A 72,089-nucleotide genomic window follows, 5' to 3' on the forward strand; every position below is an offset into this window, starting at 1 on the left:
GTAGTTCCTCCTCCTAGACAGTAGAGGGAGCTAGGGAACCCCTAGTATATATAGTTAGGTCCAGACAGGAAAGGGCAGGGCAGTGTAGTCCAGGGGGCTAGTGAGTGCAGTCTAGCCTGCCTGAGGTTCCTGAGCAAAGCAAGCTCAGAAGTTTGCCACCAGGAGAAGAGGTTGCCTCCTGAGAAACCTGAAGTTCTTATAAGAGTACAGAGCAGAGCTATTGTTCCAGCCAAGCAGAGAGCTGAAGGGCAGAAGGATCTATTTAAAGCAAGGAGTCATATACCCGAGGAAGTTTCCCTAACCAAGGATAAAGACAGCAATAGGGCATACGGGCCTTGGGATAAAGACAGACAGGATTCTGAGGAAAAGTGCAGCCTGATCTGTAAGTGTTTAACCCTCTGAGTATCTTGCAAGAACATTGTACCTGCCAATTGATATCAAGCCTGCATGTTACTGCCTCTTACTCATGGAACTCTGACCAGAGACTGTAAATAGTTAACTGTTTCAGTAAAAGGAAGTTTTGGTTCACTGTAACGTGTGTTTCCTCAATTATTCCTACAATAAATCGGTGTGCCACCGTTACCGCACTGGCGTCACAAACTAAAAGGGCTCTTGCCACCGGCACATTAAACCTGCAACACCCAGGGCACCTCACCTACCACCTGGCCTGGTCCCTATACACAGAGAGTGCCCCAGAGGATCCATGTGCCAGCCTCTCCATCACTGCTGTACGCTTGCCCAGGGTCCTTCATAAACTGTGAGTAACCAAGAGAAACCCTTGTTTGCCTATTAACCGTGACCTTACCATCGCAATACCCTGCAGGGCTGAGTACTGCACACACAGGGGGGAGGATAGTGACCACTGCGCTCCACCCTCACCCGTGGCCCTGCATACTTGCCTCGCAAGTCCTAATGACAGGGGACAACTAGACGGCAGTCCCTAACTTAGGATACGTGCTGGGAAGACAGACAAGACAAATAACGGAACGTGAACGGACTAGGTCAATACCTAGAGAGCTACGCAGTACTAAGGAATAAGCAGAGAATAGTCAGGAAAAGCCGAGGTCAAATACCAGGAGAGAAACGAAGTACAACAGGAGTCCGCAAAGAATCGTCAGGTGGAAGCCGGGGTCAGGATACTAGGAGATATGCGCAGTACAGGAGGAGCAGGCAAAGGATCGTCAGGGAACAGGATCAGGTAGTATTCAGTAGTCCAACAAATAGCCAGGAACCTAGAATTAACAGGCAACCTCTGGCCAGCAGGCTGCCTGTATTTATAGTGGGGTCTGAGGGTCATGTGACGTGGCCAGCGTCACAAGACTGACAGACAGACAAGTCGAGCACCGAGTGATTAGCTCGGCGCTCAAGGCAGACCTAGCAGCAGGGAGCCTCCAAGCTAGCAAAGCCGCCCTGGGAACGAGGCCATACACAGATCCTTGCTCCCGAAGCTAAGCAGCACGTCTGCGGCTGATGGGAGACCGAGTGCGCCTTTGATGCCCCGTGACAGGTGTTCACGCCAGCCTCACTGCTTATGCGCGCATCCTCCACCAATTGTGGGGACTTGCTCTGGTAGACAGGATTAGCAGATGCAGTATAGAGGCAGCAACAAGTTTGTTGGATTAAACAGTTCAGTGTTTTATTCACACTTTAGGCATGTGACAAAACAAGCCGTCATATTCAAACAAAAAAGTCACCTTGCAGTGTTGGTGGTAATTCACACCATGCAGCAATTCTGCCTCCAAGAGTCCTTGCTCATAGCTACACCAATCTGTTTTCGAGCCAAACAGGTAGCAAGCCTTCATCCAGACAAAAGGCTCCCAGATCCAAACACAAAGCCATGGCTTCTGAGCCCAGCTGCCTATTTAAGGACAGGCAGGTGTTGCCAAAATCCAGCTCTTCATTTAAAATCTGGTCCGGTATTTGACCGCACCAGGCTGTAAATTAGCCCAGCAGCACATGCTGGGAGTAAAATACCTGTTTTCCCAGACCAAACCTCTCACTGTGTCACACTTTATACATACAAAATAGATATTAGCATAAAATGACATGCTTAAAGACTTAGGGACCAGGTGCGGACATACCACCTGTGCAGCCGGTTCGGCTGCACAGGGCCCCAGTGTGGGAGGCTCTTGAGAGGTTCGTCGGTAGGGCAGAGAGGAATGAGCGCTTCCATTGTGGAAGCGCTCATCTCTATATTCATCTGTATCGCCGTCCTCAGGATAGCGATACAGATGGATGTGCTGCAGGGCAGGGGAGAGGCGTTTCCCTTACCCCTCCCTCATCACGCCGCCTGAGCCATACTGCACGGGACACAGGCCAGATGTGGCCTGCACAGCTTCACTGAGAGTTTCATGGAGGTAACTATGTGAGTTTATTTTTTTATTAACACTATGCTGTTGCCCAGAATGGGGAAGGGGGGTGAGGAGCACTATGGTGGCATCTACTAGGGGGCATTATACTGTCACACATGGGGGAGAGGAGCACTATGGGGGCATCTAGGGGCATCTACAAGGGGTATTATACTGGCACACATGGGGGAGAGGAGCAATATGGGGGAATCTACTAGGGAGCATTATACTGGCACACATGGGGGAGAGGAGCAATATGGGGGAATCTACTAGGGAGCATTATACTGGCACACATGGGAGAGGAGCACTATGGGGGCATTAATTGGTGGCATTATACTGGCACACATGGGGGGAGAGGAGCACTATGGGGCATTATACTGGCAAACATAGGGGGAGAGGAAGACCATGGGGGCATCTACTAGGGGGCATTATACTGGCACACATGGGGGGAGAGGAGCACTATGGGGGCATCTACTGGGGGCATTATACTGGCACACATGGGGGAGAGGAGCACTATAGGGGCATCTACTGGGGGCATTATACTGAAACTATATGTGCAATATGCAGGTGGGGATGAGTACTATAGTGGCATTTTATGCTGGCATACATTATGGGGCACTATGGGGAAGGGGGGAGAGGAGAATTATTGGGGCATCTACTTGGGGCACTATAGGGGCATTTTATACTGGCACCATGGGACGTGGAGGAGCACTATGAGGGCATCTACTGGGGGCACTATATAGGAGTATTTTAGCTTAACTGGGGGCACTAAGAAGGTTTTTTGGGCACACAGTAGGGGGCATTGGCACACAATATGAGGGCTATATAGGGACATTAGCTCTATTGGGGCACTAAGGGGAGTTTTTTTTTTACTGTCACAACACAGGGCATTTTTGTATCATTATTTTTGGGGGACATTATGTTTACACTATTAGTGTAGGGGATACTGTTTCCTGGGCGCAGTTATATTTTAGGGCACTATGTGCCAATAATTATTGAAGGGGCACTATCTGGTACTAGTATTTTCAGGGGGTTTATTTGTTTCTGCAATATAGTATTGGGGTGCACAGTGGGCACAGTATTAGAGGTGGCAGGGTGGCATGTTCAGAAGGTTGGAGAATGTTGGAGAAGTAGGAAACTAAGATGTCTGTCTGCAGAGAGAAGAGATGGCTAAAATAAATCATCATGGTGGTCTGGTCTTAAACGAGAAGATGAGGAAAAAGAAGGTCTACATCTAAGGAGACGACACTGGATGGACAAGGTACAGTACAGACCAAAAGTTTGGACACACCTCATTCAAAGAGTTTTCTTTATTTTCATGACTATGAAAATTGTAGATTCACACTGAAGGCATCAAAACTATGAATTAACACATGTGGAATTATATACATAACAAACAAGTGTGAAACAACTGAAAATATGTCATATTCTAGGTTCTTCAAAGTAGCCACCTTTTGCTTTGATTACTGCTTTGCACACCCTTGGCATTCTCTTGATGAGCTTCAAGAGGTAGTCCCCTGAAATGGTTTTCACTTCACAGGTGTGCCCTGTCAGGTTTAATAAGTGGGATTTCTTGCCTTATAAATGGGGTTGGGACCATCAGTTGCGTTGAGGAGAAGTCAGGTGGATACACAGCTGATAGTCCTACTGAATAGACTGTTAGAATTTGTATTATGGCAAGAAAAAAGTAGCTAAGTAAAGAAAAACGAGTGGCCATCATTACTTTAAGAAATGAAGGTCAGTCAGTCAGCCGAAAAATTGGGAAAACTTTTAAAGTAAGGGCTATTTGACCATGAAGAAGAGTGATGGGGTGCTGCGCCAGATGACCTGGCCTCTACAGTCACCGGACCTGAACCCAATCGAAATGGTTTGGGGTGAGCTGGACCGCAAAGTGAAGGCAAAAGGGCCAACAAGTGCTAAGCATCTTTGGGAACTCCTTCAAGACTGTTGGAAGACCATTTCAGGTGACTACCTCTTGAAGCTCATCAAGAGAATGCCAAGAGTGTGCAAAGCAGTAATCAAAGCAAAAGGTGGCTACTTTAAAGAACCTAGAATATTACATATTTTCAGTTGTTTCACACTTGTTTGTTATGTATATAATTCCACATGTGTTAATTCATAGTTTTGATGCCTTCATAGTCATGAAAATAAAGAAAACTCTTTGAATGAGAAGGTGTGTCCAAACTTTTGGTCTGTACTGTATGTGGCACTGTATTAGGCTACTTTCACATGAGAGTGATTCAGGCAGGCTGTTCCAGCAGAGAACAGCCTGCCAGAATTCACTGGATCCGGCACTGTTGGATGCAGACATAATGCGCGCCGGCCCCATTAACTATAATAGGGTACGGCAGAGATCAGGTCACAATCTGGCAAAAATGCAGAGAATCAGCAGGACACAAACCATTGCAGGGTAGATTATTGTAAGGGGGCAGTAACTAAAATAAAACGTCACTTTTAATCACACAGGAGATAAAAAAGCCCCTACAGACAGACAAACATGTAAGACATACAAAAACTCAGCCTGGTGCCTGGGAGGGGGGGGGGGGGGCACCGCTTGGGGCTGAGATATCACCGTTGGTGTTAGTGAAGGGCTAGACAAAAATATATGTGTCAAGTAGGGAGAAATAGGGTATTGGTATAATGTGTGCACTGACCCTAATAGATCCCTACTTGTCCTAGTCCACCCTATTAATGTATCCAAAGGGCGGGGTCCAAAAAGCCCCGCAAGGGGTAGCCCCGGCTGGAACTCTGATCCTACGCTGGAAGCCCTATTGAGGCCCTAGACAGCGATGAAAGGACCATATACCCGGTAGGGGATACAAATGGTTACAAAAAGTTTATTAGGGTTATTGGAAAAGCTATCCCAACCAGACCCAATCAAATAGAAGCAAAAAATATACTTAAGTGTCCCGACGCGTTTCCTCAACATAGGCCCCAAGATTCTTCAGGGGACACGGGGCATAGTGATGATTGCCCCAGCTGGCGTATGGCCCAATGGCTAGGGGGTAACTGTTTGATGGCTACAGTCAGTATGTGGCTGAGCCTAAAACATAACAAAAAGAAAACCACATAAGAATAATAACCATTAAAACACCACCATTCATCCACAACAGGACGATGGGGGAAATGGCAACTTACTGTTTGGTGGCTGCGTCAGCGTATGTCTGTGAACCCAGATGCAGAGGAGAGTGATGGTGTCCGCCTGGGTAGGTAGACCGGCAGCATATGGAGCCAAACGGCCCCATTATAAAGGCAGAGGGGCCAGGTGAAACGCATATCTGGCAATCAACGTCACCTGACCAGTCGTCTACTGATGATGTCAGCCGATGCGCCTCATCCTAGCGGTCATGGGATAGAGTGTCCCTCTAAGCAGACAAAAATTAAACAGAAGTATTAATTGACAGGGCAGATGACCACGGGGCTGGAAAAGAACAATGATGATCAAAGAAAGCAACCGAAATTCTATTGCTCGTTGAGGCCATAGGGGGTAACCGTATTCAAAGTGAAGGTCCACCAGCATTCTTTTTGAAGAATATGTCTGTCCCAATTCCCACCTCGCAGGGGTTTATTTACATGTTCAATGGCCATAAAACTGATGGAAGAAACACGTCCATTATGAGAGCTCTGTACATGACGCGCTATGGGAGTGTCCCTGTTGATACGTATATCACTGATGTGTTCACCCATGCGCTTGCGCAGTTCCCTGAAGGTCTTACCAACGTAGCGCAGTCCACAAATACAAGTGATCGAGTAGACCACGCCAGTAGTGCGGCAGCTAATGAAATCCCGCACATGATAGACCGTATCATTGGGTTCGCCCCTAAAAGTTTTTCCTTGTGACAGGTAGTTACAGAAGCTACAATGACCGCATCTATAACAGCCCGTCACAGGCGCGTCCAACCATGTGCGGGATCTCTCAGGAGGGGTAAAGTGGCTGTGTACCAGCCTATCTTTTAAATTGCATGCTGTGGTTTGTGTCCGGACAGATCTTAGTGGCGCAGGTGTGAAAGTACCCTACGGCTTTTTCAGTGTTTTGCGGTCTGTTTTTCACGGATCCGTAGTTTTTTTTTCGTTTCAGGGGCCCTCTGCAGTCTGTGTCCACCCCTGTTAGGGACCCACTATTAGCACGGAGTGGGACACTGCACATGCAGTGTGCTCAGGCCTGGATGTAGATATATATTGGTGGGAAATATTGGTGGGAAATAGCTCAGGTAATGTGCATGACATATTACTACTCTGGGGGAGACATATATCTTGGGCTGAATGTTATGGACATTGAAGTCACACTTGAAACAGTAAGAAATGCACTATTGATCATGTATAGCTGTATGATGGGGTGTTTGTTAATATATCTGTCATGTAAAGGACCTTTAGTTCACCTGCCTTAATGTATTTATTCAGATACTTTAGGATGCAGTGAGAGGATTGAGAGAACACGACAGAAAGACTATAAATATCAGTGTTCTGCAGACCTCAGGCTAGAAGCATACAGGAGATGGGAGAGTGTGCTGGGAAGCTGCTGCTTGAAATAAAGCTAACAATATTCCGGCATGTGGCTAGATAGCAGTGGAGGTTAGTGGTACTAATCCTGGATTTCAGTGGCTGTCCTGCTGTCTGGAACAGCTAAGGGCTCTTTCACACTTGCGTTATTGTCTTCCGGCATAGAGTTCCGTCGTCGGGGCTCTATGCCGGAAGAATCCTGATCAGGATTATCCTAATGCATTCTGAATGGAGAGTAATCCGTTCAGGATGCATCAGGATGTCTTCAGTTCCGGTACGGAACGTTTGTTGGCCGGAGAAAATACCGCAGCATGCTGCGCTTTTTGCTCCGGCCAAAAATCCGGAACACTTGCCGCAAGGCCGGATCCGGAATTAATGCCCATTGGAAGGCATTGATCCGGATCCGGCCTTAAGCTAAACGTCGTTTCGGCGCATTGCCGGAGCCGACATTTAGCTTTTTCAGAGTGGTTACCATGGCTGCCGGGACGCTAAAGTCCTGACAGCCATGGTAAGTGTAGCGGGGAGCGGGGGAGCAGTATACTTACCGTCCGCGCGGCTCCCCGGGCGCTCCAGAGTGACGTCAGGGCGCCCCAAGCGCATGGATCACGTGATCGCATGGATCACGTCATCCATGCGCATGGGGCGCTCTGACGTCATTCTGGAGCGCCCCGGGAGCCGCACGGACTGTAAGTATACTGCTCCCCCGCTCCCCGCTCCTTCTATGGCAACCAGGACTTTAATAGCGTCCTGGGTGCCATAGTAACACTGAAAGCATTTGGAAGACGGTTCCGTCTTCAAATGCTTTCAGTACACTTGCGTTTTTCCGGATCCGGAGTGTAATTCCGGCAAGTGGAGTACACGCCGGATCCGGACAACGCAAGTGTGAAAGAGGCCTAAGGTATGTCCTGCTGTTAGCTGTCTCTGTGTCCATAGGTTGCAGAGACAGCTGATTGTTTTGAAAATCTGGTACCCGGGACTAATGGCCGAGACCGGCGGTAATGCCGATCGCAGACATTTAACCCTTCAGATGCCATGGTCAAACTTGACCACGCCATCTGATCAAGCAAAAACCTGGAAGTGCGCACTTCCGGGTGTGCCTAACATAGGCGTATTTCTGGTTAGTAAATGACCCCTATAGTGTATATCTCTAATGATTGCTTATTATAGTTTGCTATGGGAACTATAAAAAAAAAAATTGTAAAAAAAATGTTTTTAAAAATTAAAAAAGATAAAGTCAAGTCACCCCTCTTTCCCCAAAATGTGAATAAAAATACATAAACAATAAAAAAAATACACATCATGGACATCGCCGCGTGCGAAAACGCCCGTACTAAATCTAATAATATTTATCACATACAACAAACGGAAAAAAGTCAAAATGGACTATTCGCTGTTTTTTGGTCACTTCACCTCCCACAAAATTTTTTAAAGTGATCAAATAGATATATACACCCCAAAATGGTATCAATAAAAGTACAGATCGCCCATCAAAAAATGAGCTGTCACCCAGCTCCGTACACAAAAATGTTATAGGGGTCAGACTATGGCAATGAAAAGAAACAAATAATGTTTTTCAAAGTTTTCATTTTTTTTAGTATTAAAATGCAAGAAAAGCTACCGATATGTGTTATTATCATATTAGTTCTGACCTGGAGAATGAAAGTAACAGGTCACTTTCACCACATAGGGAACTCCGTAAAAACAAAACCCATAAAACTGTTGTAGAATTGTGTTTTTTTCCAATTAATAATAATTAATTACAACAATAATTAATAATGCATATATTTTTCTATCACGGTGCACTGGCTCATTGTCACTCTCTTATTTATTCTCTCATCTTTTTCTTTTTTTCATCACACTTTCTTTTATCACTTGGGTCACCTTGATCACGTGTGCAGCACTGTCACTTTAATAATTCTGCAATATATGTTGTGGTATATATAATGCTTGTTATGGTAGATATTGATACCCATACCTGAGTGGCACATATGTTTAGAAACTGATGTCCCTAGATGGATCTTCTAATCATCGGCGTACGCTGCGTTCCACGTTTTGGAGCGCAGTGCATGCTGACGCAGCGACAGGAGGAGCACAGGTACTCGGCGCCTGCCGCATATACTTCCAGCGGATTTGACTACGTATGCGTTCCATGTTGGAGTGCAAGGGCATCACTTCCGGGTTGGCGGCAGGATGCCGTTCTGGGGAGTTGTCTCAGGTAAGATTTGTGTATTCCGATGAGGGTGGATATATAAGGATAGTGAGGGACACAGTTCAACCAGCACTGCCCCCTGATGAAGCAATAGGTGAAACATGCGTCGGGACGTGGGAGATACAGATTCTTAACAGGTATATTCATTGTTATGTGGAGAATGTTAAGGTTTATTATCCATTGGCAGCTTGATACTCGTCACTTTTTGCAATGATCCTATGTACTTTATGTGGTGACCTCATACCCCTATCTTTGTAAGACTGAATTATACTTTGGTGTTTATACCGTCTGTAATTTAGCCTCATGTGTATTTTCACCTCCAACTGACCTTTTAACATTTTATGTATTATGTACTAATAAAGATATATATTTATTATTATCCATCTGGATTGGCCGTTGTTTGTGTTATATATTGGGGGAGTGTCCGGACGACAGTTTCTCCCCACACGCATTGGTGTACAGTTGCCAATAAATCAATAGCAATTAGTGTCTCAAGAGGTTGATGATGAGGATGAGACACAGTTGTCAATAAGTGAGGTTATTGTTAGGTCAACAAGTCAGGAGGATGACCAAAGTGAGGAAGTGGAAGAGGAGGTGGTGGATGATTAAATCACTGACCCAACCTGGGAAGGTGGCAGGCCGAGCGAGGACAGCAGTACAGAGGGGGAGGGATCCGCAGCACCGCAACAGGCTGGAAGAGGCAGTGGGGTGGCAAAAGGTGGAAGGCAGGCCACAACAAACAGGCCCACAACTGTTCACCGGAGCACCCCCTTGCGGCAATCTCCCTTGCCAAGGGGTAGGTCTTCCGCAGTCTGGCGCTTTTTTGAGGAAAGTGCGGACAATAAAAGAATTGTCATTTGCAACCTGCGCCGTACCAAAATGAGCAGGGGCATGAAAACTATCAACCTCACCACCACCAGCATGATCCGCCACATGGCATCAAAGCACCCTAATAGGTGGGCTGAATGCCTGGGTCCACAATCAGTGTCTGCGGGTCACACCACTGCCTCCTCTTCCCCTGTGTTACGTGCTGGCCAATCCCCTGTCCAAGATGCAGGCCCGTATGCCTCCCGCCCTGCACCTGGACCTTCGCAAGCACCATCAGCTAGCACATCCACTTCTGTGTCCCAGCGCAGCATACAGATGTCCATACCCCAGGCCTTTTAATGAAAGCGCAAATACCCAGCCACCCACCCACAGGTCATAGCACTAAATGCGCACCTTTCCAAATTGCTGGCCTTGGAAATGTTGCCATTTAGGCTTGTGGACACTGAGGCTTTCCGCAGCCTGATGGTGGCGGTGATTCCTCATTACTCAGTTCCCAGCTGCCACTATTTTTCCTGGTGTGCCGTCCCTGCCTTACACCAGCATGTGTCCCGTAACATCACCCGTGCCCTGACCAACGCAGTTATTGGGAAGGTCCACTTAACGACTGACACATGGACAAGTGCTTGTGGCCAGGGACGCTACATTTCCCTGATGGCACACTGGGTGAACGTTGTGGAAGCCGGGAGCGAGTTGTACCCTGGGATGGCACAGGTGCTACCGACGCCAAGGATTGCGGGCCCTACTTCCATCAGGATTTCTGCAAACCCCCCTTCTCCTCCTCCACCTCTGAATTCTCATCTTGCAGCACCAGTCAGCCATCAGTCAGTAGCTGGAAGCAGTGTAGCACTGCAGTGGTGAAGCGGCAACAGGCTAATATGTTTAGGTGAAAAACAGCACACTGCCGCAGAGCTGTGGCAGGGTATAAGGGACTAGACTGAGCTGTGGCTCTCGCCACTCAACCTAGAACCAGGCATGGTTGTGTCTGATAATGTCCGTAACTTGGTGGCGACTTTGGAGCTTGGCAATCTCACACACATACCATGCCTAGCCTACGTCTTAAATTTAGTGGTTCAGCAGTTTCTCAAAACCTACCCCAATTTGCCTGAGCTACTGGTGAAGGTGCACCGTGTGTGTGCACATTTCAAGTCATCGACAGCTTTAGCCGGTCTGTCAACACTGCAGCAGCGCTTGAAATTGCTAGCTCACTGGCTGTTGTGCGATGTGAGCACGCGCTGGTACTCCACGTTCCACATGTTGGCCAAGCTTTGTGAGCAGCAGAGGGCAATAGTGGAATACTAGCTGCTACATGGTCGTCACATTTCCAGTCAGCTTCCGCTAATCAGAAGCGAGGAGTGGGCATGGATGTCTGACCTCTGAGAGGGTTTAAGAAACTTTGAGGAATCAACACAGATGGTGAGCCGCGATAACGCTATTATCAGTGTAACATCCCACTTCTGTGTCTACTCAAACGCTCGTTGCTCACAATTAAGGCAGACACTTTGCATGTGGAAGAGGTGGAAATGGGGGAAGACAGTACACAGGGTGATAGCCAGACCACCCTCTGTTCGTTGAATTGGATAATGAGGAGGAGGAGGAGCAGGAGACAGTTGCCTTTGCTACAGAGGGTAGTACCTACAGCAGGTTTATTATTTTGTTCAGCGTGGATGGGCCGAAGATGAGGAGATTGAGAGTTTTCCTCCTGATGAAGAACAGTGAAGTCTTGTCTGTTGGGACTCTGTGTCACGACCGCTATCCCAGCAGCAGTCGTGTCGCACCAGACGGAGGGGAAGGGGGACCCTTATCTACGGATGGGAAATAGAATGGCCACCCCTGAGTAACCTTAAGCTGGCACCTGTCTGCCCTGATACCCTAGACGGGGTGTGAACCCGTGCGGCGAGCAGGAGGCCTAAACCCTCAGTCGCCCTAACACTGGACTGGGGAAAGGCCGATGGGAGCGCTAGTCACCATCACTCACGTCTAGGAAAACAACAGGGGAAGACAACAACAAACAAACAACAGCAGAGATAGACTTATCCAGTCACGAGCAGAGAAGGCGATCCCAAACACGACAGTCCACGCCGGACAAGAGCTCCACAGCAACACCATCAAACGATCTCCTTCCAAGGTCAGAGTAGCACTGGAAGTAAGGACTATATCTGGCAATGACTGCAAGTGAAACTGAAACTAATATAGTAGCTGGGAGTGGCAGACAGGACTCACCTGAGAAGGATGCCTACAAACTCCCAGTCAGGACAAAAAGGTTCACAAGGCAAAACCCAGATGACATACCCTGAACCACGGAGCAAACTCACAAGCTATCGCGAGTAGCAAGTCGCTGCGACCTTCTCCTCCCAGACCTGTCTGGATCAGTCACAGTCGTGACAGTACCCCCCTTTCTACGAGGGGCCCCTGGACCCTCAAGACCAGGCCTCTCCGGATGGGAGCTATGAAAAGCCCGAATGAGTCTGTCCGCTTTTATCTCTGATGCTGGAACCCACATTCTCTCTTCGGAACTATAACCTTTCCAGTGCACCAGGTACTGAAGAGAGCGGCGAACATATCGTGAATCAACAATCTTTTCTACCTGAAACTCAAGACTGCCATCAACAACCACCGGTGGAGGCGGTAGTGGCAATGGTTCAGGAGGTTCTACATATCTCTTAAGCAGAGATCTGTGGAAGACATTATGGATCCTTAGAGTCTGAGGTATCTCCAGACGAAAAGCCACCGGGTTAATGATCTTAATTACCCTATAAGGACCAATAAATCTCGGACCCAATTTCCACGAGGGAACCTTCAACTTGATATTTCTGGTAGACAACCACACCAAGTCATTCACCCCAAGGTCCGGACCTTCAGAGCGCTTCCTATCAGCCGCACGTTTGTATCTACCACCAATTCTCTTCAAACTTTCTTGCACACTCTGCCACACTGAAGAAAGTGAAGACGCAAATCGTTCCTCCTGGGGAATCCCAGACGGCCCCCCCTCACTAAACGTACAAAACTGAGGATGGAAACCATACGCACCAAAAAATGGTGACTTATCGGTGGATTCTTGACGACGATTATTAATGGCAAACTCAGTTAACGGTAAATAAGATGACCATTCCTCATGATTTTCGGAAACAAAGCATCTCAAATATGTCTCTAGGTTTTGATTGGTACGTTCAGTCTGACCGTTGGACTGTGGATGGAAAGATGAAGAAAACGACAGATGAACCCCTAAACGAGAACAAAAAGCTTTCCAAAATTTAGAAACGAATTGGGTATCATGATCCGAAACAATATCGGAAGGGACCCCGTGAAGCTTCACGATGTGGTCAATAAAAACCTGAGCCAGTGTGTTAGCATTAGGCAATGCGGCAAGAGCAATAAAGTGCACCATTTTACTGAATCTGTCAACAACTACCAGAATAACAGTCTTCCCCGCTGATACTGGTAGATCCGTAATAAAATCCATTGACAGGTGCGTCCAAGGCCTGTTGGGGATGGCCAGAGGTAAAAGACGCCCTGCCGGACGAGTATGATCTACCTTAGAACGAGCACAGGTAGCACATGCAGACACAAAATTCAACACCTCCTGGCGCCATTTAGGCCACCAGAACCGACGAGACACTAACTCAGAGGTTGCCCTACTACCTGGGTGTCCTGCCAGTGTGGAGTTATGGTGTTCTTTTAGTATCTCCAGTCGTAAATTTCTGGCACAAACAGTTTACCCGAGGGGCAGGAGGCCGGGGCGTCCCCCTGAGCTTCCAACACCCTCCCCTCCAAACCTGAGTGTAATGCAGAGACCACCACCCCCTTTTGCAAAATGGGCTCTGGTACCTCAACATCACCCCCTCCAGGAAAACTTCGAGACAATGCATCCGCCTTAGTATTTTTTGCCCCCAGGCGATAGGTTATTACAAAATTAAATCTAGTAAAAAATAACGACCACCGAGCCTGTCTAGGGGTGAGACGTTTAGCAGACTCCAGATATAATAAGTTTTTGTGATCAGTAATCACCGTGACGGGATGAACCGCCCCCTCCAAAAAATGACGCCACTCCTCAAAGGCCAACTTAATAGCCAAAAGTTCCCTGTTGCCAATATCATAGTTCCTTTCTGCAGTATACAATTTCTTCGAAAAGAAAGCACACGGACGCCATTCACCAGGGGACGGGCCCTGAGATAGTACCGCTCCCACCCCCACCTCCTTCAGAGACGCAAAGGCAGTTTTGGCTGCATGTGACCATTTGGAAAAATCGGATCCCTTTCGGGTCATGTCCGTCAGTGGTTTGACCACCAAGGAATAGTTCTTTATAAACTTTCTATAAAAATTGGCAAACCCCAGGAAGCGTTGCAATGCCTTCAGGTTCTCAGGCAGATCCCAGTCTATAATCGCCCGGACTTTCTCTGGATCCATGCGGAAACCTGAATCTGACAACACATACCCCAGAAATGCCAGTTCTTTTACGGCGAACACACATTTTTCTAACTTAGCAAACAATTTGTTGGCCCTTAATATCTGCAGCACTTGTCTCACATGGATCTTATGTGTATCCAGATCCGGGGAATAGACCAGGATGTCATCAAGATATATCACAACAAATCTCCCGATAAGGTGACTAAAAATATCGTTGACAAAATGTTGGAATACCGCAGGCACATTAGTAAGACCAAATGGCATGACCAGATTTTCATAATGCCCTTCCGGAGTATTAAAAGCCGTCTTCCACTCATCCCCCTCTTTGATGCGAACCAGGTTATAGGCTCCTCTGAGATCCATTTTGGAGAACCATTTAGCACCAGCAACCTGATTAAAGAGGTCGGGAATGAGAGGAAGAGGATAGGGATCTCGGATAGTTATCCGGTTTAATTCCCGGAAATCCAGGCAAGGACGTAGGCCCCCATCTTTCTTTTTAACGAAAAAGAACCCTGCAGCCACAGGTGAAGAAGAGGGTCTGATGTGTCCCTTAGCCAAACTCTCCGAAATATAATCTTTCATAGCCTTCCTCTCCGGGCCGGAAAGATTGTATAACCGGGTTTTAGGTAGTTTTGCCCCAGGTAATAGATTAATCGGGCAATCATATGGACGATGAGGTGGTAACCCCTGACAACCCTTCTCAGAGAACACATCCATAAAATCTGACAGAAAGGCAGGTAAAGATGTTACAGAGAGTGTAGAGCACCTACTACTCAAGCAGTTGTCCTTACAACGTTCACTCCACTCCACAATCTCCCCGGCCTGCCAATCCACCACTGGATTGTGAGTCACCAGCCAGGGAAACCCCAATACTATAGGAGCCGGAAGACCGTCCAGGACATAACAAGAGATATGCTCTTTATGGAGGTCCCCTACCTGCAGATGGATATTATGGATGATCTGAGTTAACTCTCTCTGAGTAAGAGGGGAGGAGTCGATGGCAAAAACAGGAATAGTTCTGCATACCGGTTCCGGAGTAAAACCCAGAGCCTGAGCAAACCGTGAATCCACCAAGTTGACCCCCGCCCCACTGTCCAAAAAGACGGAACAGATCTCAGTTTTATTGCCCGCCTCAACGGTAGCGGACAACAAAAACTGAGACATGCGTATGGAGGAAACGAATACGCCCAGACTGTTCTCCTCCGCACAATCTGGGGACTCTAGTTTTCCGGCGGCTCCTTTGTTTGTGGTCTCTTGGGTTCTGAGGGACAAACCTTTACAAAATGACCCCTCCCCCCACAACGAAAACAAACCTCTGACCTACGGCGGAATTTAGGAGGATTCACCCGTCTAGTGGCGCCCCCTATTTGCATTGGTTCGACTGGACCATAACAGACCGATCCCTGCCCTATAGAGGCCTCCGTAAAATTTAATAGTCTCTCCCTGAGTCGTCTGTCGATTCTTATGGACAGAGACATAGCAGCCTCAAGAGACCCAGGGACCTCGTATACCGCCAGCGCATCTTTTAATTTTTCAGACAACCCCTGGCAGAACTGACTCCTAAGGGCCGAGTCGTTCCATAACGTATCAGTAGCCCACCTACGGAATTCGGAACAATATAGTTCAGCAGACCGGTTCTCTTGCCGAAGTCTACGTAGCTTAGACTCAGCCAGTGAGACCCTGTCCGGGTCATCATATACGAGACCCAGGGCTTCAAAAAACTCCTCCACTGATCGTAAGGCCGGAGAGTCTGATGGTAGGGAGAAAGCCCAAGCCTGCGGATCTCCTTGCAGGAGAGAAATTACAATGCCCACCCGTTGTCCCTCACCGCCGGAGGATCTAGGGCGTAACCTGAAGAACAACTTGCAAGCTTCTCTGAAGGTTACAAATTGGTCTCTCCCTCCTGAGAACCTATCAGGTAAAGCCACTTTTGGCTCAGGAGTACCTTGGTTTCCCGTCGCAACGGTGGAACCCAAGGATTGCTGCTGCAGCACTGTTGCTTTTAATCCTGCCACTTCAAGGGATAACCCCTGTAATTGTTTCGCCAAAACCAAAACCGGATCCATAGTGGAACAGACAAAATACAAAGCAAAACAGCAAGCAAAAAAGAAAAAGGCCAGATATACTGTCACGACCGCTATCCCAGCAGCAGTCGTGTCGCACCAGACGGAGGGGAAGGGGGACCCTTATCTACGGATGGGAAATAGAATGGCCACCCCTGAGTAACCCTAAGCTGGCACCTGTCTGCCCTGATACCCTAGACGGGGTGTGAACCCGTGCGGCGAGCAGGAGTCCTGAACCCTCAGTCGCCCTAACACTGGACTGGGGAAAGGCCGATGGGAGCGCTAGTCACCATCACTCACGTCTAGGAAAACAACAGGGGAAGACAACAACAAACAGCAGAGATAGACTTATCCAGTCACGAGCAGAGAAGGCGATCCCAAACACGACAGTCCACGCCGGACAAGAGCTCCACAGCAACACCATCAAACGATCTCCTTCCAAGGTCAGAGTAGCACTGGAAGTAAGGACTATATCTGGCAATGACTGCAAGTGAAACTGAAACTAATATAGTAGCTGGGAGTGGCAGACAGGACTCACCTGAGAAGGATGCCTACAAACTCCCAGTCAGGACAAAAAGGTTCACAAGGCAAAACCCAGATGACATACCCTGAACCACAGAGCAAACTCACAAGCTATCGCGAGTAGCAAGTCGCTGCGACCTTCTCCTCCCAGACCTGTCTGGATCAGTCACAGTCGTGACACTCTGGCACAAATGGCTGACTTTATGTTATGCTGCCTTTCCCGTGACCCTCGCGTTATAAGCATTTTGGCGAACATCGATTACTGGTTGTTCACCCTTCTCGAGCCCCGCTACAAAGAGAACTTCTCATCTCTCATTCCTGTGGTGGAGAGGACTAGCAAAATAGTGCAATACCAGATGGTCCTTGTGGGAAAATTGCTCCAAAAATTTCCAGCTGACAACGCTGGCAGCAGAGCACGTAGTGTGGCAGGCGCAGCACTATGAAGTGCCTGTGCACTGAGGCATTAGAAGAATTTTGATATCTCTGACTTTTTAGTCTAACCAGACTGTCTATTACTCTGTAATTCATCTAGCACCGTTCTATGGAAACAGTAGGTTTAAAGAGCACACCAAATGCTTGAAATAACTTCTTTATTAACTTCAACATTTCTTGATATATAACACTGCCGCCTCTGCAGCAGATAGTCCATGTATATAACACGTGTTGAAAAGATATCACAAAATGGCGGTATGCATAAGATGGTGGTTCAACTGTTCAATCTTGTCATTCAACATAAAATGGTGGATATCTTTCTCTCTTGAGTATCTGTACTCTCACTTTAAGTTATTAAGCACTTTATGATCTCTCTGAGAGGTATATCTGAGGTCTAACTAATAGTTCTACTTGCTGAATTTGGTCACAATTTGCAGTATGCAGTTAGCAGTAACTATTTGCAGATTGGTGGAGTATGATCTGGTATGGTTGTATGCAATTTGGATTGCAATATGGAATTTGAATGGTTGCAATTGGTGGAACTGTAAGTAAACACACATATAACTGGTTCAGTATACAGTTCTAATCACAATACTACCAGTAAGAACATTATATAACTGTTCTAAATATCTTAGAGTAATGATAGATACCCGCGCTGCCAAAGGGAAAAAAATAATAATAAAGAAAAAGGGATAAGGGGAAGTTTAATGTGGTTTGAGCCGCTGCTGGTTCAGAGAGGGTTAATTGCCAAAAACACCCTCCAAAAGTATAACTTCAGTATAGATACAGTAAGGGGGTCCTGAAACCGCGCTGGCCACAAAGTAAAAGCACCACTAATTATCCCTGTGTGTTTGGTAGGGAAGTGGTTAATAGATATTCCTAGTTGGATGATAGAAGCTTGGTCCAAATAGAGATCTATTAGTGAGTAAGAGGATTACACTAATTATCATATAGCACTGGGGTAATTGCTTTGAAATAGGAGACCAAGCGACCCAGCTGGACTAAACTACTTGTAAGAGACAATGCTATAATAATATCTGGTGTAGTCTATAGATCGCAATCCTTCAAATGCAGTAAGCCCAGGTACTCACTTTTGCTGCTGGTAGTCAGCGCCGACGGGCCCTGGAATGCAACAGTCAGTGAGGCAGATGATTCAGCAAATTGGAGCGATCTTCTGTTTCCTCTGCCAGCTTGCACGGTCCCGGCCAGAGACGCGCGCGCGAGGGAAACTTCACTGGTAGCTTTGGAAACTGAAAGTTCAGTTTGGACGGATGCCTGCTTGGGTCACAATACCTCCGACGCGTTTCAGAATTCACAGATTCCTTCCTCAGGGGAGCAGGCCAGGGATCTCGCAGGTATCGAAATATTAGCAGCACAGGGGAGAAGGAAGAAGAAAGCAGTCCGCCTCCCCCTGTGCTGCTGCCGCTGCCACTAATGTGAATGCAGAGGGGAAGAGGAAGGGAGGGGCTGTGGCCACTGCCATCAATGAAGGTAACTCACTCATTTATTCAAATACAGGAGTCGGGTGCTGGCTGCAGAATAGCCCGCACCCGAGCTCTATGAGAGGTGGCTGAGATCCGTGGCAGTTAACCCCGCACCTGAGGGGTTAACTGCCGGGGATCACAGCTCCGTCATAGAGGCCAGATGTTGGCTATGTGATTCTGCCAGAACCCACCTCCTGTATCTGTATTAAAGGTTGTCATTGGTGGCGCAGTGCACCCCCCCCCTTAATACGTGGAGGCCCGCGCTCTGACCTGGCGCTGTGCACGTCAGGTCACTGTGGAGAGGGCGCCACAGTCTTCAGATCAGCGGCAGCAGAGGTAGAATAAGCCTCCTACACAGTTTTATTTTATTAAAGTACTGATCTGGGGGTCTTATCTGACATGGGGGTAGTATGAGCTCAGATAAGACCCCCAAATCCTCATCAGACCCACAAAATAAGCCTTACCAGTGCTCATATAAGACACCAAAAATCAGACACTGCATGCTCACATCTCCCCTATGTCAAATCACCCCGGGGCATCTGAGCATGGGGCGTCATCTGAGCATGGGGCGGTCATCTGAGCATGAGGTGTCATCTGAGCATGGGGCATCATCTGAGCATGGGGCGTCATCTGATAATAAGGCGGTCATCTGAGCATGGGGCGTCATCTGAGCATGGGCGGTCATCTGATAATAAGGCGGTCATCTGAGCATGGGGCGGTCATCTGAGCATGGGGTGTCATCTGAGCATGGGGCGGTCATCTGAGCATAAGGCGGTCATTTGGGCATACGGGTGTCATCTGTGCATGGGCGGTAATCTGTGCATGGGCGGTCATCTGTGCATGGGCGGTCATCTGAGCATAGGCGGTCATCTGAGCATAAGGGTGTCATCTGAGCATGGGGTGTCATCTGAGCATGGGGCGGTCATCTGAGAAATCTTGAAACACATTGTGAAAAACAAAGATTGCCAGAAGTCTCACTAAAGCTGTCTACATTACAGGTAGGAAAGGTGATTTAAATACACTGTTAAATGTTTGATAACTCAATTGCAGTAATACTGTCGTGTGCACGCATATTTGTGTAAACGGATAGCTTGTGGCTCTTGGCAGTTATACGATTTTTTTTTCTGGCTCTTTTTGTCTGTAAGGTTGGTCACCCCTGCAATAGATATTACTTCACAGAATAGGGTCCTAAGTGAAGCATCATCTATTCTTCCGGCGTTCTTTTTCAACACTGAACTTAACACATTTCTTACAGTTCTGATTTGTCTTTCCCAAATTCCTCCTGTATGGCTTGCATGTGGAGCATTCATATGAAAATCACACTGTTTCTGTAACAAATACTCAATTACTTTTTCTTTATTGATCTCTTTTAGAGCTTTCTTCAATTCATTCTTTGCTCCGACAAAATTAGATCCTTGGGCAGATCTAAGCTGTCTGACAGTAACTCTAATGGCTATAAAACATCTCAAGGCTTTGATAAATGCTTCAGTTGACATATCCTCTAACATTTCCAGGTGAATGGCTGTGGAGCTCAGACATGTAAATATTAGTCCATATCTCTTGTACTCCTTGTGGTTCTGTTTGGTGATGAATGGGCCAAAACAATCCATTCCGCTATAAAGAAATGGTGGTGATGGGTTTACACGATCTGCCAGTAAATCTGCCATCCTTTGTTCTTCGGTAGGTCTACGTGCCTTTCTGTAGACTACACATTTACTTATATACTTTGCTATAACTTTGCTTCCTTTCACTATCCAGTACCCACCTTCTCTCAAGCAGCTTTGGGTAAAGCTTCTTCCTTGATGCAAGAATTTGTTGTGGTAGTGATCAACAATCAATCTTGTGAAGGTAGAGTTTTTGGGTAGAATTTCTGGATGCTTCACTCTGCTAGGTAACAAAGCATTTTCCAGTCTCCCTCCCACCTTCAGTATAGCATCCTGCAGAACGAGATTAACCTTGTACAATGGGTGGTTGTTTGGAAGCCTTTTAGGTTCTTGACTAAGTCTCTTCAACTCTTCACTGTAGAATCTCTGTTGAATGAGTCTTATGACTGTTTCTTCAGCTTTCATTCTTTCCTCTACATTCAACAATTCCTTCTTTCTAATTCCCTTTGCCAAATGTTGAATTCGAGCTATTACATTTATGACCGTATTCCATTTTGAACATCTGGCTAGTCTTTCAAGTATGTCATCTTGACACTTGGCAGCAGTGCTCAATGTTTGTACAACTTTTACTTCTGGATCACCCATAGACAATTCTGTGTAACCTTTACTGGGCGTGATTTCCTTTTCCCAAAGGAACTCTGGACCTGTGAATCAATTAGAATTTTTCAATTCTGTTACATTCAGGCATCTTGAAGCATGATCTACTGGGTTATATTTTGTGTCAATGTGATGCCAATGTTCCGGATTTATTTCCGGAATTTTCTCAACTCTGTTGGCGACAAAGATATGGAATCTTCGAGCTTCATTGTTTATGTATCCTAGGACAACTTGTGAATCTGTCCAAAAAGATTCTTCATCTTTTTTCAATTCCAATTCTTCTCTCAGAAACTTTCTTACTGATGCTGAAACTACGTACGGCTGCTGTCAGTTAAAGTCTTAGTATTGTCTGAATACTGGTAGGTGCAACTCTGGCCTTCCCCATAACCAGGTCATAGTGTATCTTTACTTCTTCTATTACTCTGATGTAGGAGCACTGACTATAACCATAACTACTGGCATCTGAAAAATTATGAAGTTCTATTTTCTTGTACTTTCCGAAATCATGAGGTACAAAACATCTGGGTATCCGAACTTCTCTCAAGTTTTGCAAGTATCTTATCCAACTCTCCCACCTTGGCCTCAAATTTTCAGGTATGGGCTCGTCTCATCCCAACTTCTGTCTGCATAATTCTTGTAGTATTTATTTTGCTTTAAGAATTACTGGGATCAAGAATCCCAATGGATCATATATAGAAGCGGAAAGAATGGTGCGTCTAGTTGCAACTTTCTCTTCAATAGATACTTTAAGGAAGAACTTGTCATTTTCTACATTTCATCCCAATCCATTTTGAACTGGAAGAGGATCATAATTAAGATCTACATTCTTCATTGTTGATGCACGTTCAGAGTCACTGATGGTTTCCAGTACCTCTCTGTTGTTTGAGATGAATTTATGAAGGCGCAGGTTTCCTCTTGCGCATAACTCTTGGCTTTCTTTCACTAGTTTGATTGCAGATTCTGTGGACTCTAAACTTATAAGACCATCATCTACATAAAAGTTTTTCTTCAGAAAATTTGTTGCTGATGGGCAATCCTTTTTATTCTGATTGGCCAGGTACTTCATACCATAATTGGCGCAACCTAGAGACGATGCTGCTCCAAACAAGTGTACTTTCATTCTGTATTCTGCTGGCTCTGTATCTGTATCTCCATCCTCCCACCATAGAAACCTCAGGAATTCTCTCTCTTCATTTTTCACGTGAAACTGGTGGAACATCTTTTCAACGTCACACATGACCGCTACGGGATACATTCTGAATCTGCATAGTACTCCTGTTTGTAAGATCTGGTCCTTTTAGTAGATGATCATTCAATGCAACACCATTGTACTTTGCTGAGCAATCAAATACTACTCTAATCTTATCTGGTTTCTTTGAGTGGTAGACACCTTGATGTGGGATGGACCACACTTCTCCTTCTTTAGGTTGATTATTAACTTTCTCTGCGTGTCCTTCTTCAAGGATGCCTTCCATGAATTTCAAATAATTATTCTTGAGTTTGGGATCTCTTCCCATCCTTTTCTTCAAACATTTCAATCTTGCTAGGGCAAGATTTCTGTTTTTTGGCAGATGAGGTCATTCTCTAAAAGGTAAGGGCATTTCAAGATGACCTTGTTGATTCTGCTGAATACTTTCTTCTAGAGTGTGTACGAATTTTATGTCTTCTTGGGATACACTCTTTTCTTTAGAACTTATGTCTGCAAAGTCGGATTCAAGGATCTTGATTACCTTTGCTCGACTTACAGTTAGTAACTCTTGGACAGATATTCAATGACACAATCCTGTCACCTGTCTTGAGTTTGTTATCTGCTATTTTCCTCCTACAACACCCCATCCTAGATCAGTTTGAACAGCGTAGGGTTCACCCTCTCCTCCTGTGATTACCTTTCGTGGTACCAAGGCTTCGGGAAAATCATAGCCTATCAACAGTCCAACACCAAACTCCTTCAGCGGGGACATTTCATGAGATTTGACAGATAGGTGCTCCTATTAATTGGCTGTTTCACAGATAGGTATGCAATCTCGATCTAGAGGTATATCATCCTTTGTATAAGCTGTAGGTAGATATAATGTGCAGTTTGAATGGAGTCCTCTAACTCACAGTCCTTTGACCCTTTGACTGTTCACTAATGTATCTTTCCCCTTCATTGTGGTGAGTTTGAGCTTCACTGGTTCTGTAGCCACTTGTAATTTCTTGCAGATTTCTTGATCAATGAAGGTGACGTCACTCTGGGCATCCAGTAGCGCATAGGCGTATACCTTTTTGTTCCTCCTTTTAGGATTTGAAATGCAAACTGGTACAACCAATGATGTGCCGTTGCTTTCTCCTTCCCTCAATCTGCAAGAGAATACTGATACTTTCTTTCCTTCCTCAGTATCTTTAGGTATTGAGGATTTATCTTTTTTTGGATGTTCTTCATGTAGTGGTGTAGGATGGCCTTCTTTTGCAAATGCTGCATGTGGTCTTTTTCTTACACTCCTTAGTAACATGGCCTTTTCTTAGATATCCGAAACACAGTTGGTTATCCAGTACAAACCTTTTCTTTTAATCTGGGGACTTCTCCTTCAATTGTTGGCACTTGTGTATGGAGTGGTTCTCTCCACAGAACATACATTTGAAGGTGGTAGTCTGAAGATTTGTCGGTTCTGTCTCTCTACTGATCCCATAGGTATCTGGACCTTTAGCTGCTGCGTTAGTTGCAAAGCTAGTTGCTCTTGCGCGTCTTATAGCTCTCACAGGCTTTTCTTCTAAGGATTTTAAGATATAAGATGATGTTACTGGATTACATGCCATCCGTGCTTCTTTATTGACGAACTCAGAGTACCCTTTAAAACTTGGGAAGTCCTTACCTAGATCTATCTGTTCAGTCACATAGCGATTCCAACTAGAAGCCACTTCTTCAGGTAGCTTAGCATCCTGTGGTTTTCTATATAACCGTTCAGTACTTCTAGTCCTCGTACATGTGAGATGGCATTGCTGCATGCTTGCAGGAAGTCACCATACCTTTGGAGTTTGAAGTGTTCTTTAGGACCTATTTTAGGACTCTGATATGTGGGTGGCACTTCTGCTAGCGAGGGAAGTCACACTTGAGATTGTGGTACCACCTAAGGACCTAGCATAGTCTTTCATAAAAAACTCGTTCATTCTACTTCTTGCTTTAACTTTATCATAATTAGCTACAGATGAAAGTTCTCTCATGAGCTTTACCAAATCTTTACTGACCACAGTACGTGTCCATGTTCTTTACAATATCCTGGGAAGGTGTCGTAAACGACTGCAGGTTGACATATGCTGCCATAAGCTCTGATTCAGATTCTTCTACCGTCTCTACCACTCAAGTTCCTTTTTATACTTTCTTGCTTTAGCTTTCTATGAATGTCTTTAATGTATGATTTCCACCTATCATACATCCGGGCAAACTTTTTCTCTTTTAATGCTGCTTCTTGGTCCAAATTTTCCAGCATCTTTGGTTTTCTGGCATGTGATGAACGTCTTAATTCAGCTGTTTGGGCTATATTTGTTTGAGGCAAGACTAATGCTGCATCAGACTTTTCTACCTCAGACAGGTTCCCTTGCTCTTCAACCTCTACTCTATCTATCTTTGTATCCTCTAACAGTGGCATGGTAATACTAGGCTCAGACATTTTACTTTGAGTGCTATAACAATCAATAATAATAATAAAATGCCTTTCACTTTAAATGCAATATTGACTTATGCAGAAATAAATGACTTTCACTTTAAATGCAATACTGACAAAATGCAGAAATAAATGACTTTCACTTTAAATACTTTAAAGCCCATATATTACAAACTATCCTTTGTTTTTTATTCCTGAACACGAAAATGTCTCTTTATGCCAAAACGTATGTGCAATGATAGGTAATAAAAGGAAAGCTCTGACCTTATTCTGAAGAGCAGGAACAAATGTCAGTATTAAAGGAGACGTGTCTTTTCTTGATGTGTTTCGATGACCTACGCTGACTTGCGATGCTCTGTGCAGACTTGCGATGTTCTGCTCTGAGTTGCGATGTTTTGTGCAGACTTGCGATGCTTTGTGATGACTTGCGATGATCTGTGATGACTTGCGATGCGCTGGCTTGGATACGCTGCTGCAGGCTTTGGGCCTAGTGGCGGGAAACTAACTGGCTGCAGTATGTGGTCTCTCCGCGGATAGCGGTGCGGGCACTCTAGCTCGGGACTTTGGCCTCCCACCATGCGTCTCTTTCTCTATCTAGGGATCGCAGGAGGGTTGGCGCTCTTTCTCTGACTATTTTTCCTCTGCCGTTCTGCCACTTTAAGAGTCGGCTGCAGTTTGACTAATGCACACGTTCTATGGCCTCTATGGTAGCTCTGCTGAGGTGTCTTTGCTTGCTCACTCAGGGAACAGTTGCTGCGCAGCGGTATATGCTGGCACTCCGCTGCTCTGATGCGCTCTTTATTGTGCAAGTTGAGGAGCATTATCGCTTCGCCCTCTGAGGGTAATAGTTCCACTGTGGCAGGCGCAGCACTATGAAGTGCCTTTGCGCTGTGGCATTAGAAGAATTTTGATATCTCTGACTTTTTAGTCTAACCAGACTGTCTATTACTCTGTAATTCCTCTAGCGCCATTCTATGGAAACAGTAGGTTTAAAGGGGTATTCCCATCTTAGACAATGGGGTCATATCGCTAGGATATGCCCCCATTGTCTGATAGGTGCGTGTCCCCCCGCTGGGACCCGCACCTATATCGAGAACGGAGCGAGGAGCGCTGTGGCTGGAGGACCCCAGAGATTTTCCGGGGTCCGTCCACCACCAAGCGCTAATCCCCGCCTCTCCCATAGAAGTGAATGGGAGCGTGCCGCGCATGCGCGGCCCATGCTCCCATTCAATTCTATGGGGCAGACGGCAGTAGCTGAGCCAGCACTCGGCTATTTTCGGCGGCCCCATAGAAATTAATGGAGGGCGGCTGCGCATGCGCAGTGTGCTCTCCTTCACTTTCCGGGCTCCGTTCTCGATATACAGTACAGACCAAAAGTTTGGACACACCTTCTCATTCAAAGAGCTTTCTTTATTTTCATGACTACGAAGGCATCAAAACTATGAATTAACACATGTGGAATTATATACATAACAAACAAGTGTGAAACAACTGAAAATATGTCATATTCTAGGTTCTTCAAAGTAGCCACCTTTTGCTTTGATTGCTGCTTTGCACACTCTTGGCATTCTCTTGATGAGCTTCAAGAGGTAGTCTCCTGAAATGGTCTTCCAACAGTCTTGAAGGAGTTCCCAGAGATGCTTAGCACTTGTTGGCCCTTTTGCCTTCACTCGGTCCAGCTCACCCCAAACCATCTCGATTGGGTTCAGGTCCGGTGACTGTGGAGGCCAGGTCATCTGGCGCAGCACCCCATCACTCTCCTTCATGGTCAAATAGCCCTTACTTTCAAAGTTTTCCCAATTTTTTCAGCTGACTGACTGACCTTCATTTCTTAAAGTAATGATGGCCACTAGTTTTTCTTTACTTAGCAGATTTTTTCTTGCCATAATACAAATTCTAACAGTCTATTCAGTAGGACTATCAGCTGTGTATCCACCTGACTTCTCCTCAAAACAACTGATGGTCCCAACCCCATTTATAAGGCAAGAAATCCCACTTATTAAACCTGACAGGGCACACCTGTGAAGTGAAAACCATTTCAGGGGACTACCTCTTGAAGCTCATCAAGAGAATGCCAAGAGTGTGCAAAGCAGTAATCAAAGCAAAAGGTGGCTACTTTGAAGAACCTAGAATATGACATATTTTCAATTGTTTCACACTTGTTTGTATATAATTCCACATGTGTTAATTCATAATTTTGATGCCTTCAGTGTGAATCTACAATTTTCATAGTCATGAAAATAAAGAAAACTCTTTGAATGAGAAGGTGTGTCCAAACTTTTGGTCTGTACTGTAGGTGCGGGTCCCAGTGGTGGGACCCACACCTATAAGACAATGGTGGCATATCCTAGCGATATGCCCCCATTGTCTGAGATGAGAAAACCCCTTTAAAGAGTACACCAAATGCTTGAAATAACTTCTTTATTAACTTCAACTTTTCTTCATATATAACACTGCCGCCTCTGCAGCATATAGTCCATGTACATAACACTTGTTGAAAAGATATCACAAAACGGCGTGCATAAGATAGGGGTTCAAGTATTCAATCTTGTCATTCAACATAATAGTTCTACTTGCTGAATTTGGTCTAACTAATAGTTCTACTTGCTGAATTTGGTCGGAATTTGCAATATGCAGTGAGCAGTAACTATTTGCAGATTGGTTGAGTATGATCTGGTATGGTTGTATGCAATTTGGATTGCAATATGGAATTTGAATGGTTGCAATTGGTGGAACTGTAAGTAAACACACATATAACTGGTTCAGTATACAGTTCTAATCACAATATTAACAGTAGGAACATTATATAACTGTTCTAAATACCTATCTTGGCCTCTCTGCTTCCATAAAACACAGCTCTTAGTGGAGTGAATGTCTGTTCAGCTCCTCTCCTCTGATGTAATGATTCTAGCAGCTCCTGCTAGGGGGATTTCCCACACAGGCTGTGTGTGAGGCTGGCTGTGATTGGTCAAAACTCCTGCTGTGTGTGAGGCTGGCTGTAATTGGTCAAGACTCCTGCCCATCAACAACAGTTTAACTGTATGCTTTCTGTTGTTTCTGCTGTGTCTTTGAACTTACCTTACATTATATAATTAATCTTAAAGGCATATTATCTGCTTCTGTGAACACAATATATAACAGTTATATGACATCCAAACTTGAAGTCACTGTAAATAACTCTGCTTTTGTCTTTAACACACAAACATAGGAACTGTATTAGGTTATTGGCAGGTCTAGCTGTATAAACATATAAGCTATATTAGCAACCTAGGACAGTTCTTAGCTGGCCAGCTACACGTATTTCCTTGGGCAACCGAGGAGACGAGACGAGGGGAACACACAGCAGTTCCAACAAAGGCAAGGCAACACTCTCCCAAGCCTGGGACAGTTTCATGACACCCCACCGGCACCCTAACCCTGATGCGAGGCCTAGTGTCACAAGAAGAGAAAAGTTTTGGAAGATGGTGAAGGAGTACGTAGCAGACCGTGTCAGCATCCCCAATGATCCCTCTGTGCCTTACAACTACTGGGTGTCCAAGCTGGACACGTGGCACGAACTGGCGCTCTACGCCTTGGAGGTGCTAGCCTGCCCTGCCGCCAGCGTTTTGTCAGAGCGGGTTTTTAATGCTGCTGGGGAAATAATAACTGATAAGCGCATCCGACTGTCAACTAAAAATGCTGACAGGTTGACTCTTATCAAAATGAACAAGGCCTGGATTGCCCCTGACTTCTCTACTCCACCAGAAGAAAGCGGCTAAACATAAAGGCACTTTAAATGTGGCTTTTATGGTGTATTGAATACATTGTATTCCCATGCACCCCTTCCACCACAAAAAAGGATATATGGTTCAATCTTCCTTTTCTCGTTCTCCTCCTCTATCATATCAACATGCTTATTAGGCTGTCCTCGCTCCTAATGTTTTAGGGGGTCAGCTCAGCAGAAGGCCCTCATTCATAATTTTTTCCATGATCAGATCAGCAGCAGACCCTCACGCCTAATGTTTTAATGCTTGAGAAAGGTTCCAGCAAGTGGACTGAAACGTCGCTGCTTGGTGAATAAAAGAAACTATCCTGATTTTACACCCTGTATGTGCCGTGGAATTTTTTCGTTTATTGATGATTTGGAGGTGGATCGCGGCCCATATCTACGTATTGAAACCGCTGTGCTGCCCAGTGTTATTGTTTGTCTAATGTTTTAGATGGTTAGATCAGTAGCAGACCCTCACCCCTAATGTTTTAGAGGGTCACCAACAGGCCCTTTCTCCTAATGTTTTTGAGGGTCACCAGCTGGCCAGCAATCATAATTTTTCAACGGTATGTATAATGCCCTTCTTTATGTGTAATAAAGGGTGTATTGGAGTGCCGGGTTCTTGTAATTTTTGGCAGCCCTTTCACTTAGTGCATAGGCTTTATGAGTGTAGGAGTCCCACTACCTGCACAATTGTACCACAATGTGAATGAGGCCCTCCTTTAGGTGATATACAGGTTGTATCAGAGTGCCTCTTCCTTGTAATTTTTGGCAGCACTTGCACTTTATATACAAGTAATTATACAGGAAAGAATTTTTCCTAACAATTTTTCCTCTAAAATTGGTTTTATCTTCGATTTTGTGCGTATTATTACTAGTCTGTAAAAGTGTCGTACTACTCGGACAACATTGTTCCTAGCAGCGACCTGGGAGTCCAAGATGCATCCAGACATCCTCCCCATGCTGTTTCTGAACCATTTCAGTAGTGTTTCCATCAATTTCTGACCTTTTCCTGTGAACCAGACAGGTTTAATGCTCGGGTTCTCCAATTGACTTCCATTGTGCTCGGTAAAGCACCCGAGCATCCCGAGGTGTTCTACTCAAGCACCCGAGAATCCCGAGGCGTTCTACTCGAGCACCCGAGCACTTTGGTGCTCGATCAACACTAAATGGCATAACATAGAGCCATAAGAATAGATGTTCCAGAATGGTTATTACATAAGGAATGCATATTAACAGTCATGTCATGAGAGGTGACAGGTCCTCTTTAACTTTTAATAAAATGCAGTTATTTTTTTTTGGTTTACAAATTCAGTAATATTTTACTTTACCCAGAACACAAGAGGAAAATTACATAAAATTGGAAGCGCTGAATATTATGAGATAACTGTATCTATGAGTCCGGGCCGGATCTTTAGAAGTTGTTTCTCTTGACTTGAGGACATCACTGAGATCTCTGGTTGTAATTTTCGTATGTGGACTCCTGCGTGTTCCTACAAGACAAGGAACATTTCTTGTAATCATCCTATGTAATAAGGTGATGTGCAGTACCTCAGAACAAGGTAACCACAAAAGGTTAATTGTTGTATTGCTCTCTGGTTACAGGAGATGTTTTTATTTGCTGTATTTGCCTACTCAATAGTATTTACCATGACCTATCCTCTTTTAGGTTGCTTGGAGATAGACCAGGGTCCACCCATGGTTAGAGTAAGTTCCAGTCTAGTCTCCTCAGAGCTAGGCTGGAGTTCCAGAGAACCATCATCTGTGAGACTATAACTACTCAAGCCAGGAAACTAGAAGGTCCAGAATCAGCAAGGCCGTGCACTGGAGTCAGTCAGCAAGGTACCGTGCAGTTTTATATCACAAAGAGATTTTGCTGCTGTGAGAGGGAACATTGATAACGCACCCTTCCACACTTTTAGATGGTCTGGCCAGCTGTGTCTAAAATCTGTATCCCTCAGCTAGGAATTAAAGAACCTATACCAAAAACCAAAAATGCATGCCTAAGGTTCTGCAGAGAGGCTTTGGAAAGACAGAGAGAAGAAGTACCACAACCCCCATCATTGCTATCCATTCAAACATTGCTATAGGGAAACAATTGCACTGCTGTTCACAGGAATTGTGCCTCGATACTGTTGGACGTACTACTACCCCTAGTCTACACTTTAGTGAAAAGAGACCTATTTATTCTCACCAACTGGCCTGGTCACTGATACCATCACCATTCGCCGGCCATTGCACCTGCCTCTATACACTCCTGCCTCGCACCCTGCCAAAACACTTAACCACAAGGGTGACCAAGCTACCACCAGGCAGGAGCCCCAACACCAGGTTGTGCCCTGAGGGAAGAAAGGGTGCGCCCTCTTATCACTGCACGGCCCTAGCAGGGTATCGATGTGAGGATTGCCACTGAGATCCGTGTGTACAACCATCCTTGCCAGAGTGACTACCACTCTCATCCTCCACTTGCCTCTCCTCCACTGCAGATGTACAGCAGAAACAGCACCCACTACGATGTGATATTTATGTGCGTTTCGCATGTTGAGTGTCATCGAGGTTGGATCATATTCTGTGAAGGTCCTTGGGAAAACATGACTTTTGAAGGAGAGAAAAAAGTGATACTGTCCTAATCCTAATTGTAGCTAAATAATGCAGCGAGCCCAGGAGGAGGAGAGGAGTGATAGTAGCAAGAATGGTAGTTGTAGTACTCACTCACTCTGACGCTCCCCGGGTTATACAGTGATGAGAAGATGCACGTGTTCTTCCTTTCGGTGCACTCTCTGGTTTTGGGCTCTCCTGTCTGGTGTCAGATGAGGTGCCCTTGGGGTTGATGGTTTTGAGGTGCAATGCAGGGTCCCTTGGTGTCGCTGCAGATGTCAGTGCAGTGTAGCGGAGCAGGGATCAGGGAATAGGATGCAAAAATCGTATAAGCAAGATCTGGGGAGGGCTGCTGATGATGTTCTGTGCCCATGACTTCAGTTCTCAGTGTCTCCATCTTCTTGGCTCCAAAGCATTCATTTGTATACGAAGCGAGCAGTGGTAAAAGGGATTCAAACGAGTCCACCTCTAAGCACATGAGGGGCAGAATGGTCACTTGCCCCTGGTGGTTTAGGGGGGCAATAATTTTCCTTATATAGGGTACCCATCATTTTGTAATACATTTTAACGTGTGACATATCAGAGGTTTTGATCAGTGGGGTCCTGGTGCTGAGACCACCACTGATCTCTAACACAAAAAGGGTGAGGTCGTCGCCCCTTTGTTTCTAATCGTACGGGGTCATAGAAAGTCTAGGAGCACTTCTACCCCTTCATTTTAGTGTTCAGCACTGGGACAAACCCACCGACCAAAACTTCTGATATATCACTTCATAAAAGTTATAGGAACCCTTTAGCAACCAGTGTCAGACAGCTGCTGCCTAGTGATGAGCGGCAGGGGCAATATTCGAATTCGCGATATTTTGCGAATATTTGGGCGAATATTCGCCATATATTCGCGAATTCGCGAATTCATGATCTCCAGGCATTATTTTCTTGATTGCGAAAATTCGCATGAACTGGTTATTTAAAAAAAAATTGAATATTCGCGATTACGAATATATTTTGCGATATTCTAAATATTAAAATTCGCAATTCGAATATTCGTGATCAACACTACTGCTGCCAAGGCAGATACAGTTACCGATGCATCCAAAGAGGCACAGATGCTCATGACCAGAATATGGGGGGTCATTTATCAAACTGGTGTAAAGTAGAACTGGCTGAGTTGCCCATAGCAACTAATTAGATGCATTTTGTACAGCTTCTTTGGAAAATGAAAGGAGGAATCTGATTGGTTGCTATGGGCAACTAAGCTAGTTCTATTTTACACCAGTTTGATAAATGACCCTCATAGTTTTGTTTTATACTAATCACTATTCCGAACCCACTCAAGATATTGTGTACAATGTTGTGCACCGGTCTATAAGAAAGGAAAAGCGACATGATACATTGTACACCTGTACTATGACAGAAAGGCCTCACGTACACGACCGTATGTATTTTGCGGTCCGCAAAAACGGATCCGCAAAAGATACGGATAACATCTGTGTGCTTTCCGTATTTTGCGAAACGAAACAGCTGGCCCCTAATAGAAGAGTCCTATCCTTGTCCGGACAATTAATGCGGACAATAATCGGACATGTTCTATTTTTTTACGGACATACGGAAACGGAATGCACATGGAGCAACTTCCGTTTTTTTTAGCAGACCCATTGAAATGAATGGTTCTGTATACAGTCCGCAAAGAAAACGGAACGGACGTGGAAAGAAAATACGTTTGTGTGCATGAGGCCTAAGGGTCCATTCACATGACCACATTTCTGGGTCCGCATCCATTCCGCAATTTTGCGGAACGGGTGCGGACCCATTTATGTAAATGGGGCCGCAAAAAGATGCAGACAGCATACCATGTGCTGTCCTCATCCGTAGCTCCGTTCCGCGGCCCCGCAAAAAATAAGAATAAATGCTACTTACCGTGAAGGGTCAGCAATAGACTTTGTATCATCAGCTTGATAAGGGAAAAATGAGAACAGAAAAGTTCAGTATGTTAGTTTCTAATGTGTGTATGTATAGCAGAGATGAATTTGTTATTTGGTGCAGCACAGTATCTGGTCTACACCTTAGACACTTGAATAGGGAGAGCAACCGGCAAGAGCCACAGCTCCTTACAAGAGTTTTCCAGTCTCTTGTTATCTAGGTCATCAATGTCAGATTGGTGAGGATCCAACACCCATTAGGCCACTTTCAACTGATTTCACCGGAAACAAAGCTGTAGTCAGAGCCAGAAGCAGAAAGCTCTGTCCCCTGTGCCGGTCTACTGCAGCTCCACTCCCATTCACATGAAGCCTTTTGCTTTCGACTTTGTCCACTGCCGTGTTTCAGGTGCCAGCAGACGCTGAAATCAGCTGATTAATGGGGGTTCTGGGTGTCAGATCCCCACCAATCTAATATTTATGACCTATCCCTTTAATTCTGCTGATTGGAGGAGTCACTGGGTGATCATGAACTGGTCATCACATGACAGTCCGATAAAATGTATCTAATGCGGCCCGTGTGCCGTTCACATTTTTGTGGATCCATCAAAAATGCAGATGTGACAGAAGCCTTTTTTATGATTGTACTTTACTCATTTTTGGCTATAATTTCTTTTTTCAATTGGTCTTTATTAAAAATGTTCAGCCGTTTCTGATTTACAAGAGTTAAAAAAAAAACTGTCCGTTTGCAAGCTGTGACTTTGTTTTCTTGTCTGCTGACAGCTCATGTGTACCTCTTATCTCTGATCTCCTGACCACATAAACACTTCCTTAAAGAGGTCCTTTCACTAGAATAAAAAATCTAAACTAAGTATACAGACATGGAGAGCGGCGATCAGGGATCTCCCTGCACTTACTGTTATCCCCGGGCGCCGCTCCGTTCTCCCGGTATAGCCTCCGGTATCTTCATATGTTCGGCTCCACCCAGGGGAACCTGCCGGCGTCTCATTCTCCCATGCTGTAGCGCTGGCCAATCGCTGCACTCAGCTCATAGCCTGAGAGAAAAAAAAAACTCTCAGGCTATGAGCTGTGCGCTGCGATTGGCCAGCGCTACAGCCTGGGATAAGGAGACCCCGGCAGGTTCCACTGGGTGGAGCCGAACATATGAAGATACCGGAGGCTATATCGGGAGAACGGAGCGGCGCCCAGGTATAATAGTAAGTGCAGGGAGATCCCTGGGCGCCGCTCTCCATGTCTGTATACTTAGTTTAGATGTTTTATTCTAGTGAAAGGTCCTCTTTAAGCCATATTCTTATCAGTTGAATAAGAATTGAGCTATAATCAGCTGATGAGGGCAGGAGGTTTGAGATAAGACCTGAGCCATAGGTGACAGAAATCAAAGAAACAGAACCCGACAGCCTGCAAACAGACTGATTTTTAACCCTTGTACTCAGAAACGGCTGAACATTTTTAATAAAGACCAAAAATGAAAAGCTGAAATATTATTTTTAGCCCAAAATGAGTTAAATTCAGTCATAAAAATAAAATGCCTCCGGAAGTGTACATAGCCTTTACCCATAACTCTTACAGAACCCAGACCAAACGCTGCAGACCTATATGAGCCCATGTTCTGTGAGCCTCCTGGACATTCCCGAAGAGTTGACAAGTATGTGTAGAGCAGATTCCATCCATTCATCTGCAGATGGAGCCAACTAAACAGTGGAAATGAATCAGTAAAAAATAAATGCTGACATTGTGCCATCTAGTGGCTGGATTCTAAGTAGACCTGAGTGAAATTACATCTATAGTGGAAAAATGCAGGGTCCATTGTTGCCGAAGAGCGTAACGTCATTGTGGACAGAAACATTACTGCAGTCTACAGCATTATGTCACTGTGAACATATCTCAGATTGCACTGGTGTGAAGGATATCAGCATTGAAGAGAACTAGCATCAGAGAGTGGAGAGCTTTGTCAAATTTTTGCAACTGGTAGAAAAGTGCATTTTTCATATTGGCCACTAGATGTCACTTGCAATAGCCAAGACTTTCCATCCAGTCTCTAGACTAGGGATCAGCAACCTCTGGCACTCCAGCTGTTTTGAAACTACAACTCCTTTTCACTTCTGTGGGAGTTACAAGAACAGTCAAGAAAGTGTGCAGCTGGAGTGCCGAAGGTTGCTGTTCCCTGCTCTAGACTGTTCTGGTCCCCTGACTGTCATTTTAGGGACTAAATGATTTATATGTAGTAAGAGTTCCCCTTTCAATGCTGCACCATTTTTTTAAAAAACTGTAAATTTCTTCTTAATACATTTCACATTTGTTTGGGTTTGCTAGAATGCAGATTTTTCCTGAATATTCCCTGTACCTGGCCTGTACCTTACAATGAAGACATTACAGAGGCAGAGGATTGCCCGCAACAGTCGTCCCAGGCGCCATTTCAGTCAAGTTAAAATTAAAAATGGTTCTCGACTCCAGAACGCTGACCCCAAATTTAGACCCTATGCCCAAAAGTTTAGACCCCAGACCAGACAGCATAATTCAGACACCAAATTTTAGACTCTAAAAATTAAATCTTGTACCAGATTCCAAAATTCAGACCTCAGACCAGATCTTAGCAGAGCCCAGAATCAAAGTCAGGAGCACGGAGAGGTAATTTCAGGGGTTATCCAGTTTTTTTTTTAACTTAAAGGGGTTCTCCGGAAATTAAGAAAATGAAAATACATAATTATTACTTTATTATAAATATATTCTCAAATACCTTTCATATTTATAATGGCTCAATTTGTCTGGGGAGCAATAATCAGGGGAAATAAAATGGCCGCCATCCCATTAGTTCACACAAAACCTGTCCTAATCGCACATGAGGAAACGTTACTTTACAACACTGAGGTAAAGAGCTGCCTCATCCTCCTCCTCCTCTCTACTTGTCAGGGATTATGATCCTGAATATAGCTGATAAGATCTTTAGCTGAATCTCTGGGGAAATTTGATCCTGAGGAGATATGAAGTACAGAGAGGACGGACAGGACAGACTGTGGTAATGGAGACTGCATACAAGTGCTGCTGCTCACTAGCCACACCTCACCCCCCTCTCATGTCTCCTCATCTTCTCCATTCCCACAGAGATTCACCTGTATTCAGGATCATGATTCCTGACAAGCAGAGCAGAGAGGAGGATGAGGCAGCACTATGGCTCATTGTGGTCAAGTAACTTGTCCTCCTGTGTGATTAGGACGGGTTTTGTGTGTACTGATAGGACGGCGGCCATTTTATTTCTCCTAATGATTTCTCCCTAGACAAAACAAACAATTCTAAGTAATGAAAGGTATTTGTGAATATATTTATTATAAAATAATATTTAAGTATTTAATTTTTTTTTTAATTCCTGGAGAACCCCTTTAACCACCTCAGCCCCCAGTGCTTAAACACCCTGAAAGACCAGGCCACTTTTTACACTTCTGCACTACACTACTTTCACCGTTTATTGCTCGGTCATGCAACTTACCACCCAAATGAATTTTACCTCCTTTTCTTCTCACTAATAGAGCTTTCATTTGGTGGTATTTCATTGCTGCTGACATTTTTACTTTTTTTGTTATTAATCGAAATTTAACGATTTTTTTTGCAAAAAAATGACATTTTTCACTTTCAGTTGTAAAATTTTGCAAAAAAAACGAGATCCATATAGAAATTTTGCTCTAAATTTATTGTTCTACATGTCTTTGATAAAAAAAAAATGTTTGGGTAAAAAAAAATGGTTTGGGTAAAAGTTATAGCGTTTACAAACTATGGTACAAAAATGTGAATTTCCGCTTTTTGAAGCAGCTCTGACTTTCTGAGCACCTGTCATGTTTCCTGAGGTTCTACAATGCCCAGACAGTACAAACACCCCACAAATGACCCCATTTCGGAAAGTACACACCCTAAGGTATTCGCTGATGGGCATAGTGAGTTCATAGAACTTTTTATTTTTTGTCACAAGTTAGCGGAAAATGATGATTTTTTCTTTTTTTTTTCTTTTCTTACAAAGTCTCATATTCCACTAACTTGTGACAAAAAATAAAAACTTCTATGAACTCGCCATGCCCATCACGAAATACCTTGGGGTCTCTTCTTTCCAAAATGGGGTCACTTGTGGCGTAGTTATACTGCCCTGGCATTCTAGGGGCACAAATGTGTGGTAAGGAGTTTGAAATCAAATTCTGTAAAAAATGACCTGTGAAATCCGAAAGGTGCTCTTTGGAATATGGGCCCCTTTGCCCACCTAGGCTGCAAAAAAGTGTACACATCTGGTATCTCTGTATTCAGGAGAAGTTGAGGAATGTGTTTTGGGGTGTCTTTTTACATATACCCATGCTGGGTGAGATAAATATCTTGGTCAAATGCCAACTTTGTATAAAAAAATGGGAAAAGTTGTCTTTTGCCAAGATATTTCTCTCACCCAGCATGGGTATATGTAAAATGACACCCCAAAACACATTCCCCAACTTCTCCTGAGTATGGAGATACCAGATGTGTGACACTTTTTTGCAGCCTAGGTGGGCAAAGGGGCCCATATTCCAAAGAGCACCTTTCGGATTTCACAGGTCATTTTTTACAGAATTTGATTTCAAACTCCTTACCACACATTTGGGCCCCTAGAATGCCAGGGCAGTATAACTACCCCACAAGTGACCCCATTTTGGAAAGAAGAGACCCCAAGGTATTCGCTGATGGGCATAGTGAGTTCATGGAAGTTTTTATTTTTTGTCACAAGTTAGTGGAATATGAGACTTTGTATGAAAAAAAAAAAAAAAAATCAGCATTTTCCACTAACTTGTGACAAAAAATAAAAAATTCTAGGAACTCGCCATGCCCCTCACGGAATACCTTGGGGTGTCTTCTTTCCAAAATGGGGTCACTTGTGGGGTAGTTATACTGCCCTGGCATTTTCCAGGGGCCCTAATGTGTGGTAAGTAGGTAAATGACCTGTGAAATCCTAAAGGTGCTCTTTGGAATATGGGCCCCTTTGCCCACCTAGGCTGCAAAAAAGTGTCACACATGTGGTATCGCCGTATTCAGGAGAAGCTGGGGAATGTGTTTTGGGGTGTCATTTTACATATACCCTTGCTGGGTGAGAGAAATATCTTGGCAAAAGACAACTTTTCCCATTTTTTTATACAAAGTTGGCATTTGACCAAGATATTTATCTCACCCAGCATGGGTATATGTAAAATGACACCCCAAAACACATTCCCCAACTTCTCCTGAGTACGGCGATACCAGATGTGTGACACTTTTTTGCAGCCTAGATGCGCAAAGGGGCCCAAATTCCTTTTAGGAGGGCATTTTTAGACATTTGGATACCAGACTTCTTCTCACGCTTTGGGGCCCCTAGAATGCCAGGGCAGTATAAATACCCCACATGTGACCCCATTTTGGAAAGAAGACACCCCAAGGTATTCAATGAGGGGCATGGCGAGTTCATAGAAATTTTTTTTTTTTTGGCACAAGTTAGCGGAAATTGATATTTTTAATTTTTTTCTCACAAAGTCTCCCTTTCCGCTAACTTGGGACAAAAATTTCAATCTTTCATGAACTCAATATGCCCCTCACGGAATACCTGGGGGTGTCTTCTTTCCGAAATGGGGTCACATGTGGGGTATTTATACTGCCCTGGCATTCTAGGGGCCCTAAAGCGTGAGAAGAAGTCTGGAATATAAATGTCTAAAAAATTTTACGCATTTGGATTCCGTGAGGGGTATGGTGAGCTCATGTGAGATTTTATTTTTTGACACAAGTTAGTGGAATATGAGACTTTGTAAGAAAAAAAAAAAAAAATTCCGCTAACTTGGGCCAAAAAAATGTCTGAATGGAGCCTTACAGAGGGGTGATCAATGACAGGGGGGTGATCAATGACAGGGGGGGTGATCAATGACAGGGGGGGTGATCAATGACAGGGGGGGTGATCAATGACAGGGGGGGTGATCAATGACAGGGGGAGTGATCAATGACAGGGGGGTGATCAGGGAGTCTATATGGGGTGATCACCACAGTCATTGATCACGCCCCTGTAAGGCTTCATTCAGACGTCCGGATGCGTTTTGCGGATCCGATCCATCTATCAGTGCATCCGTAAAAATCATGCGGACATCTGAATGGAGCTTTACAGGGGGTTGATCAATGACAGGGGTGTAATCAATGACAGGGGGGTGATCAGGGAGTCTATATGGGGTGATCACCACAGTCATTGATCACGCCCCTGTAAGGCTTCATTCAGACGTCCGGATGCGTTTTGCGGATCCGATCCATCTATCAGTGCATCCGTAAAAATCATGCGGACATCTGAATGGAGCTTTACAGGGGGGTGATCAATGACAGGGGGGTGATCAGGGAGTCTATATGGGGTGATCACCACAGTCATTGATCATGCCCCTGTAAGGCTTCATTCAGACGTCCGGATGCGTTTTGCGGATCCGATCCATCTATCAGTGGATCCGTAAAAATCATGCGGACGTCTGAATGGAGCTTTACAGGGGGTTGATCAATGACAGGGGGGTAATCAATGACAGGGGGGTGATCAGGGAGTCTATATGGGGTGATCAGGGGTGATCAGGGGCTAATAAGGGGTTAATAAGTGACGGGGGGGGGGGTGTAGTGTAGTGTAGTGGTGCTACTTTACTGAGCTACCTGTGTCCTCTGGTGGTCGATCCAAACAAAGGGGACCACCAGAGGACCAGGTAGCAGGTATATTAGACGCTGTTATCAAAACAGTGTCTAATATACCTGTTAGGGGTTAAAAAAACACATCTCCAGCCTGCCAGCGAACGATCGCCGCTGGCAGGCTGGAGATCAACTCTCTTACCTTCCGTTCCTGTGAGCGCGCGCGCCTGTGTGCGCGCGTTCACAGGAAGTCTCGCGTCTCGCGAGATGACGCATATATGCGTGACTGTGCGCAGGGCTGCCACCTCCGGAACACGATCCTGCGTTAGGCGGTCCGGAGGTGGTTAAAGGGGTTTTCTTAGACTTTAATGCTGATGACCTATCCTCTGGACACCCGCCAATCAGCTGTTTGAGAAGGCACTAACATATCTGTGAGCGCCGTGGCCTTCTCTCCGTCACTTGGCCTAGGCACAGCTCAGCCCCATCGAATTGAAAGGAGCTTAATGCAATACCAAGCACAGCCACTATGCAATGTACGGCGCTGTGCTTGGTAAGCAGGGAGAAGGCAGTGGTGGTGCCTTATTAAACAGCTGATCGTCAGGGGTCCAAGGTATCAGATACTGATGACCTATCCAGATGATCGATCATCAGTTATAGAATTCTGCAAAACCCTTTTAATCTCCCATCGCCTCTTTTATCTGCCTCTGCATTTATGGGCCAGTGCCCAGAACAAAACGTTAAAGAGATTGTCCTTAACAAAATAGGGACAAAGAAGGCAAATTCAGGACTGTTAGCAACTGTTAATATAGCACAGGCTTACCTCTGCTGTAATAGCTGACTGCCCCAAACATCAGGAACAGCAGTAGCAGTTTGGCTCCAAGTGCAGCACATAATATAGTGTACCCCATTCTGCTGCTGCCCTCTGCTGTAAATTTATAGAAGTACACTGATCCTTCTACTTTTCCATGACTGTTTGTTGCCACACACGTGTATTTCCCATCATGCCTCAGGTGGTGCAGTTCTGTGGTTCGTTGATGCTTTAAGATGGGACTGGTAAGAAACGGATCTTCATGATTATTCATAGGGTCAGTCCAGAGCAAAGATGGTACTGGTTCCCCTTCAGCCGTACAGACCGCGTGATACCCCAGAGCTTTATCAAATGCCACCGAGATGTTAACAATCCTAGGAGCAGCTGGAAATATACATATATCACTTATATAACACAACATGCTGTAGTATAATGTAGTGTAATATTAATCCTTTAGGCTGGGTTCACACCTGAGCGTTTTACAGCGCGTTTCTACGCGCTGTAAAACGCTCAACAGGCAAAAACCAATGTTTCCCTATGGGCATGGTTCTCACCTGAGCGTTTTACAGCGCGTACGAACGCTGTAAAACGCCCTACGCCCCAAGAAGTACAGGAGCTTCTTTGGGGCGTATTGTCGCGCGTATTGTGCCAGTTTTTCATTGGATTAATCACACAAACGCGCGTACTACGCGGGTTTCCAAAATACGAAAACACCCCGATAAAAACGCCCGATAAAACGCCTGTAAAAAGCACTTATCGGATACGTTCAGGTGTGAACCCAGCCTAATCCAAATTCCTTTTTTTACACCTCCACACACCTATATGTATATATAAAACAAAGCAGGGGCTATGCATTTCAATGATAGCTTCAAAGCTGCTAAAAATGGCTGTTGTAACTTATCTGCTGTATCCCAGACCAGGGAGACTTACTATTGTAAATGATTTGTAATGTAATGTCATGCTATACATTTTGTTCACCAGCAGATGGGGTACAGTTGGCAGTGTTTGGCAACAGGAATAGGACATACCCTACCATTCCTCCCCTCTTGGTAGCAGTGGGCTGGTCCGACTTCCTGCCAAGAGAGGTGAAGAGAATGAGGATTGAGGGAGCATGCGATCCAGCTACCGCTCTTTCAGACCATGAAGGCCACAGGATCATCTAGGAGGACCATTGCCCCAGAGAACCTGCAGCGGCGTATTGGTGTCAACAGAGTGATCAGGCAATCAAGCTTTACAGACTCTGCTGCAAGGTGAGCGGAAACAAGTTAAGACACCACCACCGCAGTTCAGGAAAGGCATAGCTAGGAGCCTGCATCAGCCTCTGGTGCCAGAATACAGCTGTAGGGAAGGAAATTAGGAGAGAGACACTGTCAGCTAGCAAACTTCTAAGTGTCATATTCTGCCACATTGCCAGCTACCATACCCCATAATCTGGGATGAGAAATTGCACTTTGTACAAACTGCTGCTGGATGTGCTGATATTTGTTTTTTGCACTCAGTAAAGAAATACGTTCTTTGTTCTGTAATCTCTGCCAGGTTCCTTCACGTCACTTATTTACTGCGCCAAACCCCAGGGAGCAACGGTCAGAGGAACTACACTGTGACACAACACAATATTTCATCAGGGCCACTATGACACCCATCCTCTGCACTGGCTCCTCAGGGGCTCAAAGTATATCTACTTTCTGGGCAGGGCTGTCTTTCATATTTATTGGACCCTGGGCAAAAATGTACTTGGGCCCCCTGGATCCCGCCTTCCCACACCCTAGCATGCAATCACACCCTCCACCACAACACACACACACACACACACAAAAAGCCACACTCCTGGTAGAGTACAGTGAATTGCTGTAAATACATACAGTTGTGAAGACTCCAGCGGCTCAGGATCAGTGCTCTGGGCTCAGGGCTGGAAGTGGGCAGCGCTCTGCAGTTCAGGAAGGAGATCGGGGCTCGGCTCATCCTAGTGTTACAGTACACCCCAGCACCCCACAGTATGCAGTATAGCACCATATATTATACAGCACCCCACAGTATGCAATATAACACCCTATAGTATACAGAACCCCACAGTATGCAGTATAGCACCCTATAGTATTCAGCACCCACCAGTATGCAGTATAGCACCCTATAGTATACAGCACCCCACAGTATGCAGTATAGCACCCTATAGTATACAGCACCCCACAGTATGCAGTATAGCACCCTATAGTATACAGCACCCCACAGTATGCAGTATAGCACCCTATAGTATACAGCACCCCACAGTATGCAGTATAGCACCCTATAGTATACAGCACCCCACAGTATGCAGTAAAGCACCCTATAGTATACAGCACCCCACAGTATGCAGTATAGCACCCTATAGTATACAGCACCCCACAGTATGCAGTATAGCACCCTATAGTATATAGTACCCCACAGTATGCAATATATAGTATAGCGCCCCACAGTATACAATGCCCCACAGTATGCAATACATAGTATAACACCCCACAGTATGCAGTAAAGCATCCTATAGCATACAGTATACCACCTCACAGTATACAGTATACAGCACCCCACACTATACAGCACTCCACAGTATACAGTAGAGCAGTATAGCACTCCACAATATACAGCACCCCACAGTATACAGCACCCTACAGTATACAGTAGAGCAGTACAGCACCCCACACTATACAGCACCCCACAGTATACAGTAGAGCAGTATATCACTCCACAGTATACAGCACCCCACAGTATACAGCACCCCATAGTATACAGTAGAGCAGTATAGCACCCCACACTATACAGCACCCCACTATACAGTAGCTTACAGTATGTTAGCATAACAGCCCCTGTCACCTTTTCCTGATGCAATCTTCACAAAAAAAAGCTCCACAATTAAGGCAAACTTCTCCTGCAGCAACACTCCTGGTAGAAAGAAAGGACCTTTGATTACCTCATAGCTATGTTACTGGTCACATGGTGATGATGTCATCTAAGGTCCTTTCTCCTAAGAGAATCACAGCTCTCACAGTTCGCTGCCTGGAGTGCCCACAAGCAGGCAGGCATGGCAGAACCCCCTGTGTAGCTGACAGCCTGACACCCGGGGCGGACTGCCCCCCCCTCCCCCAAGCACGCCACTCGATGTTATTGAATTTGTGGGCAGTGGCCAGCGGGGCTCAAGAGGTAGCTTCCTTGGGCCCCCCAGGAACAGCTGGGCCTGGGGCAGCTGCACCTTTTGCCCCGCGTTAAAGACGGCCCTGTTTCTGGGGCTACCTAAAGAGCTTGACGAGGTCATGAACATTATCCTGCTTACCACTCTTCTTGTTAGTAAATTCGAGGACATTTAAGCCCTGCTGCCAAGGTTGGGCCAAACCAGCCAGAAACACCCATTTCTAGAAGGGACTTATCCAAGCCATGCTACTTTTTGGCCTAGCAAAACCCAAGTTTGCCGAGATTGTCTCTGAAAGTTAGGAACTGTCCTCCAAATGTGGGAATGTGGGCAATTATGCATTATGTAGGAAGCATGCTTTTGGAAAAAGACATTCCTCGATGCTTTTTGAGCTGTGATATCAACATAAAACAGATTAGCTCTGCTCACTGGAGTACATGGGATCATACTATGCTTTAGTAATGATTCTACAGGCAGGGGTTGTCACTTTTTAGCTGCAGCCAGCAGTTTTTTGTCCCATCTCTTCCATCAACACTGGCTGATGAGACAGTAACCCAGGAAACAAAGGATCTGGCATAATAGCAGACATTGATGAACGGTCAGGCTATAATACCAGCTAATCCTACTAAAATAGCCTTGTCTGCAACTTTTCTAATTGAAATGCCAAGCTAGAGTTCATTCATGAGGCAATATTGCGGGCCTATCAGGAGGAGCTCTTGGATGAGGGATAAAGACGCATCTAGATCCATCTGAATATGACAGTCGTGTCACGAGACATAAATCAATGATGTGGTGGTGGCCCAAGGCCGAGATGCAATCAGTCAAGACACCTTGCCAGTGTGGCAGGTAGTGGTGGCCTCCAATTAGTGGTGCCATCTATGATACTGGGAAAAGGTGGGGTTGGCAAGAAAGATACTACCACTCTTATCAACATCTCTGAATCATGCCACTAGGATATCTGGCCAAGTTAGCCATGGAGCCTCAAATACATTTTACATGGACGTTGTTGGCTAAATGAATGTTTGAAGAGATGCTTATTCCCAATTATTTTCCAATGTAAAAGTGTCTGTGATCAGCCGACGAGAAACAAAATGCTCGTTTGTCAGCTGATTGCATCTTTTTCGTGGCAGTTAAACTAAAAGTTTTTTGGCAAAAATTTCCACATAATAATAATGCAAATGAACAGATTATAAATTATGACCCATGGTAAGTTCGGATCTGACCCCCGACAATTGACCAGTGTAAAAGCATGTTTTATCGAGCACTGATGGATTTGCAGTGTGATTGATCGGCAATCGTTGTGGCCAGTTATTGTCACGGAACCATGAACCAGACGTACAACAAGAGATACGTGAAAATAAGAAGGCTTTATTGAGAATAAAGCTGTAAAGCAAAAGTCCAAACGGATGGTGAAACCGAGCAGAGTCTTTGCGAAGCCAGAGGTCAGGAACCAGAAGGGTAGTCAGACGAAGCCAGGATCAGGAACCAGCAGGGTAGTCAGACGAAGCCAGGATCAGGAACCAGCAGGGTAGTCAGACGAAGCCAGGATCAGGAACCAGCAGGGTAGTCAGATGAAGCCAGGATCAGGAACCAGCAGGGTAGTCAGACGAAGCCAGGATCAGGAACCAGAAGCAGCAGCAGTCTTAGAAGCATGTGAACACAAGAGGACCAAGCAAGGAACTGAAGCCACAGACCTCCTATATATATGAGCTAGGCATCCAGCTCCTCCCAGGGGAAGGAGGAGCCGCAGGGTGGAAGGCTACAAGAAACCCAGGACCCAAGATGGCCGCCAGCACATGTCAAACGAAGGAGAGCAGCAAGCAGGTAAGACCATGACAGTACCTCCCCCTCAAGGGCCCCTCCTCCGCGGAGCACAAAACGGTTTCTGAGGGAAGCGTGGGTGGAAGGCTCGGAGCAAGGCAGGAGCATGGACATCTGCGGAGGGAACCCAGGAACGCTCCTCTGGACCATAACCACGCCAATGGACCAAAAACTGCAACCGACCGCGGACCAGGCGTGAGTCCAGGATATTGCTCACCTCATATTCCTCACGATTGCCCACTTGGACCGGACGAGGCCGAGGAACCGAGGAAGTGAAACGATTACACACCAGTGGCTTCAACAGGGAGACATGAAACACGTTGGAGATCCGCATGCCAGGAGGAAGCGCAAGGGCATAGGCTACCGGGTTTACCCTGCGAAGCACTCGGAAGGGACCAACAAAGCGAGGCGCCAGCTTGGGAGTGGGCACTCGAAGGTTGAGGTTGCGGGTGGACAACCATACACGGTCTCCGACCTGGTAGGAAGGAGCAGGCGCTCGTCTGCGATCAGCCTGGAATCTCTGGCGCTGCGCAGAGACCTCAAGGGACTTCTGGATCTGTACCCAAGAAGCACGTAGGACGGAAAGGTGATCCTCCACAGCCGGAATATCCTGGGGAGAGAATACCTCCGGTAACACGGCAGGTTGGAACCCATAATTGGCCATGAAGGGAGACGTCCCAGAGGAAGAGTTCACCGCCGTGTTCCTGGCAAACTCAGCCCAAGGCAGGAGGTCAACCCAATTGTCTTGGTGATCGGAGACATAGCAACGAAGGAATTGCTCCAAGGCCTGATTGGATCGTTCTGCGGCCCCATTGGACTGAGGGTGGTAGGCCGAGGAGAAGGAGAGATGAATCCCCAACTGGGAGCAAAAGGCGCGCCAGAACCTGGACACAAACTGACTCCCCCGATCCGACACAATCTCCTTAGGCAAACCGTGCAACCGGAAGACCTCCCTGGCAAAAATCGTGGCCAACTCTTGTGCAGAGGGTAACTTCTTGAGAGGAACACAGTGGCACATTTTGGAAAAACCGATCCACAATCATGAGAATGACCGTATGGCCTCGGGATGCAGGGAGGTCCACAATGAAATCCATCCCCAGGTGTGACCATGGGCGCTCCCCGGTGGCTATGGGTTGCAGAAGGCCCAACGGAAGGTGCCGAGGGGACTTACTCTGGGCACAAACGGAGCATGCCGCTACATATGCGGCGATGTCGGAACGTAGGGAAGGCCACCAGAACAGACGTGAAACAGCCCAGGACAGCTGATTCTTTCCAGGATGCCCCGCGGTCTTGGAGTTATGGTAGGTTCGCAACAACCGAGTGCGCAACTCCTCAGGCACAAAACATCTGCCGTTGGGTCTCCCAGAGGGAGCACCAGATTGAGCCGCCAAAATCTGCTCACCCAGGGGAGAGGTCAGGCTGGTGCGAATGGCGGCCAGGATCTGATTCGGAGGTATGACCGAAGTCGGAATCGACTCCTCCCTGGACAGCTCGGAGTACTGCCGTGATAAGGCATCCGCCCTGATGTTCTTGGAACCGGGTAGGTAGGAGACCACGTAATTAAAACGTGACAAGAACAGAGCCCATCTGGCCTGACGTGGTGTCAATCTCTTGGCCTCAGAAAGGTAGGTCAGATTCTTGTGGTCCGTCAGGATGAGAACCGGAACCACCGAACCCTCGAGCAAGTGCCTCCATTCTTTAAGGACCTGCACGATGGCCAATAACTCCCTGTCACCAATCTGATAGTTGCACTCCGCGGAAGACAGTTTCCGGGAGTAAAACCCACAAGGAAGCAGAGGACCCTCTGGTGTTCTACGCTGAGACAGAAGGGCGCCTACTCCCGTCTCAGACGCGTCCACCTCGAGGACAAAGGGCAACCCAGGGTTGGGATGCGACAGAATCGGAGCCGACACAAAGGCGGACTTTAGGGCCTCAAAAGCTTGGATGGCCTCGAGCGGCCAGACCTGGGAATTACTGCCCTTCCTGGTCAGATCCGTGAGAGGCTTGGCCAGCATGGAAAAGTCCCTGATGAACTTCCGATAATAATTGGCGAAGCCCAAAAAGCGCTGCAGGGAACGAAGACCACTGGGCTGGGGCCACTGTAAGACAGCCGAAACCTTCTCAGGATCCATGGAGAACCCCTCAGCGGAAATGATGTAACCTAAGAAGGTTACCTGGGATCGGTGAAATTCGCATTTCTCAAGCTTACCGAACAGCTTGTTCTCTCGTAACCGTTGCAACACTCGTCTGACATCCAGAATGTGGGCCTCCATGGATTCAGAATATACCAAGATGTCATCCAAATAGACTACCACACACTGCTGCAACAGGTCACGGAAAACATCGTTGATGAATTCCTGAAAGACTGCGGGCGCATTGCACAACCCAAAGGGCATAACCAAGGATTCGTAATGACCGGTCCTGGTGTTAAACGCGGTCTTCCACTCATCGCCCGCCTTGATCCTTACCAGGTTATATGCCGCCCTCAGGTCGAGTTTGGTAAAGACCGTGGCCCCTTTAAGGCGATCGAACAGCTCGGAAATCAAGGGTATCGGGTAAGCGTTCTTGATCGTGATGCGATTGAGACCCCTGTAATCGATGCAAGGCCTCAACTCACCGCCCTTCTTTTTCACAAAGAAAAATCCAGCCCCTGCCGGGGACGAAGATTTGCGAATGTGTCCGCGTGAAAGCGCCTCCCTCACGTACTCCTCCATGGCCTCATTCTCCGCTACCGACAGTGGATAGACTTTGCCACGAGGAGGAACGGCACCAGATTGTAACTCTATGGCACAATCGTATGGGCGGTGCGGAGGTAGGGCAACCGCGCGCACCTTATCGAATACATCCCGGTACTCCTCGTATTCAGGAGGCAACAGAGAGTCCGAGGAAGTACACAGCAACTTGACAGACCCATGGATGCAACTAGCCCCACACTGCGGTGACCACGAGAGGATCTCGACCGATCTCCAATCGAAAGTCGGATTATGCTTCTGGAGCCAGGGGTACCCCAAGACCACCGAGTAGTGTGGAGACGAAATAACCTGGAGGCAGACCGACTCTCTGTGAACGGCACCAATGGCTATCCCCACTGGAAGGGTCTCATGAGTCACGTGTGGCGGCAGAAGGGGTCTGCCGTCTATCGCCTCAAGAGCCAGTGGGGAACCTCGAGCCTGCAGAGGAATGGAATTGGCGGCAGCGAACACACTATCAATGAACAAACCACCAGCACCAGAGTCCACCAACGCCTGGGTCGTCACCGAGCCCCCGACCCAGGAGAGGACAACAGTGATCAGTGGTTTGTCAACACGGGAAACCGGGGACGAGGAGACTCCACCCAAGATCTGCCCCCGACAGGATCTCAGGGTACGAGCGTTTCCCGGACGGTTCGGACATGCCAACCGAAAATGCCCACCGAGACCACAGTACATGCATCGGCCCTCGCGTCTCCGGAGTGCCCTCTCCCTCTCGGACAGGCGAGCAAACCCCAGCTGCATGGGTTCACCCCCAGACAAGTCATCCCCAGGAGGCGTGGGAGGAGAGGGAGGCACGGGTGGGACAGCAAACGTAGGCACCAATCTGTTAGAAGACCTCCGCAGGTTCTCCTTAAAGGAAGGTCTCTCCCTGAGTCTGGTGTCAATCAAAATCAGGAAAGAAATAAGAGACTCGAGCTCAACTGGTAGGTCCTTAGCTGCAACCTCATCCTTCAAGGCATCCGAGAGACCATGAGAGAAAGCAGCGACCAGAGCCTCATTATTCCAGCCCACCTCTGCTGCCAGGGTACGAAACTCAATGGCGTATTCAGCTACGGATCGTGAACCCTGTCTGATGGACATAAGGAGCTTCGCAGCAGAGGCAGCACGAGCCGGCACATCGAATACCTTCCGAAGAGAAGCAACAAAACCGGAAAACTCGGCAACCACCGGATTGTTGTTCTCCCATAAAGGACTGGCCCAGGCCAAGGCCTTGTCCGAGAGCAGCGAGATCAAGAAGCCCACCTTTGATCTCTCAGTAGGAAAGGCATGTGGCAGCAACTCGAAATAAATGCCCACCTGGTTAAGGAAACCTCGGCACTGAGTTGGCTCTCCCCCAAAGCGCTGTGGAAGAGGGGCAGAACCGGTCATACCCCGAAACACCGCAGGCGCAACAACAGGTGTCGGGGTAGACTCTGGCGCAACAACCGGAGCGGCAGTAGGAGCGAGCCCAGGAGCGACAACCGACCCATCGGCAACGGGAGCGAAATGAGCCGTGCGTTCAAGCAGGGTTTGCAACGCCACAGCGAACCGACCCAACAGGTGATCCTGCTGATCAAGTCTGGCAACCAGCGTGGGTAGCGAGGATGGCCCTGTACCGTCAGAATTCATGGCTTGGTCCTAATGTCACGGAACCATGAACCAGACGTACAACAAGAGATACGTGAAAATAAGAAGGCTTTATTGAGAATAAAGCTGTAAAGCAAAAGTCCAAACGGATGGTGAAACCGAGCAGAGTCTTTGCGAAGCCAGAGGTCAGGAACCAGAAGGGTAGTCAGACGAAGCCAGGATCAGGAACCAGCAGGGTAGTCAGACGAAGCCAGGATCAGGAACCAGCAGGGTAGTCAGACGAAGCCAGGATCAGGAACCAGCAGGGTAGTCAGACGAAGCCAGGATCAGGAACCAGCAGGGTAGTCAGACGAAGCCAGGATCAGGAACCAGAAGCAGCAGCAGTCTTAGAAGCATGTGAACACAAGAGGACCAAGCAAGGAACTGAAGCCACAGACCTCCTATATATATGAGCTAGGCATCCAGCTCCTCCCAGGGGAAGGAGGAGCCGCAGGGTGGAAGGCTACAAGAAACCCAGGACCCAAGATGGCCGCCAGCACATGTCAAACGAAGGAGAGCAGCAAGCAGGTAAGACCATGACAGTTATATCTTGCATGTAAAAGGAGCCTTGGCTTAGAGGGTGACTCCCAGCTATGCCCACAATATATACTCATTAGGCGGAGTCCTTTGATGGAAGGAAGTAACGTTACACATATCTCAACCCACAAGACTCGCTCTGATCCTCTCAACTCATACAATCTCATAGACGAGTATCATTAGGGTATTGTGCAGAGGGTCTGCTCCCACCGCTGTCCTGATTCACTTGGTGAGTACAGATGCCACGCTGCATACCACAACCTTCCTCCACGTGTTACTGATTGATGCAGCCTCTGCCTGCTCGTGTCCCAGGTATGGCATGCGTGCTGACTCAGCTTTTTAAAGGGCCAGAGGGCACAAAGCTAAAATGTTCCCTATCTAATTGCTGGAGATTTAGGGCTATTTTAGGCAGCCTCCCAAAGGGGAGGGTGCCTAGTCACTAGTAAAAAAGTTAAGGTGTTGATTGCTGTCTGACTACACATGTACTAAATCCCTGCCTGACTACTGGACTTTCTCTAAATCTCCTGTCCTGACCTATTGCCTGTGTACAGTTTTGCCTTATCGTCTGTCTTGACCTTGGACTGTTTTTCAGATACGCGTTAACCCTACCTGCCCTAACTTTCTGTTGTTTGACCACAAGTTTTGCCTGATCGCTTGGTGCTTTACACCAGAATCTCTGACCCCTGCTGGTTAGCTGCCAACTACACCAGTACTACTACAGGAGGTAGCGACCTGGTTGGCTCCCTTCAGCAAAGTCCAGATCCGTGTATAGGGATTAAAGGGTGAATACCAGTGGACAACATCCTTAGGTTTAGCCCAAAGCGAAACTGGTTAGTTTGCACAGTGGGTCTACACTCACTGGTTCTAACATAAGGTTGGAGAATGTGAACTTATTTTCTTACCAGTTAAATGCAGCAAAGTACCGGATTTAGTTTCATATTTGTCATGTCTATCGCTGGACAGCTCCACCCGGCAGTAGTATCTATTACTATCCTCCCACGTCAGGTTCTTAATGCTGATGGAGATGTTGTTGTTATGAAGGTTCCCAATCAAACTGAACTTGTTCATGTAGTTGATGGTAGTTTTACAAGGTTCCCTGAAGCTGTCGCTCACACACTTGAAGACCACCGTGCCATTGTAAGGATGTTTGATTCTCCATATGACTGTTAACCCACTGTCATGGCTCTTGTGAGGGTGACTGAACAGACAGGGCAGAGAGGCTATTTTACCAACCTCACCTGTAACATCTTTGGAAACTTGTAAAGACCAAGAATTTCCAACTGCACCTGAAATAAAGCAAAAAATAATTTACAGAAACAACAAAAGCTTAAAAAACAATAGATTAATTAATGAGCGATAACCCCATTTAGATTGAAAACACTTTTGATACATGGCTGTGGGAAGGCACAAGTTTCCAGACAGTTCCTCTACAGTAGCTCTCCATTGGTGATTCTACAAGAGGAGTGCCCACCGTTGGTGGTGGTGTTAAGCTATGGAGTAGATGTCCTTTTGCACAAGTATTGTGGCAGCACTCATTCAGAGGCACAGTCCCTTTAACTATATATACACTGCGTGCAGAATTATTAGGCAAATGAGTATTTTGACCACATCATCCTCTTTATGCATGTTGTCTTACTCCAAGCTGTATAGGCTGGAAAGCCTACTACCAATTAAGCATATTAGGTGATGTGCATCTCTGTAATGAGAAGGGGTGTGGTCTAATGACATCAACACCCTATATTAGGTGTGCATAATTATTAGGCAACTTCCTTTCCTTTGGCAAAATGGGTCAAAAGAAGGACTTGACAGGCTCAGAAAAGTCAAAAATAGTGAGATATCTTGCAGAGGGATACAGCACTCTTAAAATTGCAAAGCTTCTGAAGCGTGATCATCGAACAATCAAGCGTTTCATTCAAAATAGTCAACAGGGTCGCAAGAAGCGTGTGGAAAAACCAAGGCGCAAAATAACTGCCCATGAACTGAGAAAAGTCAAGCGTGCAGCTGTCAAGATGTCACTTGCCACCAGTTTGGCCATATTTCAGAGCTGCAACATCACTGGAGTGCCCAAAAGCACAAGGTGTGCAATACTCCGAGACATGGCCAAGGTAAGAAAGGCTGAAAGACGACCACCACTGAACAAGACACACAAGCTGAAACGTCAAGACTGGGCCAAGAAATATCTCAAGACTGATTTTTCTAAGGTTTTATGGACTGATGAAATGAGAGTGAGTCTTGATGGGCCAGATGGATGGGCCCGTGGCTGGATTGGTAAAGGGCAGAGAGCTCCAGTCTGACTCAGACGCCAGCAAGGTGGAGGTGGAGTACTGGTTTGGGCTGGTATCATCAAAGATGAGCTTGTGGGGCCTTTTCGGGTTGAGGATGGAGTCAAGCTCAACTCCCAGTCCTACTGCCAGTTTCTGGAAGACACCTTCTTCAAGCAGTGGTACAGGAAGAAGTCTGCATCCTTCAAGAAAAACATGATTTTCATGCAGGACAATGCTCCATCACACGCGTCCAAGTACTCCACAGCGTGGCTGGCAAGAAAGGGTATAAAAGAAGAAAATCTTATGACATGGCCTCCTTGTTCATCTGATCTGAACCCCATTGAGAACCTGTGGTCCATCATCAAATGTGAGATTTACAAGGAGGGAAAACAGTACACCTCTCTGACAGTGTCTGGAGGCTGTGGTTGCTGCTGCACGCAATGTTGATGGTGAACAGATCAAAACACTGACAGAATCCATGGATGGCAGGCTTTTGAGTGTCCTTGCAAAGAAAGGTGGCTATATTGGTCACTGATTTGTTTTTGTTTTGTTTTTGAATGTCAGAAATGTATATTTGTGAATGTTGAGATGTTATATTGGTTTCACTGGTAAAAATAAATAATTGAAATGGGTATATATTTGTTTTTTGTTAAGTTGCCTAAAAATTATGCACAGTAATAGTCACCTGCACACACAGATATCCCCCTAAAATAGCTAAAACTAAAAACAAACTAAAAACTACTTCCAAAAATATTCAGCTTTGATATTAATGAGTTTTTTGGGTTCATTGAGAACATGGTTGTTGTTCAATAATAAAATTAATCCTCAAAAATACAACTTGCCTAATAATTCTGCACTCCCTGTAGTCCATCCTGTAGTCCCAAGGGGGACCTCCCTGCTGCAGGGGCAATGTAAGGCCAAAAGGCCACCAGATGTCCAGCTTGGGAGCTCAACTCACTTGCAGTTCTTACAGATGCCTGGGGCATTGCTCTTCCACTGCTTGAGTGTTTTCAAGAGGCTAATGCATAGGTCAGAGTACTGGCTTCTCTTTCTCGCATATTACACTACAGAGGCTCCTCCACCACCTTACAACTCTTTTTCAAGGGTGGTCTATTTTGGCTAACAGAAGTGGATAACGGTGACCCCACCTCCAGGATGTCCATCATTTGAATAGGGGTTGCATTCATCAGATAATGCCTTGAACATCAGTAGTATAGTAAACATTAAAAAAACATTATGAGCAAGAATTGAAGAATATACAGTATTACTAAACTACTACCCCAATGTGCAGTGCCCCTGAAAGACTACTGTAAATGGTTAATTAACAGAGTTAATGCACTGTTATTAGGTTAAGTTTAATGTTGTGCGTTATTGTATTTTTTACTCAGTGGTAATGTGTAAAGCAACGAAAATGTTAAACATTAAACATTAATGGGGTCATTTATCAAACGGGTGTAAAGTAGAACTGGCTTAGTTGCCCATAGCAACCAATCAGATTCCTCCTTTCATTTTTCACAGCTCCTTTGGAAAATGAAAGGTGGAATCTGATTGGTTGCTATGGGCAACTAAGCCAGTTCTACTTTACACCAGTTTGATAAATCTCCCCCTAAGTGTGTAAAAATCTGGAAAAAATTGTGAATGATAATCAGGATATTGTGTCTTTATAATTGGAGCAAAGTTGTTTTCTTTAAAAATAATGCTTCGCTTCAATCAGTGCAGTTATAATACGTGACCCTGATGCCTCTTTTGTGAATAAACCATGTGGTGGGAGCAGGAGAAGGGGGTGTTCTGATTCAAGCGCTCATTTGCTCATTTGACCATTGCATATAAATACTCACTGTTACATGGAAGACATAGGCAACTGCCAAATAAGAGGAGTAATACTCTCATCTTCTTCACTGATCAGACTTCTATGCGAGCTGAGAAGTTTTAAGAAAAAGGGAAGCGAGGATGATGGTGAACATGTGACCCTGCTGAAGCACTCGATGTGTTTAGGCGGAATACAGGAATTTTCCACTTAATCATACAGCATGTTCCTCAGGAAGATGCTACAAATAAAGTGTCTTATATAGATGATGAAGAAAATGTTAGTAAAGATAGCACCCTTCACTCAGATCTTTTAAACACATTGATGCCCATGTTGGAGACCACAATATGGTTCCTTTGACAATTTTCTACTTGTACTGAATGCATCACACATTTTACATTGTGTGGTTCAGGGGTTAATGCTAATATTCCCGTAGTGCTCCTGATGATCTAGAGTGGTTTACCAGGTAATGCCCAGAATGTCTTGTAGTATAGGGTGATGAACTGGTTAAAGGGTTTTTCAGGGGAATAGCTCAGCAATGTCTTATTGGTGAGGGTCCAATCCTCGGCACTGCACCGATCAGCTCTTAGCCGGGGCTGCCACGTCATAGTATGCCAAGCACTGCTCCATACATTGTATAGTAGCTATGCTTGGTATTGCAGCTCAACTTGTATGAAATGGGGTACACAGTATAGGTGACCAATAGATGTGACATCACAGGCTGAGAAAGAGGTTCCCCACCAATCAGATATTGATGACCTATCCTGAGCTTAGGTCAGCAATATTTAGGTCCTGGAAAATGCCTTCAATGATGATATTTATTACCGATGGTGTTCTTGGGTAGGTTATGGATAAATATCTAATATGCCTGGAGGTCTAGAGGGTTTTAGAGGTTAGCAAAAAATTGTGGTTTGGTGGATGAAGGTAATGGCCTAGTGTAGTGGTGGTTTAGGGACTATGATAAAAGTCCTATTTTTTTGGGAAGGGAGAACAATGTTTAATAGTTGGGGGTCCTTTGATCAGGATAATATGAATGACACAAACTGCAGTAAGTCAGGGACAAGATAAGGAAAAAAAGAGGGTTAGTCACTGGGCCTTCGGAACGATGGTCCAGGGGTAACTTCGCAGGGCGCCAAAGGTGGGGCAGAACAAGTGTCCTATGATTTCCCCTGAATATTAGGGACAAAAATGTGGGATGAGGATGGTGGAGCTGGTGAGGGCAGGCTGCCTAGTGGTCTCAACCCACCTTGAGGGAGGTGGGTGATTGGAAAGAAAGGAGTGGGGTAGCGTGGGGACGCAAAAAAAAAAGGACCACAGGGGGGGCGCCAATATCCCTAGTGTCTAGGCTTGTGGGGGTATATAACCCAAAAAATAGCAATTTATGTTGTTTAGGTAAGATAAAACAAATAGTAAAACGATAGTAAATTCGCAAGTATAAAATTGAAATATATAAAATCTAAATTTTAGTGACTCACTTCACCCAGGAGGGTAATGTGGGATAAAGCTCAAGATACCCACACCACACCTCCTGCGCCTGGATCGCCATATGCTCCATATGCTCCTGATGAAGGGGACCCATTAAGAGGCCCCGAAATGCGTCGAGCTGCTCACTCCCCCAACCCTGGCTTTTGGAATAAAAAGAATAAAAGAAAGAACAAGGACTCGAGAGTGATCTTTGTTCATTCCTACTGACGATCCAGGCGCAGGAGGTGTGGTGTGGGTGTCTTGAGCTTTATCCCACATTACCCTCCTGGGTGAAGTGAGTCACTAAAATTTAGATTTTATATATTTCAATTTTATACTTGCGAATTTACCATCGTTTTACTATTTGTTTTATCTTACCTAAACAACATAAATTGCTATTTTTTGGGTTATATACCCCCACAAGCCTAGACACTAGGGATATTGGAACCCCCCTGTGGTCCTTTTTTTTTTGCGTCCCCACGCTACCCCACTCCTTACAAACTGCAGTACCAGGTACAACTGCTTGAGCAGTGTAGCCGCTGTGCCTATTGCACAATGAAGGGGACTAGACTCTCACAGTGCCCATTAATGGGTTGCCAGAAGGTGGACCTTCACTGATGAAACACTGAAGGTCTATACTAATGATAGACTATCAATGTTATAGTCCCAGACAAGCTGTTTGAAGTGAATCTGTTAACAGTTTTAATAATGTGAAAATGCTCTGAGCGCTCATTAAGGACCGTGGAAATCAGTACAAACATGTCATGAAGCTTTTATCATCAGGAGTAGTGTGAATATGAACTGAAAGGGGTAGCTCTCTTTCACTGGGGTCGCAACCACACACTTCTTCACGGACACCAGGATTTAGGGGCCAAACTGTGCTTTATTGTGGCACACAGCATAACGAAAAACATACAAAGCCAAAATAAAAAAACCTTGCCCATCTGGGCTCTACCTAAACACATAGGTTTCCCTCACTCACCTCTAAGTACCACTTAGGGTCAGGGTCTCAGGCTCCAAGCCTTAGCAGGTTCCGCTCACCAAGCGTCAGTCCACACAGGGGAGAGATCAGGCTTCGCATAGCCCTCCTGACTGAGACCACATACAGAGCCTCGGCTCCAGGTTCACAGATACTCCCCCCCCCCCCCAGACTGATACACTGAGGGTGGATTTATGCTAGCCTGATTAGGGTAGGCTTCACCTGCGATCACCTTCCTGCTAGGGAAAACCTGAGCCAGACTGGGGGGGGTGGATTGGGAGGTCCCACTGCCAAAACCTACCATCCCAATCCAAGTAAAATCCAGCCCGGAATAAATAAAGAAAATAGCTCCAGCAACTACATTTACTGAAGCCAGTGTCATTCTGGATTTCACCCACCTCAGCCAGTTGAGGAACCTTGGAGAGATATACTCCCCTTCCGGGATTTTCCCATGCATTTTACAGTTCACATCGCCACAGAACTTTTATTCTGCAAGAGTCCTGTCCTGTAAGTCCTCAGGAGGTGGAGCTTAATTATGAGGCGCTCTCTGCATTGACCTGCATTATCTTCCTCTCTGCTCTGACTGACAGCTATAGCATCCAACCATGAGACCACTACAGCTGTCACTCAGCCCTGAAGGAAGGGGATGTGAAGCAGCCCAATGCAGAGAGCACTTTACAGTAAAGTTCCACCCTGGACTTTTAGACAAATTACACAAATTTTCTCCACTGCCTCTTTTTGCGTTGCACTCAAGTCATCCAATTCTGGGTGCAGCATTTGCAGAGACCCAGTGGATCACTGCTAAAGGGTTAATATTGTTGTGGATTACTGCTAAAGAGTTAATGTGATTCATTGCTGTAGTGTCCCACTAGGTAGGCGTGGGCACTACACAAGGGTCAATTGAGCGACGTGTTACTCCTGCTCACAAGGGACAGTGATATTATATTTAACTATGCATATAATGTATTTTTCTATGTGTTTTACATGCAATGTTTCCCCTGTATTATGCATAGCAGGCCTATTAGGGTGTAATTAGACATCCCAGACACTAGAGGGAGATAGGGAGCCCCTAGTATAAATGTCCAGGCCCAGACAGGGAGGAGTTAGTTCATAGTCAGGAGTCTGTGGAGACAGAAGTAAGAAGGCACCAGCCAGAGATATGCTGAGGGCCTCCTCCTGACATGCAGCTTGATAGCCCTGGCTGCTAGCCACAACCAGGAGGCTAGTGAGGAACTCTAGCCTGCCTGTAGATAAAGTGAGCCTCAGTTAGCTCAGAAGACACCCCAGTAGTAGGAATGGACCTCCTGGGAGAAACCTGCAGTTTCCCTAGCAAGCAAGGATAATACAAGTCAGATAAGTAACCTGATGGGCAGAGGTTCTATAAAGTAGAGAGCAAGTGCCAATACTGGAGGAAGGATTTTATACCAAGGATTAAAGCCAGCAATAGGCATCGGGCCTTGGGATCCAGCCAGCTAGAATAGCTGAAGGGGATAGAGCAGCATTGCACTGCAAGCATTAACTGTTTGCCCTCCAAGTATCTTGCATGATTAATACCTGCCATTATTGAAAGAGAACCTGCTTGTGGAGTATTGTTCAAGGGACTGCATCATCTTTATCAACTGTAACTGTCTGTACAAAGTTGGACTGTTTTTCCCAAAGTAAAGCAACATTTAGTTCACCAACTGTGTACTCATTTACTACTCCTATAAATCGGTGTGCCACCGTTACAGGCACTGGCGTCACGAATCTTAAAGGGACCTTACCTAAGGCACTCAAAACACCTACAACATCCAGGGCACCTCACATACCATCAGGCCTGGTCCCTATCTACAGAGTGTGCCCCAGAGGAACTAGTGTCTGCCTCTCCTTCACTGTTGCATGCCTGCCCAGGGTTCTCCTCAGAAAAATGAGTAACCCTCGATTGCCCATACCGTGACTTCACTGTCACTATACCCTGCAGGTCTGGCGTGCTGCATTGCTAAAGTACATAAACAGTTACAGCATTCTTTTCCATGTGCACTGTATATCCCAAATGGTTGTCTATAGGCAGCAAATAGATAAATCTGGTAGCCTTAGGTTGCTGAGAGACAGTTTGTCCTGCCTCCCTAGATAGTTCTGGCTGGTTTACACACCAGTCTGGTTGCATCCTTTATAGCAGCAGCATCCTGTGAGTCTGGCTGCAGCCTGGGGGCATGTCTAGTCAGCAGAGCTAGAGACAAACCTATTTGTGTGTGCTCTGCCAAGTAAGCCCCAAGAAAAGCCTCATCCAGGAAAGCACCATTCCTGAGACTAAAAGCTGCAGGAAAAGCAACTGAACTGAGTGACTACCCCTCAGAGAAAGAGAACAGACATCCATACAGGATCGGACTGGCCCACAGAGGTACAGGTGAATTCCCCGGTGGGCCTCTGACCAAGGTGGGCCCCTAGTCTCCCACCCCCTGCACAAGTGGCACATAACACAGTAGACTTACTGCACTACATATACATATTCAATGTACAGCACCTCAACCAGCCTATATTCATATAAAAAACTTGATAGATTATTAAAGAAACTCCCAGTGTATTATTATAGACACAATCAGAGCTGACATGACTTCTAGGTATAGAGGAAGGCTAGCCACTATCCTCTTCTCTCCAGGACCTACCTTCTCAAAGGTGCTGCATGGACCCCCATATTCAATCATCTGGTAGCATCTTGCTGCTGTATGAGCAGGTAATATTTGAATGTATCTGTACGGTGGGCCCTCAAAATAAATGTTACTGGTGGGACCTAGGCACCCCAGTCTGACACTGCATCCATAGATGGTTGTGAACCACTAAAAAAGCCATGTTGGAAAAACATAGTAAGGTAAAGTCTCAGACTGCAGGTGGAAAGACCACATTTTGGACTGGCGATCCACTCTAAGGTTACATTCACACAAACTGGAAAAATGCCATGTGATGGCCGTTTTCAGAACCAATAGAAGTCTACGCAGCTATTCGTGTTTTTTTAATGGCCAGTTAATAGTGGCCATCAAAAAATAGGATTTTTGGCAGTCGGCCAGACAACACCCAATGAACCCATTGAATAGGACCATTTTTAATGGTCGTTTAGACAGGAATGCACCCATCTATTCGAGATTAAAAACGGGTATGCCTTTCAAGGGTTGAAAAAAAACATGGAAGGCACTACTGGGGACAATACTTATACTAGATGGCACTCATGGGGCAAAATATAATGGAGGGTACTCTTGTGGACGTATTTATACTGGAGGGCACTATTGGGAACAATATACTGGAGGGCACTATTGGGGGGTAGTGATGGACGAACATAGGCTGGGACGATTCGTGAATGCGATTGCGCAAACACGATTAAATGTTCGCGAACAGCAAGTTCGAGGCTGGCCCCCTTCACTTTAATGGCAGGCGAACCGGAAAACAGGCTGAGTACAGGCCCCAAAAATTAGGCATTCACCTGACAGAAAACATCAAGTGATTATGTGGCTGGATGTATATTAGACGGTCATTGGATATCAATTTTACTGCAGGCCAGTACAAATAGATGTCAAATACATATGTTTAAAAGAACAAAAAATATAAAATTAGATTAAAGACATGGCTAACAAAATCCCCCCTCTTGAAAAAAAACCAAATGATAATTGTTGAAATTCGATAACACGTGGTTGTCGTCAATAGGTGTTGAATTCCTCCGAGGTCCCAAACATTAGGCATTCACCGGACAGAAAAGAACAGGTAATTATGTGGCTGGAGGTATATTAGAAGGTCATTCAATATAAATTTTACTGCAGCCCAGTGTAGTACAGGCCCCAAACATTAGGCATTCACCAGACAGAAAAGGACAATTGATAATGTAGCTGGAGGTACATTAGGCGGTCAATGGATATCAATTTTACTGTTGGCCAGTTAGATTACAGGTCCCAAAAATTATTCATTCACCGGACAGAAAAGAACAAGTAATTATGTGGCTGGAGGTATATTAGACGGTCATTAGATATAAATTTTACTGCAGGCCAGTACAAATAGATGTCAACTACATATGTTTAAAAGAACAAAAAATATAAAATTGGATTAAAAAACGAAATCCACCCTCTTGAAAAAAAACCTAATGATAATAGTTGAAATTCGTTAACACGTGGTCGTCACAGGTGTTGCATTCCTCCGAGGTCCCAAACAATAGGCATTCACTAGACAGAAAAGGCCTTTTATGCCACTGTATTTACCTAAGACACGGACCATTATTTGTTCTGGGTGGTGGTGGATGTTTGTGGGCTATCATGAGGAAATTCAATTAAACGTGGTCGTCACCGGTGTTGAATTCCTCCGAGATCCATGCCTCATTCAGTTTTAGTCGTGAGCTAGGCGTGTGCGCTTATTGGTCACAATTCCCTCTGCTGCGCTGAACGTCCTTTTGGACAGGACACTCGACGAGGGGCAAGCCAAGAGTTCCATGGCAAATTGTGCCAGCTCTGGCCACAGGTCAAGCCTGCACACCCAGTAGTCCAGGTTTCATCGCTTCTCAGAGCGTCCACATCGGCCTTTAACCCCGATGTAGTCGAACACCTATCGTTCTAGCCGTTCCCTGAGGCTGGATCCGGAGGGCGGCTGTCGGTGGGTTGGCTGCAAGAATGATCTCATATCCGAAGTGACCAACACATCTTTAAACCGCCCTCTTCTTGCATGCGCTGTAGGATTGGTACTCGCAACTGTTTCTCTGTGGGTGGAAATTCCTCTGCCAGCGCCCGCAACAGCAGAATGCAGCATCTCTCGCAGCAAGGCCTGGAAATGCTGCATTCTGACAGCCCTCTGTGATGCTGGTAACATGTCCGCTATTTTGTGTTTGTACCGGTGGTCTAAGTACGTTGCCACCCAGTACTGGTCCTTTCCCTTTATGCTTTTTATACGGGGGTCCCTCTTCAAACAGTGGAGCATGAAGGCCCCCATTTGCACTAAATTGGAAGTGGTAGAGCTGCCTGGCTCCTGCTCATCGCCCAGGAGAATGTCGTCCTTGGTCTCCTCCCCCATCCACGGACAACACCAGGGATCCCAGAAAAGTTTAAAGCCTGCTCTTCTTTCTCCTCCTCCTCCTCTTCCCTCAGGCACTATCCTCCTCTGACTCCTCTTCAGACTCCTGCTGACTTGTCTCAGATGGAGTAGCCCCCCCTGGGAATTCATTCAACATTGCGACTTCTTCATCTTCCTGCTCCTCGACGGCTTGATCAATGACACGACGCAATGCACGCTCCAGAATGAAGGTGTAAGGTACGATGTCACTGATGGCACCCTGGCTACGACTGATCAGTTTGGTGATCTCATTAAATGCCCACAGAAGACTGCATGCGTTGCGCATGAGCAGCCACTGAAAAAAAACCAAGCTCCCTAGAACCTGTCCTGCCGCAGAGTTCGCACAGGTAGTCGTTAACGGCACGTTTCTACTGGAGAAGCCTATCAAGCATATACAAGGTGGAGTTCCAGCATGGCGGGCAGTCACAAATCAGACGTCTGACGGGCAAGTGGTGTCGCCGCTGATTGTCAGCAAGGCGAGCCATGGCCGTGTAAGATATTTTAAAATGGGCAGAGATTTTCCTGGCCTGCTGCAAGACGTCCTGGACCGCAGGGTATTTGACAATGAATCGCTGCACGACTAAGTCTAGGACGTGTGCCATGCACGGCACGTGTGTCATTTTGCCCTGTTTCAGCGCGCTCCGCAGATTGGAACCGTTGTCGCACACAACTTTACCAACTGTCAAATTGAGGGGGGTTAGCCACTGATCGGCCTGTGACCGCAGAGCTGAAAGGAGTGCAGGACCAGTGTAGCTCTTGGCTTCCAGGCACAACAGCCGCAGCACAGCATGGCAACGTCTCACCTAGTATGTTGAATAGGTTCTGGGGGAGCTGGGGGTGTGCAGCGGAAGAGGCGGGTAGCAGTGGAAAAGGAGGAGTCAGCTGAGGAGGAGACGGAGGATGGAGTAGGAGGAGGAGAAGAAGAGGCAGGCCTGCATGTTTGAATGGGCCGTCAGAAAGTTCATCCAGTGGGCAGTAAAAGTTATGTACCTTCCCTTCCCGTGGTTTGCAAGACCATGTGTGAGCTGTGGTCAAGAATTATCTTGACACCGACACTGTGTGCTAGAGATACATTCACTTGCCACTGACGTGGCCATATAGATCTCTGGGATGCCTTCTGGGAGAAATATTCCTTCCGGGGACCTTCCCATTGCGTGTGCCAATGGCCACAAATTTTTTAAAAGGCCTCCGAGTCCACCAGTTTATAAGGCAGTAGTAGTTGGCGGGCTAGCAGTTCCGACAAGCCAGTGGTCAGCCGTTGGGCAAGAGGATTATCTGGCATCATAATTTTTTTACGCTCGAACATTTGGGCAGCGGAAGCCTGCCTTGTGCCAGATGAACTCGACGACGGCACGGTGGAATGTGGAGTAGAGGACAAATGGGAGGAGAAGGAGAAGAGGCAGGACGTGGAGCACCAGGAGTGTGGCTTTGTGGGTTCTGCCTCTTCCTCTGCCTGTCATTTTCCAAATGATCCTGTGACAAATTCACTATAGAAGACAAGTATTTGTGGAAGCAAGTACAAACCGGATTCCAAAAAAGTTGGGATACTAAACAAATTGTGAATAAAAACTGAATGCAATGATTTGGAGATGGCAAATGCCAATATTTTATTTGTAATAGAACATAGATGACAGATCAAACGTTTAATCCGAGTAAATGTATCATTTTAAAGGAAAAATACGTTGATTCCAATTTTCACGGTGTCAACAAATCCCCAAAAAGTTGGGACAAGTAGCAATAAGAGGCTGGAAAAAGTAAATTTGAGCATAACGAAGAGCTGGAAGACCAATTAACACTAATTAGGTCAATTGGCAACATGATTGGGTATAAAAAGAGCTTCTCAGAGTGGCAGTGTCTCTCAGAAGCCAAGATGGTTAAGGAGCACCAATTCCCACAATGTTGCGCAGAAAAGAGTAGTGGAGCAATATCAGAAAGGTGTTACCCAGCGAAAAATTGCAAAGACTTTGCATCTATCATCATCAACTGTGCATAACATCATCCGAAGATTCAGAGAATCTGGAACATCTCTGTGCGTAAGGGTCAAGGCCGTAAAACCATACTGGATGCCCGTGATCTCCGGGCCCTTAAACGACACTGCACCACAAACAGGAATGCTACTGTAAAGGAAATCACAGATGGGCTCAGGATACTTCCAGAAACCATTGTCAGGAACACAATCCACCGTGCCATCCGCCGTTGCCAGCTGAATCTCTACAGTGCAAAGAAGAAGTCATTTCTAGCAAGATCCACAAGCTCAGGTGTTTTCACTGGGCCAGGGATCATTTAAAATGGAGTGTGGCAAAATGGAAGACTGTTCTGTGGTCAGACGAGTCACGATTCAAAGTTCTTTTTGGAAATCTGGGACGCCATGTCATCCGGACCAAAGAGCACAAGGACAACCCAAGTTGTTATCAACGCTCAGTTCAGAAGCCTGCATCTCTGATGGTATGGGGTTGCATGAGTGCGTGTGGCATGGGCAGCTTGCATGTCTGGAAAGGCACCATCAATGCAGAAAAATATATTCAGGTTCTAGAACAACATATGCTCCCATCCAGACGTCATCTCTTTCAGGGAAGACCCTGCATTTGTCAACAAGATAATGCCAGACCACATTCTGCATCAATCACAACATCATGGCTGCGTAGGAGAAGGATCCGGGTACTGAAATGGCCAGTCTGCAGTCCAGATCTTTCACCTATAGAGAACATTTGGCGCATCATAAAGAGGAAGGTGCAACAAAGAAGGCCCAAGACGATTGAACAGTTAGAGGCCTGTATTATACAAGAATGGGAGAGCATTCCTATTTCTAAACTTGAGAAACTGGTCTCCTCGGTCCCCAGACGTCTGTTGAGTGTTGTAAGAAGAAGGGGAGATGCCACACAGTGGTGAAAATGGCCTTGTCCCAACTTTTTGGGGATTTGTTGACACCATGAAATTCTGATTCAACATATTTTTCCCTTAAAATGGTACATTTTCTCAGTTTAAACTTTTGTTCCGTGATTTATGTTCTATTCTAAATAAAATATTAGAAGTTGGCACCTCCACATCATTGCATTCCGTTTTTATTCACGATTTGTATAGTGTCCCAACTTTTTTGGAATCCGGTTTTTATATAGAACTTCTTAATCAGTTTTTTTGGGGGCAACTGGTATATCACAACAGTTGCAATTAGTTGTTCCAAAAACGTTTGTCCCTCTGTATAGCTGCGGTATCTCAGCAGAACTGAACACAAATGCTGCACAATATAAATGCACTATATAGAAATTATCTTCTAGGTATATTGCACCCCTGCCTCAATCAGACTTTTTTTTGGGGCAACAGTTATATCACTCCAGTTGCAATTAGTTGTTCCAATAGCGTTTGGCACTCTGTGTAGCTGCAGTATCGCAGCAGAACCGCACACAACTGCTGCACAATACAAATGCACTATAATATACTGTCTATGTTAGAAAGTACAGGTGAAACTCGAAAAATTTGAATATCGTGCAAAAGTCCATTTATTACAGTAATGCAAATTAAAAGGAATTGCATTAATGCAGCCTAAAATTAGAGTTTTGTGAAAAGGTTCAATATTCTAGGCTCAAAGTGTCACACTCTAGTCAGCTAATTAATCCATACCCCCTGAGCAAAGGGGACCTCAAAATTGTGACTTTGGGGTTTCATAAGCTGTAAGTCATAATCATCCAAATTATAACAAACAAAGGCTTGAAATATCTCACTTTGCATGTAATGAGTCTCATATGTTAGTTTCACCTTTTAAGTTGCATTACTGAAATAAATGAACTTTGCAGAATATTCTAATTTTGTGAGTTTCACCTGTACATTATAAGTATATCACACCCCTCAGTAAGTCACACCTATCGATAGCACAGCTATACCAGTCCTTAAAAGGACTTTTGTGGCCCTATTAGCTAGTATTTGGTGTCTCCAACACTCTGTCCCTGCTCCACACAGCAACCTCCCCCTACACTGGCAAAAGACTGAATGTAAAATGGCGGCCAGATCGGGTTTATTTATAGGATAGGGGGTATGTCCATGTGCTGAAACGTCTCAATTGGCTGTCCTGTCCCACCTGATGGATGTGTCATGGGTCAAAGTTCAGCACTATGCAAAAAAATATGGCGCGTGCGAATATCGCCATATGTTCGCATGTTCGGCGAATCACAAACGAGCAAAGTTCGCAGCGAAATGACCGAAGGGTGAACCACAAGGCTATCTCTATTGGGGGGCATTTTATATACAGGGGCCGCTATGAGGGGCATTATAGACACTGAGGGCAATATAGCGGTTATTATTTATACTGGGCGCACTGTAAGGGTGTATAATATATACTGAGGGCATTGCAGTGGTTTGGATGCTCCAAAAAATAATAAAGACCAATTGAACAATCTAGGACAATATAACTGAATAGGATAGTGAGCTGAATTGGAGACTTTTTTTCAAATCAGCCATGTTGTCCTATATTGTTCTCTTCTCCTGACTTCTCCAAACTCTTCACCCTTTTGTGAAATAACCCTGTGGGTGTGTGCAACTAATACTACTTATTCTGCTTGTAAATCAGAAAGCGGCGATCAGGGATGCATGCAACGCAGAGTGCGGCGGTCAGTGGTGCTTGTAACGCAGGGTGCGCAGGTCAGGGGTGCATGTAACGCAGGGGGCACTGGTCAGGGGTGCATGTAACGCAGGGGGCACTGGTCAGGGGTGCATGTAATGCAGGGGGCGCTGGGCAGGGGTGCATGTAACGCAGGGGGCGCTGGTCAGGGGTGCATGTAACACAGGGTGCGCTGGTCAGGGGTGCATGTAACGCAGGGGGCGCTGATCAGGGGTGCTTGTAACGCAGGGTGCGCTGGTCAGGGGTGCATGTAATGCAGGGGGCACTGGTCAGGGGTGCATGTAACGCAGGGGGCACTGGTCAGGGGTGCATGTAACGCAGGGGGCGCTGGGCAGGGGTGCATGTAACGCAGGGGCTGCTGGTCAGGGGTGCATGTAACACAGGGTGCGCTGGTCAGGGGTGCATGTAACGCAGGGGGCGCTGGTCAGGGGTGCATGTAACGCAAGGTGCGCTGGTCAGGGGTGCATGTAACGCAGGGGGTGCTGGTCAGGGGTGCATGTAATGCAGGGGGCGCTGGGCAGGGGTGCATGTAACGCAGGGGGCGCTGGTCAGGGGTGCATGTAACACAGGGTGCGCTGGTCAGGGGTGCATGTAACGCAGGGGGCGCTGATCAGGGGTGCTTGTAACGCAGGGTGCGCTGGTCAGGGGTGCATGTAACGCAGGGGGCACTGGTCAGGGGTGCATGTAACGCAGGGGGCACTGGTCAGGGGTGCATGTAACGCAGGGGGCGCTGGGCAGGGGTGCATGTAACGCAGGGGGCGCTGGTCAGGGGTGCATGTAACACAGGGTGCGCTGGTCAAGGGTGCATGTAACGCAGGGGGCGCTGGTCAGGGGTGCATGTAACGCAAGGTGCGCTGGTCAGGGGTGCATGTAACGCAGGGGGCGCTGGTCAGGGGTGCATGTAACGCAGGGGGTGCTGGTCAGGGGTGCATGTAACGCAGGGGGCACTGGTCAGGGGTGCATGTAATGCAGGGGGCGCTGGGCAGGGGTGCATGTAACGCAGGGGGCGCTGGTCAGGGGTGCATGTAACACAGGGTGCGCTGGTCAGGGGTGCATGTAACGCAGGGGGCGCTGATCAGGGGTGCTTGTAACGCAGGGTGCGCTGGTCAGGGGTGCATGTAATGCAGGGGGCACTGGTCAGGGGTGCATGTAACGCAGGGGGCACTGGTCAGGGGTGCATGTAACGCAGGGGGCGCTGGGCAGGGGTGCATGTAACGCAGGGGCTGCTGGTCAGGGGTGCATGTAACACAGGGTGCGCTGGTCAGGGGTGCATGTAACGCAGGGGGCGCTGGTCAGGGGTGCATGTAACGCAAGGTGCGCTGGTCAGGGGTGCATGTAACGCAGGGGGTGCTGGTCAGGGGTGCATGTAAAGCAGGGGGCGCTGGTCAGGGGTGCATGTAACGCAGGGGGCGCTGGTCAGGGGTGCATGTAACACAGGGTGCGCTGGTCAGGGGTGCATGTAACGCAGGGGGCGCTGATCAGGGGTGCTTGTAACGCAGGGTGCGCTGGTCAGGGGTGCATGTAACGCAGGGGGCACTGGTCAGGGGTGCATGTAACGCAGGGGGCACTGGTCAGGGGTGCATGTAACGCAGGGGGCGCTGGGCAGGGGTGCATGTAACGCAGGGGGCGCTGGTCAGGGGTGCATGTAACACAGGGTGCGCTGGTCAGGGGTGCATGTAACGCAGGGGGCGCTGGTCAGGGGTGCATGTAACGCAAGGTGCGCTGGTCAGGGGTGCATGTAACGCAGGGGGCGCTGGTCAGGGGTGCATGTAACGCAGGGGGTGCTGGTCAGGGGTGCATGTAACGCAAGGTGCGCTGGTCAGGGGTGCAGGTAACGCAGGGGGCACTGGTCAGGGGTGCATGTAACGCAGGGGGCACTGGTCAGGGGTGCATGTAACGCAGAGGGCGCTGGTCAGGGGTGCATGTAACGCAGGGGGTGCTGGTCAGGGGTGCATGTAACGCAAGGTGCGCTGGTCAGGGGTGCATGTAACGCAGGGGGCGCTGGTCAGGGGTGCATGTAACGCAGGGGGCGCTGGTCAGGGGTGCATGTTACGCAGGTGCCGCTGGTCAGGGGTGCATGTAACACAGGGGGCACTGGTCAGGGGTGCATTGCAGATAGAAAAGGTACTTACAGTTCTGATGTGCTTTGTCATCGTGCCTTCTTCCTCTAGGCATGGTGGCAGGGGGAGGGGCGCGCAACAATGATGTTAAATCCCCAAGCCGCATTATTTTCTGCCTCTGCAGCCCCTGCTAGGCTGAAATACACAGGCAGCCAATGGCAGTGTTGCCCTCTCCCTCCCAGCCAATAGCAGCTGAGGTGGGCGGGGGAAGATTCACTTGGCTGCCGACTGCCGAGGAGCCCGTAGTAAAGCGGGTGGGCAGCATGGCCAGTACTTTCAGTTTGGCAAAACTGACAGATCGCCACTGTACTAGCGGCGGGGCCAGCGTTTTAAAGGGGAATCAGCGGGGGGGCAAGGAATAACCTAGGGGGGCCCCCTTCCCCCCTGTAACGACGCCTATGCACTGCTACCCTCTTGGGATCCACTCCTCTGTTATAGGGTTGGTACACAAGTTGTGCCCTGGCTGTGTAATGGGACGTCAGCATGCAGACTTCAGCCCAGTTCTCACACTCTGCACAGTTCTTTCTCTCTGAATTGAGCAGGACACTTTCCCCACCCAGGTCTGTAGACACCTCTGTTTCTGCTTGTAACGGAACGCCTAGCACCCCGACCGGGTACCTCCGTTGAATGGATGCTCCTAGTGCTTTCCGAGGACTCCAAGAACTCCACTTGACACCGTACGCACTGCAGACCCCACGAACCGCCAAAGCTTGGTTGAGGTCTCACCGTCTCCTACCCACCCTGGACCTACGACAAGGCTCCAGGCTCCAGTGGGTGAACTTCTCCTAAAACCAGAGAGCAGGAACAGCTCTTAAAAGAGATAGTAGTTATAGCCAGGGGAGTATAGCAAATCTCCCAGCGTATAGCAATCCCCAGCGTCGATCAGTTACCCAAACACCAGCCTCAACATGATGAAGGATAAAACAGGAACACTTTATTGAGGGCTACCCGCCCGTATTTATGCAGGTCCCCATCTGGTGGACACGCCCCTAGGGGACCAGAATGAAGACTATGACACAGGACAGATATGCAGCACTGCAGGATAGACAGACACAATACATCCCCACAATGCATCATGGTTTCCTCCTCTCTGCCCTGGAGACACCCGAGGAGTAATCCAATTATCTCTCAAGACAAAGGGAATTCGCCAATACACATGTGGGGACAACAGAACAGAAATCACCACCCAAACACACAATGTCACACCCCCAGAGCAAACACAGACATTTAACATATTCCCAGGTAGCTCAAGTCTGAGTGCATATCATTAGGTGAATGGCACTCAGAATACACAAATACAATTGCAAAGACAGATTTAAGCTGTGCGGCCGGTCTGTCTGCTCCTTTAAAGTTAGTATGGGCCATAATCCTGAGGCAAGAGGCTGGTAGCCAGGCCACTCCGAAACCCAGTGGCGAGGTTGGTTTCGCCACATATCTCCCCCTCCCAGGGAAGACTAACCAGATACCTGACCTCATGCCGGTCGGTATCTGAGTTAGTCTGGCAGTCCACCCACAACCCAATACTGGACCTGTTGAATTTTGGGGCCTGGCTCTGTTCTGTATGTCCCCAGCTGTTGAGGGGGCATCTGCTACTCCTTGCTTCCTTGTTGCTCTCTAGCTTGGAGCTGTAGGTACTTGGTGGGCAGAGGCCGACTGCGCTCTGCCCCGATGCCAGCTCTTCCGCTGGGGTAGCCTGTGGGAAGTCCGGCTCTGGAGAAGAGGATAGAGGAGGGCAGAGGCTGACTGCGCTCTGCCCAGATGCCAGCTCTTCTGCTGGGGTAGCCTGTGGGGAGTCAGGCTCTGGATAAGAGGATAGAGGAGGGCAGAGGCCAACTGCGCTCTGCCCAGATGCCAGCTCTTCCGCTGGGGTAGCCTGTGGGATGTCCAGCTATGGAGAAGAGGATAGGGGAGGGCAGAGGCTGACTGCGCTCTGCCCAGATGCCAGCTCTTCTGCTGGGGTAGCCTGTGGGGAGTCATGCTCTGGATAAGAGGATAGGGGAGGGCAGAGGCCAACTGCGCTCTGCCCAGATGCCAGCTGTTCCGGTGGGGTAGCCTGTGGGATGTCCGGCTCTGGAGGAGAGGATAGGGGGGGGGGGGCAGAGGCTGACTGTGCTCTGCCCAGATGCCAGCTCTTCTACTGGGATGTGGTCAGAGAATCCTATCCCCAGGACCTTGTTGCAGATCAGCTGTGGAGAGGAGGAATCGCTTACCTCCTCCTCCTGGCATTTCTGCAGGGTTGGTGGGGGATCTGAACCGGCCGTCCAGCATCTCTGTAGGGCCGGTGGAGAGACCTCGGTCCCATCTCCACCTGCCATCGGGAGGTCTTCCCAGAACCAGTCTATGAAGTTCCCTACTTTGGGAGTTGGTAGGGAAGCAGGGGGTATCGCCGGCAAGTCTTCCCAGTTGTAGTGGGGCAGATCTGGCTCTGCTTGTCGAGTAGGTTGGGGATTAATGGAGCTGAGCAGGTGTTGGTAGGTCTGCTCCAGCTCCCACTCCCTTGTTACCAGGTGGGTCATGTCTTTGCTCACCTCCCTTCCGTCAGCATAAACATGCATGCCCATCCGGTAGTCGTAGATATCCCAAAACCTAGACTCCTCCGTGCTGCCAAGATCAATGTCCTCCTCCAAGGCATCCCATAGTAACCCCGGTCCATCAAACTCCTCACCCTCGGGTCTGTCGTGCTCAGCAATCCAGGGGGAATATTGAATGACATGCCACCTTAGGGCCTGGTAAGCGTCCTCTAGCCAAAGCTCCTTACATACCAGGTTCTGGAGCTCTGTTACCCAGTCATCCAGGGGCTGCTCTCCCAAGAGACCCATCCGTATCGCCACACACTTCTGTAGCCGCTGCTCATAACTGGGGAGACTCTCACCTCGCCGCCGCTGGGCATTTTCCAGGGCATCATACTAGACTTCCTTTCTGTCTGCATCCCTGTAGTCTGCGGCTGCCTCCTCCTCCTCGTCATAGAACGCTGTCCGAAGACTAGCCGATTCCATCCTGCTGTAGCCAGGGGCGCTGTACGGATACTAGCGCTGCCCTTAATTTAGTAAATCCACGAACGGTTTCTCCGAGCTGCTTCTCCTCACACTAGGACGCCATCCCACTGCTTGCCACCAAATGTAACGGATCTCCTAGCACCCCGACCGGGTACCTCCGTTGACAGATGCTCCTAGTGCTTTCCGAGGACTCCAAGCACTCCACTTGACACCGTACGCACTGCAGACCCCACGAACCGCCGAAGCTTGGTTGAGGTCTCACCGTCTCCTACCCACCCTGGATCTACGACAAGGCTCCAGGCTCCAGTGGGTGAACCTCTCCTAAAACCAGAGAGCAGGAACAGCTCTTAAAAGAGCTAGTAGTTATAGCCAGGGGAGTATAGCAAATCTCCCAGCGTATAGCAATCCCCAGCGTCGATCAGTTACCCAAACATCAGCCTCAACATGATGAAAGATAAAACAGGAACCCTTTATTGAGGGCTACCCGCCCGTATTTTTGCAGGTCCCCA

General features: G+C 46.9%; 1 protein-coding gene across 1 annotated transcript; it reads right to left on the bottom strand.

Annotated features, from left to right (window-relative positions):
- Positions 1 to 29,826: 29,826 nt before the first annotated feature.
- Positions 29,827 to 54,456, bottom strand: SIGLEC15 (sialic acid binding Ig like lectin 15). Its single transcript, XM_040420161.1, has 5 exons — positions 54,380 to 54,456; positions 51,180 to 51,563; positions 40,414 to 40,785; positions 32,953 to 32,986; positions 29,827 to 29,933 (listed from the first exon to the last, which is right to left on the bottom strand). Exons 1-5 carry the CDS (start codon positions 54,429 to 54,431, stop codon positions 29,885 to 29,887), a joined length of 891 nt encoding a protein of 296 aa, XP_040276095.1. The 5' UTR covers positions 54,432 to 54,456; the 3' UTR covers positions 29,827 to 29,884.
- Positions 54,457 to 72,089: the final 17,633 nt, after the last annotated feature.

The sequence above is a fragment of the Bufo bufo genome, chromosome 2, assembly GCF_905171765.1.
Source record: "Bufo bufo chromosome 2, aBufBuf1.1, whole genome shotgun sequence".
Classification (NCBI taxonomy): Eukaryota; Metazoa; Chordata; class Amphibia; order Anura; family Bufonidae; genus Bufo; species Bufo bufo.

Bases quoted from the DNA above. Each gene is read 5' to 3' on its own strand.
- SIGLEC15 (XM_040420161.1), bottom strand. From the start codon at position 54,431: ATGAGAGTATTACTCCTCTTATTTGGCAGTTGCCTATGTCTTCCATGT. The intron at 51,564-54,379 runs GTGAGTATTTAT...GCTTTATTTCAG, and splicing joins CCTATGTCTTCCATGTAACA to GTGCAGTTGGAAATTCTTGG. The intron at 32,987-40,413 runs GTAAGCCTGTGC...TCCCTTATCAAG, and splicing joins AGTCAGCTATTACAGCAGAG to CTGATGATACAAAGTCTATT.